General features: G+C 41.2%; 2 protein-coding genes and 1 non-coding gene across 15 annotated transcripts; 1 reads left to right on the top strand and 2 right to left on the bottom strand.

Annotated features, from left to right (window-relative positions):
- Positions 1-5,211: 5,211 nt before the first annotated feature.
- Positions 5,212-5,318, bottom strand: LOC111771670 (U6 spliceosomal RNA). The gene has a single exon (XR_002805598.1). It is a non-coding gene; the product is annotated as a U6 spliceosomal RNA (small nuclear RNA).
- An 11,941-nt stretch (positions 5,319-17,259) lies between these two features.
- ACOT9 (acyl-CoA thioesterase 9) lies at positions 17,260-43,473 on the top strand. 9 transcript variants are annotated; one of them, XM_070256810.1, is made up of 17 exons: positions 17,288-17,925; positions 20,266-20,361; positions 22,196-22,293; positions 23,272-23,298; positions 23,924-23,969; positions 25,812-25,982; positions 26,241-26,278; positions 31,952-32,035; positions 32,718-32,821; positions 37,147-37,220; positions 40,763-40,830; positions 41,349-41,460; positions 41,623-41,713; positions 41,888-41,973; positions 42,397-42,484; positions 42,634-42,784; positions 43,175-43,473. In XM_070256810.1, exons 6-17 carry the CDS (start codon positions 25,828-25,830, stop codon positions 43,261-43,263), a joined length of 1,140 nt encoding a protein of 379 aa, XP_070112911.1. In that variant the 5' UTR covers positions 17,288-17,925; positions 20,266-20,361; positions 22,196-22,293; positions 23,272-23,298; positions 23,924-23,969; positions 25,812-25,827; the 3' UTR covers positions 43,264-43,473. The 9 variants fall into 9 exon arrangements, with proteins under 9 accessions (XP_023490178.1, XP_070112913.1, XP_023490177.1 ...); XM_070256811.1 differs by lacking the exon at positions 20,266-20,361 and adding an exon at positions 25,342-25,430 and having other exon boundaries at positions 17,758-17,925; XM_070256813.1 differs by lacking the exon at positions 20,266-20,361 and adding an exon at positions 25,342-25,430 and having other exon boundaries at positions 17,758-17,925; positions 23,272-23,307.
- A 7,953-nt stretch (positions 43,474-51,426) lies between these two features.
- PRDX4 (peroxiredoxin 4) lies at positions 51,427-70,810 on the bottom strand. Of its 5 annotated transcripts, XM_023633303.2 has the most exons (8): positions 68,806-69,708; positions 65,485-65,602; positions 62,459-62,575; positions 59,869-59,991; positions 56,650-56,780; positions 55,597-55,631; positions 51,774-51,820; positions 51,427-51,539 (listed from the first exon to the last, which is right to left on the bottom strand). In XM_023633303.2, exons 1-8 carry the CDS (start codon positions 69,047-69,049, stop codon positions 51,536-51,538), a joined length of 819 nt encoding a protein of 272 aa, XP_023489071.1. In that variant the 5' UTR covers positions 69,050-69,708; the 3' UTR covers positions 51,427-51,535. The 5 variants fall into 5 exon arrangements, with proteins under 5 accessions (XP_023489071.1, XP_070112909.1, XP_005614097.2 ...); XM_070256808.1 differs by lacking the exons at positions 51,774-51,820; positions 68,806-69,708 and adding an exon at positions 70,291-70,810; XM_005614040.3 differs by lacking the exon at positions 51,774-51,820.
- Between the last annotated feature and the right edge of the window lie 376 nt (positions 70,811-71,186).

Here is a 71,186-nt window from a genome sequence, read left to right as displayed (position 1 = left end):
ATCTGAGAACTCATTCTGGAGGTGGAGGGTATGGGAGTGAGTCATTCCTTTTGGGGGATGATGGAGGTAGGGGAAGGGTGCAAGATCAAAGGGGGACCCAAAACCATAGGATTGAGAGAACTGTAATACATTTTAAAGTCTCCTTAAAAGATTAATTGCAGGAGGGTGCTACAGGAGAGGAAGAAATGAGATATGCAACTAGCATTTCTTAATGCCTACCATGAGTGGCATGCCTTGCTTGTCATTTTACAGATGATTTCATTTAGTCTTAATTACCATGTATTATTACTCAGTTTTTACGTATGTCCTGCTTTGTCATCTAAATTCTATTAAACTAAAAAGATATTTGTTGTTATATGGGAAAAAAAAGGGTTAATTTTGCATTGCCATTACAGAGCTTCAGGGGAAGCTGAGAATGAAATCAGCCGTTTAAATAAAGCTGGCCTGGCTGAGTATAATCTGGAAGAATAAGGGATTTTTTTTCCTTCAAAGCCCTCCAACCTCTATTGTTGAGATTTTTGTCATCATAGAAGCATAGAATATTAATGATTTTCTAGTCCAAATTCCTCATCTAATAGCTAAGAAAACTGAAATGCAGAGCGGGTAAAGTGCCTGTCCAAGGTCAGACAGTGAGAAAATGGCAGAGTCAAAAATAAAACTGAGGCCTCCTGACTCTTAGTCAAGAGATCTTTTACTACACCACTGTGAAATTATAGCCCTCATAGATCTGGCAAAAAATGGAAAATTTACAAACAGACATTTATCAAATACTGTCCTAAGGCTGGAGCTCAGGCAAAAAACTATAAACAGTCAACACACTTGGTCCACTTCTCACAAATTGTTTTATAAGCACACACCTTGTTTAAATTACAGCAAAGAATGCTTGCTCTTAACAGTTCCGGTCTCCCCAGTTTATTCCTCTTCCTAAGCTTTCCTTCTCTTCTCTGCCTTGCACCCCTGACCTCATGCCAAGAATGAGACTGAAAAGTAGGACTCTGCAATATGAATCAGGAATACCTACAGCCTTAGACAGGTAAACAATCAACGCCACTAGGAGATCCCCACCACCCTAAGAGGCTGCAGGAAGCTGCCCCCATCCAGACTCCTTCAAAGAAGGAGAATTCCAGAGGCCATAGCACTTTCTGCTTGTGGAGGATTCCTCTCTGAACATCTAGTCAGTGAATCTGGGGCATCACAATGCCATCATTCTTTCTGAGATGAGCACTGTCCCAATACTTTGAAAATGATCCACAGCTCTTCATTTATGTTCTTCCCTCATAGATAGAATACACACTCATTATCTGGCAGGAAGAGTGGGTTTTCCCATCCAAGCAAGTGACGTAGAGAATGCCAACCTATTGGTATGAAGCTAAGGGGTAGTATTCGGTAAGTACTTTTTGGAAGGTGAAGCTGAGTGTACTTGTGTGGCAGAAAAAACAGGGATTGTTGAGGCCAGGTAGACCTAGGTGCAAATCCCAGCGCTGCCAGATACCAGCTGTGTGATTTAGGACAAGGTTCTTGAATCTCAGTGTGCTTATCTGTAAAATGGAGTTAATAATTAGTTTCCTCCTCCTAGGGTTGTGAATATTAAATGCTGTTGTAAAAACCTTTGCAGAGTGCTTAGAATATAGTAGGTACCCTCTAAATGTTTATTCCTTTCTGTCTACCTAGTAATATAAAGCTTATAACAATCTTTAGCTTAGGAAGAATAATTGTGAATGGTCCAATGAGGAGAGAGAAGGATTTGTCCCTAAGTCTATTTTTATCCCACCTTACACAGGATCATTCTCTTATTCATTGACCTTTGTCATGAGGCTTTGACCTTCCTCCTGAATAATAAATGTGCAATGATTCTGTTAACATTGGCCAACCAATGAGGCCTGCCCCAATGGTCATAGAATCAGGAATCCTTGCAGAGGCTGGGTAATCAGTATTGTAATCCCTATTGCACTCTGCCTGGAGCATTTTCTCTGCCTGATAGACATCATGTGGACAAGGTCCAATCCAGAACACACCACCTGGGATAAATTATTTACAACCCTGTCTCACCTTAGAAGTGCACCTAATCTGTTATCTGATTAACAGTCAACTATAAACCTGGAGATTTTTTTTTTTAAAGAAGCAAGCTTAGTGAAAGTAGGAGAAAATGTTGAAAAGGCCATTATGCAGAACATATTAATCCACACAACTTTTTTCCCTTCTCCTTTTTATAGATATTTTACAGTTATACCAAATAGAGGGAAATTATGCAGTTATAGTGCTTAGAATCTGGGAAGGACAGCAGACAGAACAATCTCCCAAACTTTCTTTCAGTACTGAGTCTCTGAAGCCATGGTTAAAAACAAAAAGCTGTTAAAGAGCTGTGAATAGTGGTTAAGCACTCTTCACTGACCTTTGGCAATATATAGCAATGAAACACAATTGACAATTTTGTAATTCTCTTAACTCAACTTTCAGAATGTTCCAAATACATTGAAAACTGTAAACCAATATATCTAAGAATCCCAGGGAACCCCAAGGAGCAAAAACACAAAGAAAACTACACTGAGGCACTACAGAATCAAATTTCTGAAAACCAGTGATAAAGAGAAAATCTTAAAGATAAGATTGATCACTGGTTTCTCATCAAAAACAATGCAAATCAGAGAGTGGTGGGGCAACATCTTTAAAGCACTGAAAGAAAAACACTGTCAACCTAGAATTTTATATCCAGTGAAAATGTCCTTCAAAGATGAAGGCAAAATAAAGACATTTCAGAAAACCAAAGCTAAGAGAATTCATCACTAGTGAAATTGTACTACAAGAAATGCTAAAGGAAGTTCTTCAGGCTGAAGGAAGGCTGATACCAGATGGACACATGAATTTATGCAAAGGAATGAAGAGTATCAGAAATGGTAAATATGTGGGTAAGTATAAAAGACGTTTTTCTTGTTTATAATGTCTTTAAAAGATAAATAACTGCTTAAATGAGAATAATAATAGTGTATTATGGGATTTATAACATTTGTAGAAGTAGAATATGAGCATAATAGCATAAAGAATGGAGGAGATGGGATGGAAGTATATTGTTATAAGATTCTTACATTATATGTTAAATGCCATAACATTTAAAGGTAGACTGTGATAAATTAAAGATTCATATTGTAAAGCTTAGAGCAACCACTAAAAAAATTAAAAAGGTATAGCTAATATGTCAATAGAAGAGAGAAAATGGATTCATAAAAAATAATCCAAGAGAAGACAGGAAAAGAGGTAAAAAGGGAGAAAGAGCAGATGGGACAAACAGAAGTGTAGGACTACTATTGTTTCTGATATCTTATACCTATCAGGTAAGAAGGAAGACCGTAAAACATCTTGTATTTACTTCTCAAAATTAGAATGAGATAAAGAATGAGTAAGTAGAGGCCGGCCCCATGGCCGAATGGTTAAGTTTGCACACTCTGCTTTGGCAGCCCAGGGTTTCACCAGTTCGGATCCTGGGCATGGACCTATCACTGCTCCTCAAGCCATGCTGAGGTGACATCCCACATAGCAGAACTAGAAGGACCTACAACTAGAATATACAACTATGTACTGAGGGGCTAGGGGAGAAGAAGAAGAAAAAAGATTGGCCAACAGATGATAGCTTAGGGCCAATCTTTGTTTGTTTGTTTTTGTTTTTTTTGAGGAAGATTAGCCCTGAGACAACATCTGCTACCAGTCGTCCTCTTTTTTCTGAGGAAGACTGGCCCTGAGCTAACATCCATGCCCATCTTCCTCTACTTTATATGTGGAACGCCTACCACAGCATGGCTTGCCAAGTGGTGCCATGTCTGCACCCGGGATCTGAACCAGCGACCCCTGGGCCACCAAAGCGGAACGTGCGCACTTAACCACTGTGCCACAGGGCCGGTCCAGGGCCAATCTTTAAAAAAAATGAATGAGTAACTAAACATGCTATCCAGACTCCTACATAGAATTCAGTAGCTTTTGTTGATGATAACATCAGCTACATTCTGATTCATTCAGCATTGAACAGTAGCTTAAGCCATTAAAAACTTTAAAAAACTAAATTAGGGCAATTAACCATGTTATCAAGGACCTGGGCTTTTAAAACTCTTCCACTGTGCAGTCATCCTTAACTCATCCCATGAACATAACAGTGCTGTGATAGCTCCAAGCATCATGTCCTCACAATCAGCATCCCAAGCAGGGAAAAAAGGTCAGGAGCAAAAATCTTTGTCCTAATGAGGCTCTGTCTTTTTATCTGGGAAGCAACATCTTCCTTAGAATCCCCCAGAAGTCTTCCCTTTATGTCTTATCAGACAGTACTGGGTAATATGGCTACCCATGGCTGGCTGCAAGGGTGCCTGGGTCATTGAGTATCTGGCAAAGGAGAACAGAGGTGCTATGTTTGGCTAAGATGAATTGTGATTCTTTCTTTGAGGTTGGGCACGTTGCTGCCCAGAACAAAACTGAGATTCTGTTAGCAAGGAATTAGAAGGGAGTGGATATAGGGTAGGCATATAGGTGTCTACTAGGATCAGTTGTGGAAGCATAGAAAAAGAAGAATCTCAGAGGCCGAAATTGGCACAGCTCAATCTGGCACTGTACTGGAACAAGAATACCCTGATACAGGAACTCCAGTAGTTGAATCTTGAGATGGGTGTTTGCTATTGTGGAGATGGATACATCAGTCTCTCCTTATTCATTTATTTATTTAACAGACTTTTATTGTATCAGGTATTGTTGTAGTCTCTGGAATTGTAGCAGTGGAAAAATCAGACAAAATTCGTTGCCCCCATGGCGCTTACATTCTAGTGAATGCATCTTACCTGAATGCAACTGATTCCATGTTCACCAGTAAATTTTCTAATTGTAGTTGGGTTTCTCATGGCCCCCAAGCAGTCCCACATCTCATTATGAATTAAGAAATTGATATTCTTATTTCATATATCAGTCTCTTGGTTGACGTGAGTCCTCCTAGGGACACATTCACCTTTAGTGAAGTGACAAATCGTTTCTTTTTTAAATTATTATTTTATTGAGGTCACATTAGTTTATATCATCGTGTAAATTTCAGGGGTACATCATTATATTTCGACTTCTGTATAGAATGCATTGTGTTCACCATCAAAAATCTAGTTTCCCTCTGTCACCATACATGTATGCCCCTTTATCCCTTTTTCTCTCCTCCCACCCACTTCCACTCTGGTAACCATCAATCTGTTCTAAAATATGGAGCACTTCACACATTTGCATGTCATTCTTGTGCAGGGGCCATGCTAATCTTCTCTGTATTGTTCCAATTTTAGTATATCTGCTGCCAGAGTGAGCACACAAATCAATTTCTGACCTGCATATCTGAGGGTCAGTACCTGAACCAAGTTTAGTTCAACAAGGCATTTCAACCCTGTGAGCCATCATGGGAGACAGCCAGCCACACAGCTTTCTATGGTTAATACCCAATAGTGCATGTTTCCCCTATTTGGAAGTGTTTAAACTTATTCATATGTATGAAAGGGATACAAGAAGGAAATATTAAATTATAAGCATTTAAATCTATCCCAAAAAAGGAGAACTGACCTTGAAACTGTGACTTGTGAAATGTATTCTGAACTAATTGGATTAAAATTCATCCTTAGAGGAGTCAAGGTTAAAAAAATTTTCCAATTCGTGAACAATTAGATTGTTTCTTTCCTCCCCACCCCCCGCCATTTCAAACAATACTGCTATGAAGATTCTTGTATGTCATTGAGTATAAGAGCAATAATTTATAGGGTATTTGCCTAGGACTGGAATGCTGGGTCGGAGGGTATATGCATGTTCAACTTTATGAAATAGAGCCAAATTGCTCTCCAAAGTGATTATGCCAATTCACAATTTCCACTAGCAGCGAATGAGAATTCTTGGTGCTTTCCGTCCTCACCAGCAGTTGATATTTTCAGACTTTTTGGTTTTTGCTTGTCTGATGGGTAAGAAATGGTATCTTGTTGCGGTTTGAATCTGATTAATGTGATATTGATCTTTTCATATATTTAATGGCCATTTATTTTTTTCTTCTACTTGAATTGCCATTTCGTGACTTTTTGATTTTCCATTTTTGATTGGCTTCTTTATTTTTTTGTACTCATTTGTAGTAACCCTTTTATATAATTAATTAAATTTTTTTTTTCTGAGAGAGATTTGCCCTGAGCTAACATCTGTGGCCAGTCCTCCTCTTTTTTTGCTTGAGGAAGATTAGCCCTGAGCTAACATCTGTGCCAATCTTCCTCTATTTTGTATTTGGGTTGCTGCCACAGCATGACTGACGAGTGGCGTAGTTCCTGGGCCGCCGAAGTGGAATGCGCCGAACTTAACCACTACAGTACAGGGCTGACCCCTATAATTAATTATCCTAATTCCCCACCCCTCTTTTTTGTTATTTTTGTTGGAAACATATACTAAATCTGTGTCTAGGATATTTTTCTTTGTTAATAGTGTCTTTGATCATATGGAAATTTCTCAATTTAAAGTAGTCAAATTTATCAATCCATTTGGAATGAAGACTATGTTATTGGGTACGAGCACGTTCAAAATTTTTATATTTTCATGGTGAATTTTTCCTAATCTCATGTTTGTGCTTCTGTATCTTTATAATAGTCTTTTATTTAAAGTCCATTTTTTATGAAATAAATACAGCTTTATTTTTGTAAGTATTTATCTGATATGTCTGTTCTCCTAATTTTGATTTTCAACCTTAGTGTATCATTGTCTTAGTGTCATACAAGGAACGGACCAGTAGGAGCAGTCTACTCTACCTGCAGAAATTAAGGGCCCTGTAGCCCCAGTACCAGCTTACATGCTTACCATTCTCATCTTGAATTTCATGCTTCCTTCAGTCCCCTCATCACTTACTGCTTCCATAGTGCACAGGACCAAGGGGTGGATAAGGATGATATGTATGTAAGGATCTAGCCAATAAATGAGACAGACTCAGACCACCTAAAAAGATCCAATGAAATAGTCATAAGTTCTGAATCTATTTTTGCCAAAACGCAAAAGAAAGAAGTAGAAATAGAGTTTCCTTGTTTACTGACTTGAGATAGAAAAGTGTCCTAGATTAGGAAAATTAGCATTAAGAGAGAGGGTTCTGAAATGACAAATTTCAAAATTATTTTGTTTGCAATATGTTGGGGAGCCATTTGATGATAACCCATCAATTAAGCTAGAACCATGTGTCATTACTTTATAATTTACCAAAGTAAAAATAACTATAGAAAACATTTGTCCATGGGGCCGGCCCAATGGCACAGTGATTAAATTCGCATGTTCTGCTTTGGTGGCCCAGGGTTCACTGGTTCGGATCCCGAGTGCGGACCTACACACCGCTTGTCAAGCCATGCTGTGGTAGGTGTCCCACATATAAAGTAGAGGAAAATGGGCACGGATGTTAGCTCAGGGCCAGTCTTCCTCAGCCAAAAAGAGGAAGATTGGCAGCAGATGTTAGCTCAAAGCTAATCTTCCTCAAAAAACAAGACAAAACAAAATAAAAACCAAACATTTGTCCACATGGGGAAACAAACTAGAAAAGGAGAAGTATTGGCCAAAGGTCTGGAAAATGCTGACTATGTACATGAGAAGGGAACTTGAGGATTACGATTTGAGGCCCCGTGATCATCTAGGTTTCTAGATGACTTCTCATTTCCCAGTTTGATTGCCCTGACTGCAAAATTCCCTGATTCCAGCAGTGATTGCTGTTGTATGTGGCTGGAAGCACGAGCCTACTTCCCCGGATTTCCCCGCATCATCAGTTTTACGGGGCAAGTCTGGGGTACAAGACTATGCCCTCTGGTGGAGAAGCACACCACTCATTGACATCTGGTAATAGCTATTGGGGGAATGCTTGCTAGCCATCGCTTGCTAGCCATTTTGATTTTGGGGAAAGTTACTTAAAGTCTCTAATCCCTGATTTCCTTATCTATAAAATGAGAATAATGGGAATATCCATCTCCTGTGGTTGTTGTGAGAATTAAATAAGATAATTGAGCAATAAGTGCTCAATAATACTATCCCTACTACCATTCCCTTGTTTGTGCAACAATTATTTATTGTGTATTTTTAACATGTTGGGCACTGAGATAAGTACTTAATACATGGTAGCTATCATACTGCTATTTAGTCATTTGGTTAATCCATATTATTATATAATTACAGTGTATCAGGCACTGTGCCAGGCAGAGGAGTCATGGCAGTAAGTAAGACAGAACCTTCAAGACTCTGGATAAGCTTTTCTGGTTCTACCAATGGGACTGTCTTCTCCCTTATGAGTTCTTTGGACTTCCATGATATCTTCTCTTCAATGAATGAGATCACTGTCAGATGCCTTCTTGCAATGTGCCAGGTTCTGGCTGACTATAGGATGGAAGGGGGACATAAAAATGTGAGAAAGCTTTGCCCCATATAAGCAGTAGGAGATAAGCTGCTCATGATGGGAGCTTTTCTTCTCCTTTCCAAAAGAACCTAGTGTACCAGGGGAAAAGTTCTGCTGAAGTACTAAGGGAAAAAAATTCTGCTGTAACAGGAGAAAAGAATACAGATGCAAAGCAACACAGACCAAAACATCCACTCCAGCCTTCTCGTGAGAGACCAGAAAATAGGGGACTTGTCTTTTCCCAGTCTGTAGGGAAAACCCAGCCCTTTGGACTTCTTCCTCTCCTTAGCCTTTAGTGGGGTGTCAGTCATCCAGTTCCTTCTGGATGAGACAGGCTGGGGGTAGAAAAGGATTGAGGATTTCGTTGGGCTCAAATCCTGCAAGTAAGTAGAAGAGGGAAGAAAAGAAAGAGGCCCTTATTGTGGTCTTCCCTCAAAGAGGATAAGCTACAAAAGCTCAGGCCTTTTCCGCTGCCAACATTCACATACTCTCATGCATTATAATGCTACAGAGCGTTGCTGCCTCTTTCCCTACTAAATGCCCTCTTCTGTTAATCAGGCTTTCGTGGAAGGTGCCAGACCCCAGGAATAGGAGTGGGAGGGGAAGGAAAAAACAACCCTTTATAACAATAAGAAAAAAAGTTATTTTTAATTTTAAAACATCTCAAAAGGTTTACATTAATGCGTGGATAATAGATTGATTAAATTAAATTTAGGATGCTGTGGACGGTGGCTTTTGAGGTTGACATTTATCACAGATTATGTTATTCTCCCATATAATAAATCATCCTTTTTTCACTGTGATGGACCCAATCTTTAATTGAATGGATTGCGAATATGATCTATAATGTGAATCGTTTTGTTTTTATGTTATGCTCTTATGGAAGATTCTTTAAACCCAGTCCAGCTGGTTTTTGAAGGCTGGGTTAAGAACAAACTAGCCTTTGAAGGTGGCAGCATTGCTTACATTTCTCTCCCTCCATTACTAGCCTGCTCAAGAGTTGATTTTCGTTATCCAATCAATTAAATCTTAAGTAGATAGAGAATTAACTATGTACCCAGACTTGAAATGTAAAAAATGACCCCTGCCTTTAAGAAGCTTATAATATCGTTGGAGTACCACAACGGACCCTTCAAATAACTAAAGAAATGATACAAGGCAAAGTATAATCAAGTGACAAATTGTCAGATCTAGACTTAGTGAAATAGAAATTTAGAGATAGTAAAAGTTAATAATGATTACAGAGGTCAGGAAATCTTCTTAAAAGAAGTAGGACTTCAGTTAGGCCCTGCAAATCCATGAAGGGAGGACGGTGCTCAATGAAGGGAGTACAATGTGAACAGACCAGAGAAAGAAACCAAAAAGATCAGAGCCTCAGTTTCCTCATCTGTGAATGAGTCAGGAAGCCAGACATGAGCCCCTGTGCGGCAGGAACTGTTGTTTTCAGTCTGTGGCTCCAGCAGCAAGCAGAGTTCCTCTCACAGAGTAGGCACTGGATATGTGTGTCTTGACTTGAACAAACATGACATATGAGGAGATGGTTGGAGATCTGTCGGCCCAGGGACAAAGTTCGTGTTAGCAAGCAGTGACTCTCCCCTCATGAGCTGGGGCTCCTCTCAGAACTTTTCTGAGAGAGGCGCATTACTTCTCGCAGGGGGTGGAGCTAAGTCATCTGAGAATGCAGCAACAAGGGATGTGTTGCTTAAGCAACTTACTTCTGCTGAGGACACGTAGCCCTGTTGCCTCCAGCCCTGGTTGCTAGTCATGGTGACACCGCTAGGTCACTCAGGGAACTCACCTGCCGGGAAATGAGCAACTAGGCCACTGATACAGTGGTACCTGGACAGCTTCCATGGGTGCCTTTAATTAAAATGACATTTTAATTAGCCAAGTATGTATGATAATATGAGACAGAAGGACAACTAAACATGTTCCCCTTTAAATTTTTGGAAAACTTTCTTAGCCTGTTTATAAAGGGTTTAGTTAGGAAACTGGAAAATTCACTTTGGATAACTTGGTCTCTTTTTCCGTCCGTAAGGGAAGAACTCTCTCAAATGTTACCTCCTCCCTGTGGCTTTCCAGGCCACTCTCCTGTCTGCTCACCAAGACCCCACACTCCATCCCAGCAGAATGCATTATTTATACTTCCTCTGAGAGCTTGTGGCACATTATTCGTTGGAGCAGTTATCACAGTGCATTTGATCACATTTCTGTTTTTTCCCTCTGGGTGGTGAATTCCTGGAGATCAGGAACGTTCCCTTGATCTCTGTAGCCGCAGCATCCAGCACACCACCTGGCGTATAGTAGTGCTCAATAAATGAATTAAATTAAATTAATATATTGGCTCTATTGATTATTTTAAAGAATCAAAGATAGAGTTCATCAGAAAAATTCCTCAGATTCATTATCTTTACTTTCTCTAGCTCAGATTGTAAGAGCCTCTTGGCCAAATAAAAGCCATGCCTGGAGCTGGTTTGCAGGTGATTCTGAAAAGAGGCTGAGAGAAGAGGGATGAGGGAGCAAGTAAACTCCTTGTGGAATAGGGCCAGAATTTAAAGAGAAAGTGGAGAATTAAAGACAAATTTGACTGACTTCCAGTAAGATCAGGCCTAGAATCATAAGCCTGAGGAAAATTTAGGTGTAAAAACCCAAGATAAAATGTTCTATTGTTGGGTCACAAATTACCACGAATTTAGCAGCTTAAATAACACACATCTATTACCTCGCAGTTTCCATGGTCAAGAGTCTGGGCGTGGCTTAGCTGGGGCCTCTGCTCAGGGTCTCCTGGGGCTGCAATCAAGGCGTCAGCCAGGGCTGGAATCTCCTCTGAGGCTCTGGGTCCTCTTCTAAGCTCAAGTGCTTGTTGGCAGAATCATTTTCTTGCAGCTATAAAACTCATGTTGGCTTACTTCTTCAAGGCTGACAGACTCTATCTGCAGGGAGAGCCCAGTCCCTCTTTTAAGGGCTAACCTGATTAGGTCAGGCCCACCCAGGATACTCTCTCTTTTGATTAACTGAAAATCAAACTGATTAGGGGCCTTAATTACATCTGCAAAAATGCCTTCACGTTTTCCATATACTCTAACCCAATCACGGGAGTGACATCCATCATGTTCACAGGTCCCACCCTGGCTGAAGAAAAGGGACATGGATACAGGACATAGATACCAGGTAGTGGCAATCAAGGGAGCCATCTTAGAATTCTGCCTACCACAAGCACTGAATCAGAGCCCTCTAGATGGCACTGCACCTCCAGTAGGAAAAATAGATGAGTCTGGGAACAAAAGGGTGGAAGCAGGAGTGGCCCCAATTACCAATCCCCACAATGACCCACTGGGGGACTTTATGCTTCCTGAATCTGCACCTCTGGACTCTGCAGAGTTCAAAGTTCTGTTCCACAAAGGGTCACACTCTTGCCATTGGACACAGCCAGGATCCTATTGAACTACAAGTATGGCTGCTGCCAGGGCTTTGGACTCCTGGGGCCAGGAGTCACCATCTTGGCAGGGCTCACTGCCCTCAATCAGGAGGAGGTAAGGCTGCTGCTACACAGTGGGGCAGGGAGGAATGTGTGTGGAACTCAGGTTGAGGCCTGTGTATATTTATATCTTTATATTTATCGAATTTTTTTGGTGAATGTGGCAAGCAGAATAAAGTCCTCTGAAAGCTATCCCCATCCTAATCCCAGAAACCTGTCAGTATCTTAGGTCACATGGTAAGGGGGCTTACGGTTACAGATGGAATGAAGGTTGCTAATCAACTGACTTTAGGATAGAGAGATTATCTTGGTAGGCCCAGTGTAATTACAAGGGTCATTAAAAGTGGAAGAGAGAGAGGGTCAGAGAGTCAGAGGAAGATGTGACTGCGGAAGAAAGTCACAGACAGATGTGACATTGCTGGCTTTGGAGAGGATGGAAGGGGGCCATGAGCTAAGGGGTGCAGGTGGCCTGTGGGAGCTGGAAAGCACAAGGAAATGGATTCTTTCCTAGAACCTCCAGGAAAGAACACAGTCCTGCCAACGCCTTGATGTTAGCCCAGTGAGACCCGTGTCAGACTTCTGACCTCCAGAACTGTAAGATAATAAATTCGTGTTATTTTAAGCCACTAAATTTGTGGTCATTTTTTACAGCAGCAATAGGAAACTAATACAGTGGGTGAGGGAAAACCTGTCCAAATCATGTTGTTGGGGCCGGCCCGGTGGTGCAGCGGTTAAGTGCGCACATTCTGCTTTGGTGGCCCGGGATTCGCCGGTTCATCCTGGGCGGACATGGCACTGCTTGGCAAGCCATGCTGTGGTAGGCGTCCCACATATAAAGTAGAGGAAGATGGGCATGATGTTAGCTCAGGGCCAGTCTTCCTCAGCAAAAAGAGGAGGATTGGCAGCAGTTAGCTCAGGGCTAATCTTCCTCAAAAAAACAACAACAAAAAATACAAATTACATTGTCCAGGAACAACTCACTCTTGCTATATCAGGGGTACTTTGCATATTCCTCTGTTAGAGTTAATGTCATTAAATTATATTGATTTGTTTCCACGTTCCTCTCTCTCTTAGGCTGTTTTCTTTTCCTGGCCCAGGACTGTGCCTTAATCATCTCTGTATTCGTAGTCTCTCCAGTGTCGTCACTGAATCTCTGTGTGTGTCTAGGGTGCTGAAAGAGGAAATGGGGAGGCACGTGGGGAGGATATGCAGTGGTGGTGACGTCAGCATTAGGGAGGGGAAGCCCAAGAACCGGTGGGGACTGCATCTGGCTGACGTTAGTTCTCTGCGGTGTGGGCTGGCGGGGTTTGGAATGCAGAGAATCTGCAGGTCGGCTGTGGGGAGGCAGCGCCATAAGCGGCTCAGTGTCGTGGGGCTCTTGATCCAGGGAGGATTCAACAGAATTCTGAGCCTCCTGGATATGCCCCACCAACAGTGAACCCCTCTCGAATTCCCTCCCACCCACTCCCTCACCTGTCACTCAGAATGTTCCTCAACTCTTACAGGCCCAGACTGGAAGCCACAGACTTCAGTTAGAAACGGAGCAGCTCCAATCACTGAAGTATTCAATTTGGGCTTCCCGAGAGTGACAGTTTCTCTAGTTTCCCAACACTAGACTTCACTTCCTTGAAAGGCCCCAAATGTGCAATTTAATACCAAACTGAAGCTCTGGCAGGCCTGGTCTGAGACATTTATTCCAATACATTAGAGCAGATTGCTCTCAGTGTGTCTGTGTCTATCCGTATCTATCTATATATCTACATTCACAAGGAGTGAGGAATTGTGGGTAATAGTAGGAACTGGAGTCAAGGAAGAAATGGCCATTTTAAAGAGACTTTTTTAGGAGTAAAACAAAGATCTGTTCTCCCTCAAGGTTTGGTTTCTGCATCTCCATAGATGAGGCCAAAGAGAAGCCATATGTGGGGTCCTGCGCAATGTGCTGATGAGTTACCGGTACTATAAACTGAATGAAGCAGGCTAACAATCGCATAAATATCACATGGAAAGATGAGCCAGCTAGGATAATGTGTTTCCTAAGATAAAGTAAACTAATACTAATGGAACCACCCTGTTTTTGTGTGGCCCCATCTCCAAATAGCACAAAATGCAAATTTACACCCGAAAGCACGTGATGTGAATTCAAACAACCAGCATGATTTTAGCATCTATAAAATATACAAATCCTCAATGTAAAGTAAGTTTCAAAAGCTTGCATGCACTCTGAAGCACGAGCTTTTGCAGAGATGGGGAAGTACGTTTATAGCTTTGTTCCCTCCCTGGTTATGCATCCTGCCGCAGCTATAATCGTATTAGTGGGTACTTGTCGGTTTTCCTTGGGCTGGGGAATGGCAGGGTTGGCCCAGGTGAACAGGCTGCCCTGGGGTCTGAAGGGAGGCTCTGATTCCCACCTGGGATGGTAGCAGTTGGGGTGGTGTGAAAAAGATGACAGAAAATGGGTGGGCAAGAGAATGGAGAGAAATAGGATGCAGAGTGAGGAATGAATGGAGGAAGGAGAACTGAATTTATCGGAAAAAGTGGATTAAGTGGGAGGGAGGGTGGACACGAAAGGGCGAAGAATGATGGGAAAATTAGGCTTGGTTAGGGGCGATGCCCTTTGAAATTTTACCATTTAAGCCCTATTTTATTGAAAGAGACATCGTGATTGAAGATGACACCCTGAAATGAAGACAACCTATCTAAAGAAGTCCTCTGATCCCATGTCACTAATAGTGTGACATGTTTTAAATGTTTGCCATTTTTAAGCAAGAGGAAATTGTTAGAGGAAAAAGAGTGTTGCCAGACTTGAGCCTTTCAAGATTTGGATTTGATAAGCAGTCATAAAAGTGGAGCTGAGGAAAGGCAGGGACAGTGTGAAGAATCTCCACTGTTTTGAAATCGCCTAGCCTGGTTTTTGCTTCTGTTGGAGCAAGTGGGTATAATACTAAGCACTTTCATGTAACAGCTCACTAGTCTTTCCAGTTTTTTCTTTAAGGTTTAGGGGGAAAAATGCTTTTTCACTGTTTCCTCCTCCTCCTCCCAACTTTATTCTGGATCCTTTTGTATAATCTCTATAATCCAGGAAATAAGCTAATTTTTTTTTGAGGAGGATTAGCCCTGAGCTAACATCTGCTGCCAATCCTCCTCTTTTTGCTGAGGAAGACTGGCCCTGAGCTAACATCTGTGCCCATCTTCCTCTACTTTATATGTGGGACACATGCATGGCCTGACAAGTGGTGCATAGGTCAGCATCTGGGATTCAAACCGGCAAACCCCGGGCTGCCGAAGTGGAATGTGTGAACTTAACCGCTGTGCCACTGGGCCAGCCCCAAGAAATAAGCTAATTTTTAAAAAGTAGTTTCGCTATCCTAATGACATCATAGCATGAATCAATTAGTTTGAAAGCTGATGACATAGTTTTCCAAGAACATTTTCGACCTAAATTAGATATCCAAAAGTATTTATGGTTCAGCAGCTCAAGGAAAGATGGTTACTAGATACTTTTCACTCATAATACGAGATTGCACTGACAGCATGTTGTTCAGTTTTGTCATTTGATTTTATTCTTCTACTTGGGATGATGACATTGATAGTATCTCATGTATCTGTCAGTGCATGTTTAGCTGCCTTTTATTTTAATGATACATTTGATACCTTCTCTGTTACCCTGAGATAAAATAAAAATAGAACTAATGGAAAATAAGAGGAAACAAAAAGGTGGGGTGGAGACTCTGTTAGTTAAGGACAGTGATTCTTACCACTGTACAACTGTTGCATGTTTCCTGGTCTGATTTTGTGACTACTTTGCCTTCTCTCTCTGCTACCCACGATTTGGTATAGCATATATACTTTACAACACCACCACCACCACACACACAGAAATCAGGGATGCTAAGCTGTTTTAAGAATTTCATGCATGCTGCCAATTGAGATAATCGTAGACGTGTGGATGAATGCTGGGCTGGCTAGGTTTAGCAGGGGTTCCCTGAGGCTAGAACTAAGATAAGTGGGTTAAGTGGTGAGATCATTTTTCTTCCTCTTTTAATAACATCTGTAGTGGACATCTATGGGGTTGGTTGCTTAAGTACTCCTTTTCTGAGAAGTGCTCCATATCCCCATCTGTGTGTTCACTTTTGCAAATAGCCATGTTAGTAGATCACGAACTAGCACCTGGCCATGGGTCTGGGTGAAGGGGTTCCTGGTAAGTCAAATGGGCCAATCATATGACCTTGCCCTGCTGCCACAGTCGACCAGTCCAGGGATGTGTACCTGATCCCAACTGGGCCAATGAATCTCTCCGCAGGACTTTTTGTACTTGGGATGCAGCACTTTGGGTCAGTCTCTATGCATGTGGCTGTGGTAGTAAGATGTAAAGTTCAGGAGCTTCTTTTGCCATGTGGAGAAAGCCATTATACAGAGAAAAAAGAACGAAGCCAGTGTGCAAAGGAAAGCAAACGTAAGTGATGAAGAGAAGGCATCTTCATGGCTTTGAGTGCCTGGTTTCAGCTGGTTTGGTCCAAACCCATACCGTTTATACATGGCTAAGAATGTGTCTTGCTGGAAGGTGATTTGATTGCACAAAAGTTATAAGCCGTCCCTACCCATTATTATAACATCTATGTAACCTGAAAAATTCTCTTGAACTTAATTTTTCTCCCTGAGCCTATCATTGCCTCAACCAAAAGTTCAGGTAAAAACAAGAAAAAAAATAGTGTAATTCGATGCAATATTTATTGTATCGTTAGGTGTGGTAGAGTATGAGGTAGCATGGCTGACACAAAACCATCACTGAAAAGGTGCAGACAATATGAACAAAAATGAAGGAGAGATCCCTGCAGGCCAAAAGGAGTCTTCTGGATGTAGGGCTGAGAAGAGCAGGGAAAGTTAGGCAGAGAGGAAAGAGAAAGCCAAAGACTGTGTTACGTTTGTAATTTATGAAGTGATTTTTAAAAAGCCGGCTTAATTAAAATCAACAAACTTTTTCCAAGCATGGGGTATCAGAAAAAGCATACAATATGGACCCTGTCTCCTAGGAAATTACCATCTTCAGGGGCAAATCAAGACTTGTGTATATTTTTGAAAGATCTCTCATCACCTTGGTTTATTTCCTATTTAGACCGCTTTACCGCGTTTGAATTACGTTATTTGCTAACTTGCTTGCTGACTTTTCTTTCGTTATAAGGTAAGCCTCCCTCAGGGCAGGGACTTTTGTCTATTTTCTTGCATCCCCAGTATCTACAACAGCGTCTGGCGCACTGCAAACAGTTCAATAAGAATTCGTTGAATGAAATGGAGAATCAGGTCGTAGCGTAAAATCATCCTAACTCTCTGGCCTTGAATTTCCCTGGGCCGGCCAAGATCTCCAACTGTGCAACACTAGGGGGCAGGCTGAGATTAGAAGAGGAACAATTTTTTCCTTTAGGTCACTAGTCCTCAACCTTTGCTTGCGTTAGCATCACCTGGGACGCCTTTAAACATCCTGAAGACCAGGCCGCACCCTCTGACTAACTAAATCGGAATTGAATGTCCAGGGGGTGGGGCCCAGGCATCAGTATTTTGGAAAGCTGCCCAGAAGATTCCAACATGCAGCTACGGGCAAGAACACAGCCTGGGAGCCGAGACATGGCGGTCAAGGCCGCGGGGCCTTCAGCGAAGAAGGATGACGGAGTCAAGCTCTAAGTACCCGGCCGCACTTGGCTTCCACGTCACCCCTCGGCCGCGCTGCGTGGTGTATTTAATCAACGACGGCGGGGATAGGCCGGTCCTCCCGTTAGCCTCACGGCCCGCGCTCCTGATGGAGTGGGAAGCACCACGGAGACGGACTCCAGCTTCCCGCCAATGAGCGGGGCTGCAGGCTCGGTGTGGTCCCGCCCCCGGGCCGCGAGGCCTCGCCTCCGGGCGGCTGCTCGGCGAGGGTGCGGTCGTGGGGAGGGAGGTCCGGCCCGGCGCGCTGGCGCTCGCGCTTTCCATTGCTCAGTCTCCCTCCGCCGAGCGGCGCTGGCCCTGGTCTCTCGTGGCGTGCCGGGCAGCAGAGCGCGATGAGGCGGGCGGCGCTACGGTAGGTAGCGGGGGCCTGGCGGGCCGCGGGCTGGGGGCGCCCATGCCCGCCCTGCGCGCAGCTAGCGGGCCCGGGCGGGGGGGCGGAGCGGGCCGAGCGGGCCGCCAACGGCGGCCGGGACTAATGCCCTGGGCGTTTGGGCGGAAAGCGGGGCCGGTGGGAAAGGGCGCCCGCCTGCCGCGCCCCGGCCCGAGCCCGCCGGCCTGGCGTGGGGCGCCGCGCGCCCGCCGTCGCGTCCCCTGGCCCGGAGTTTGCTAGAACAGCCTAGCGGCGCTTGAAGGGAGGAAGTTGGGTGTTCCCTGCAATTCTTTTCTCTTTGCCCCTCAGGGGTGTGGTTTTGGGGTAGTCGCTTATCAGAAAGCTAGTGTTTAGAGCTCCACAGTACTTTTCCAGCCTTTTGCCCTCCTTTAGAGAGGATTTTTAGGGTCAACTGCTTGACCCACTTGGGCTCAGACTTAAGTCTGTTGTAAGGTGGGCAGAGATTGCAGGGCGCCTCTTGGGCTCTCAGGAGGTCAGGACTGTGCCTAGGGTCCTTCGAGCTGATTGGAGCTTTACATTTAATGAGCAGCAAGGCCCTGTAAGGCGAGGTGGAGCGGGGGCTTTGATGGGGCCCCATGGCCAAGAAGGCTGCCTTTTTATTTGTGTCGTCAGCCCAGCTTGCCCAGTTAAGGCCCAGGGCCTTAGACTCCACGACGTGCGTGGCTCTCCGCGACCCCCCTTCCCTGGAGCATTCCAGCTGTTCCCAGTGCTTTCTGCCTGGCCGGGTCCCAGCTGGCTCACCCCTGGTCCAGCTTGTGGAGTCATCCCGTTACAGGTGCGCCTGCACCTCCGGTGTGGCCCACGGAAATTCTGCCTGACACTGGTCCCATCAACTCTCTTGGGGGTCCTGGGTCTCTCTCACTGTCCCAGCGGACTTTGCTATCAGTTGAAAAGGGTTCTTCTCTCTCTTTATAGCACTTAAAGAAGAAAAACGTCTTTACACTATTTGAAGACAGGTTGAAAGTCATTACAAGAAGGGCCACAGTTGGCTTTGGCTTTCATTGGACATGATGTGAAAGGCCTTCTGCTAGCTGCACGGTCTTGCCCTTGTGCCTTCTCCCAGGAAACCTTTCTTGACCTCCTCTCCTCCAGTTTGGAACTCCTCTTTCTTTGCACTGAACTCTCATAAGCCTGCGTTCCTTTCTTGTGAGTCCTCTTGAACCTTAAGCAGGTACTCTGTCAGTGTCTAGTGAGAGAGAGTTCATAAATGAGTACAGACTGTCTGAGATGACGAGGTTATTTAACTGGTGGGCAATCTTTATAGCTTCTTTTTCCCCCCGACTCACAAAAGAGTCACCTGAATTTGTTTAGTCTCTAAATTGAGGCATTTCTCCAGAGGGTAGGGCGTATGAGCTGCGTTGCCTGTTATTGCCCTGAAAACTCTTCCCAGACACTCACCCTAAGCTTGGGTCCCAGGACAGAGCCAAAACACTTCTGTTCCCACCTTCAGGTGACTTGTGACTTCCTGGGCAGGCCCTAGAGAGGTTGGGCTCCTTGGTCTCCTTTAATTGGAAAGGTTTAATCATGGAGTCTTCACGGGATAAATCGGTAACCCTGACTTACTGAGGTGCTGAGGTGTTGGGTAGTGATTAAGCCATTATGCATCCCTTCCGGTCAGTGCTGCATTTATAAAGGGAAGAAGCCTGAGATTGTGAAATGAGCAACTTGCCTGCACATGTGTGTGTGTATGTATATGTATGAATGGGAAGAAGGGTCAGTAGAACTGGGTAGTACACATTGTGCCAATTGACTGGCACTGGGGAGAAGTCATCTAATTTCTTTGGGCCTCAGTTTATTCAGGAGGTTGGTCTGAATCAGAATTTTTTTAATATAGGGACCCATGGGGATGTTAAAAGGGGGTGGTCTATGAACCTTCTGAAATAGTATATACCGTTTTGTGTGTCAGTGAAAATGTATTTCCCCCTGGCATGAGGGTCCACAGTTTTCATTAGATTATCAATAGATAGGATACCAAATTGTAGTGAAAAGTTACCATAAGCTGAATGTTCACGGTACTATGGAAATTTGTTATGCCAATATGTGATTAGTATAATCAACAATTTTTTTTAAACATGCAAATTACACCTTTGTTGTGCTACAGGGATGTATTTCCAAATTTCTTAAGGCAGTGTGCAAAGAACAGGGCTGCAGGACCACAGTTTTCCAAATAAATTGACCCAAGTGTTTCTCTTTGGTATTCATTAACTCCTTTTCTCTGTCCATTTGATTCTCCATTCGGAGATGGTCGGTCATGGAGCCTGGCTTGTGCTTTCTAAATTTCTGGTCCTTTTTAACTTTTAGGGGGAGACTTTGGAGAAGCATGACTTTCTGGAATAATAATAGCTAAAGTTTTTTGAGGACTTGTCAGTGTACTAGGCACAGCTCTAAGGGTTTAAGGTATGTTAACTTCTTTATCCTTATGACAGCCCTATGGGATAGGTACTATTGTTATCCCCATTTTACAGATGAGGAAACTGAGGCTCAGAGAGATTAGGTAACTTTCCCAAGGTCACTCAGCTAACGAGCAGCATGGTCAGGCTCTTAACCTCTGTGCTGTACTGCCTGTCACACAGGTAGGATGGAATGGTTTTATCACTTCAGAAAATGCTGCTTCTTAGGGTAAAATACTCGTTAGCTATGTGTTTACCCCAAATATTTGAGATTGGTTATATAGCTCCTCTTAGTTTGTGAGGAATATTCAAAGTATTTAGCCACTCGGAGTCAGATCCCTTTTCTTATATTGGGTACATCTACTGCATCTACTATAATTGCTAGTTAGTGTATTTAGGGCATGATTTTTCTGCCCTTTCAACTCATAGTAGCAATGGAAGAGACTCACTTTTTCCAATGTGCTTTTTAAAACCCGATGTAGTCAGTTGCAGAATGCTAGTTTCTGAGATGGCAGAATGAAGGACTACACACTCTCTTTCCTTCAGTAAGGATTTGAACCTACAGAAAATACATAAAATGGTGAAAAAAAATTCAGATCACCTTCTGAGAAAATACAAATTAGAACATTGAGAACAGGAAGACTGAAATATCAGCATATAAAAATACGGAAGTGGAAAATTTATTGTGAGAAAATAAATGCAAAATATGTAGGATAGAGACTTGTTAGCCACGTGAATGAAGAATAGACACAAAACCCAACCCCAAACAGTCCAGCGAGCATTCTCCTCTTAGTGGCCAGTGTGATGACTGGATGGCCAAGGAGTGAAATCGACCGGTGAGCATGTGCTCATATTTATGTGTTCTTTGCAGTTAAATTAGTTGATTGGTGAAAGGACAAGGATTTGTTCTAGTAGCACAAGTGTCAAGACTACATATAGGTTTCACCAAATAGTTTTACTGAGAGACTTCCTGCTGTTGTAATTTAGAAGAGAAATCTGTAGTAAACTTGAGCTCTAAAGAAAATTAAAAATGTACTTTTTGGTGGTGGTGGGGAGTTTAGTCATTACTGGTCCAAGCATTAGGTAGTAGGAATTTACTAGTAGCTGGAGCTAGGATGAGTAACAGTGTTTGGGGTTCCTGACCTCTTCATTCTTCAGCTGTGCTCTCAACACAGCAGGTCATCAATCCCTGGTCTATGTATGTTGTCCTCAGTGGGATGGTGTGTGGTTAGGAGTCAACACTTAAGCAAAAGCAAGAGTGAAACAAAATCAACTTAAACAGTTGATTTTGGGAGAATAGGGTAGGCACATTTGGGTAAATAGCTGTTATTTTATTTCATTAGGGAGTAAGGAATTTCTGCCTAAGTCCAATAAATACTCTCTTTGAGTCTGGGAAGGGTTAATTCTATTTTCAAGGTTGATTAACTTATAATTGGGTTGAAGTTATTTATTGAGGAAATATGGTGTGATGATAAAGAACAAAATAAATGTTCGTAATTAATTTACTCAGCCGTTTACCAAATCGATTCTGGGCTTCTGAAGTTAACAAAACAGAAAGCAAGAATAAATCCATTAATCCTGGTTGATATTTTTTATTGATTTTGTAGACAGTTACCTTATTGGTCTCTGCTCTCAAGAAATGTTTACTCTAGCTAGGTGATTTATGGAGCAGCCTCATATGCAAACATACATACACTTGAGAAACAGATCCAGACTCCTACCAGGCAGTATATATGAAGAGTGTGGGACGGCCAGGTGCTCTGGGAGGAGGCACAGGTCTTTGGAGTTGCCAGGGAAGAAACCATGAATCTACTCTAAGTGTGGTTTATCTTGTTTTGTAGGCTTTGTACCTTGAATAAGGGACTCCTTACTCCTGCCAGAGGACTGACTCAAGGATCCCAGAATCCCGAGAAACAGAATGTCTTCCACATTCTTGAAGGCAAGCATGGGTGTTTAGCTTTTAGACCTATGTGGTGAAAAACCTTGTTTTATTTGGGAGGCATATACATAGATAACATAGGGCAAATGGGGCATACCAAAGGTAGATCTTTCATAAACTTCTCATTTATAAAATGGCCAGGACAGCTTTGGGTAGAAATCACATTCAGAATTTGAGCTTTGGTACGTGGGAGTCTTGGGGACTGAACTCAATTAAATGATTTCCACTTCCTGGGTGTAGGTACTGAAGGGGAAGGCATGGGAAAAAGAGACCTAATGCATAAGTAAGAGATGGGGCCTTCAGTTGGACCAACTAAATGCTCCTTGTCTGTAGTTTTGTTAGAGGGATCCTGTTAATCTATGCCTAACTGAAGTTAATTTCACCTGCTAATCTGATATGCAAACTATGGATGTATTTATCAATTTAGGAGTATTCATTATAATTAAGATTGTAGCTTCTTCAAAGGGTCCAAATAAATATATATGTATATATGTAGTTTAAAATTCTTCTTTCCTTCTTGGCCCTCAGTACCTGCCTGTCTTCTTACATTGACTAAACTAGTAATAATCATTTTATGTCAGTGAGTATCAGTAGTCTGTGTACTGTTTGGGGTACTTTCCGTCCTTTTATTCGAGAAACTCAGGAAGAAAAAAATATGGTTTTTTTTTGTAGTTCTGTATGATTTAATTGTAATTAGAGTTTGCACTAAATTTATGGTATGTAACACTTGTTTGATAGAAAAATCAACTACGTTTTCATGAAAGTTAAAGTGCATGTTAATCTAACCATATTTGGTTTTGATCAGTTAGTTATTGAAGGACCAAGGATTGCTATAGTTAATTTCCTATAACTGGAATATATGTTTTAAAATACTAGAAAAAACACATGAACTCAACACATTTTTGAAATCCTATAGATTTATTTTCTAGTTTTGAATTACTACTGCTTGTCTAATTTATTTTCCCTTTATCCATATAGCATGTTCACCTATACATGTGAATCATGGTGTGTGTGGTAATTAGTATCAACTTTGTTTTTAAATGCTTAAGTCTTTTTTTTGCACTAGTTCATTCTTGCACTTTTGGGCAGTGAGCATTTACTAAAATTAAATTGCATTCTTTGCCTTTCTTTGATTTACATCTTTGCTTCATTTTTCTGGCTTACACTTTTCTAACAATTCAGATAGTATGAATATATGAGAAATCAGTTAGAATGAGACTCAGATTTGGCTATTAGTGTTAGTCCCTGAACTAGTTATTGGCTCTACTACTGCCTGTAAGAAGATAGGGATTCTGTTCATAGTATCTCCATCATAAAGGGACTCCTACTGACACTGATACAGCCCTATCTGATGAATAATTGGAGTTATCCTTTTTTATTTGTTTATATAAACCCCAGTGAATGGCACAAGGGTATTCTTTTCTGCACTAAGGAGACAATAGTTGTTTCAGGTTTTCAGGTAGCAGAGGCCTGATCCCTTCCCTGAGCTGTTGTGGCATTAAATGGAAATTCATGCGTCTTTAAAGCTTTTGAGTGCATGAACCGCTTTTCATAGTTCTTGAACTTGTTGCCATAATCCAGTTCTCACATTTCTTTGTTTCATGGAATGACCTCTTTATTTTTGTTTCAGTTCGGGATAAGTTGCGGGAGATAGTGGGAGCATCCACAAACTGGAGGTACGCACTCTTGTGTTCATTCATTCTTTCATCCCTAAAGTGGTATGCTAGGCCATATTTAGGCTCAGTTGATGGTCCCATTGTAGGGATGGGGTGGGGGCTCTGTGTTTGGAAATGGGTTGAGAGGTTTTTTACTTGGGGGAGAAGATCAACATTCCAACATACTCATCAGTTGATGCATTGTCGTCATACAATAATGTGATTTACATGTACTCTACATTTTTCAAAGTGCATTCAGATATATTATCTCACTGATTCTCAATAAAACTTGTGACGTGCTTATGGCCTGTGTTCCTATCCCTTTTTTACTGATGATGAAACTGAAACTCAGATTGAACAATTAAGTATCAGGATTTGGAACTTGAACCCAAGTTTCCTGGTTTTTCTTTTTCATGCAGCCTGACTCATTTATTGCTTCTTGTCAGTTCACAATTAACCAGGTCTCCCATACAACCTTTCTGTCTTTTTCAATGTTTCCCTGCTGTAAAATAGGATACTATCCCTCTTGGTGCACAGAATTTTGAGGCTAAAATGAGATAAAAAGAACAAGCACAAGTGATCACTAGATATACAATAATCTATTATAGGTTTAGAAATTATATGAAGACTTTTTAACCCTTTATATGAAAAATTTCAATTACTGAAAAGTGGAAAAAATGAATACCTATGTCCCCACCATCTCGGTTGGATACTTATTAACATTTTTCCAGATTTGCCGATATACATATGTTGGCTGAACTATTTCTAAGTAACTTATAGGTATCATGACACTTCAGTATACATCTCCAATAAATAACTATATTCTCCTGTGTAGCAAAAGTAGCATCATGTATCTCCAACAAAGACATTCTCTTACATAATGAAATTGACAGTAATTCCATAAGAGCATGTTAGTCATCTGTATTCAGAATTCCTCAGCTGTCCCCCAAATGTCTTTTATTGCTTTTTAAAAAACCTCAAGATCCAATAAAGGATTGCATATTGCATTCAGTGGTTATGACTCTCTAGTCTCCCCTAATCCAGAATAGTAGTTATCCCTTCCTTTTTTCTCCTGTGAGCTAGCTTGACTTTAAAGAGGCCAATCTTGTCTTGTAGAATGTTCCACAGTCTGGGTTTACCTGGTGCCATTTAACTTGTTACTCTATTCCATATATTTTTTGTAGGCTATATACTTTTTGGCAATAATATTTCATAAGTGAAGCTTATAAAGACATCTTAATTAAGGATACTGTCAACATTTTAGTTCCTTGTCCTCTTGTCTCTCTCTTCTCTTCCACCTTAATCGTCTCTTCTTTTTCTTCCCTTTCTGTCTCCTTTTTATGTTCTCTTCCTCTTTACCTTTTGCTCTGCCTTCCATACTTCTTTTGGATAGACTCCATTTTTCCTCCTCTGTCTCTCTTTCCTGAAATTGAAGGCAGAGAGAGAGAGAGCTGAGGCACAGAGAATACGAGAATTATCAAGGTGAGAAATGGGAATATGGAGCTCAGTGGCCATGTCATTCTTTAGCCCGTATATTTATACTGTTGTGTCTATTTTTGTATTTTTAATTTTATTTCAAATATTCTATTCTTTGAATACACTTTTTGATGAGGGTGAATATATGGTTCATTTGGGTATATCTATCACTTTTAAGTATGTTTTTCTTATCTAGAAGCCTAAGAAATTTTAACAGGAAATTTTAATTTCACCAAGTGGCAAGTGGGAAGGGAGGGAAGGAAGAGGAGATGAGGTAGGTCCAGACCTCTTTCCTCCTTTGATGGTGTCTGACTGGCCTGTATGTCACTGGAATTGTGGAATTGCACTGCTCCTGTGTTTCATGAAGCTTGCAATCTTCCTTCTCAGAGACCATGTGAAAGCAATGGAGGAAAGAAAATTACTTCAGAGTTTTCTGGCTAAGTCACAGGAAGGACTGCCACCTAGGAGAATGAAAGACAGTTACATCGAAGTTCTCTTGCCTTTGGGCAGTCAGCCTGAATTACGAGAAAAATATTTGACTGTTCAAAACACCGTAAGGTAACACAGCACTTTTTTTATTTGTGTTATTTGTTTTTATTTACGTCCTTTTAAAATAACAACTGTGAGTTAATTCTCACACCATACAATTCACGTATGTAAAGTGTGCGATTCTCTGGTTTTTAGTATATTCAGACAGTTGTGCCACCATCACCACAGTTGACTTTAGAACATTTTCATCTCCCCAAAATGTGTTATTTATTTTTAAAGGGAGGTCATCATGATTTTCATTTAATTACAGTTTTCTTTATTTCACAGATTTGGCAGGATTCTTGAGGATCTTGACAGCTTAGGAGGTACTGGTATTATTTTTGTGTTTCTAAATAGATACTTACAGTTATACATTGAATCCTATGGCTGCACAGATGAGGATATTCTAAAAGATCAGAAAAAGAAGGGCATCTACTACCTCTGAATTGTTATAATTTTTTTACCAAAAATGTAGATTCCTATTTAATGGATGATTAATCCTTCTTTCTATTAACTTTTTAAAAACACCCTTAAACTTACAGAAAAGTTGCAATATTGCAAAGAATTGTTCTTCCCTGAATTGTGTGAGAGTATATTGCTGACATGATGCTTTTCACTTACAAATATTTTCATGTGTATTTCCTACAAACAAGGACATTCTCCTATATAACCAGAGTACAGCCATCAAAATCAGGAAATTAACACTGATATGTTACACTGTGTAATCCTCATTCAACTTTCGCCAGTGATCCTTTATAGCAGAAGGATCCAGTTCTGAGTTACAGGTTACATTTGGTTGTCCTGTCAGGAATAGTTCCTTGATCTTTCCTTGACTTCCATGATCTTGACACTTGAATCTTATAGGCCAGTTCTTTTGTGGAATGTCCCTCAATTTGGGTTTGTCTGATGCTTCCTCGTGATTAAATTCGGGACATGTATCTTTGATAGGAATGTCACAGAAGAGATGCTATGTTCTTGGTGCTCTCTGTGATTCCTGTACTTGGATGTCTGTTTCCTTCCTTAGGTTGGGAAAGTTTTCAGCTATTAATTTCTTCAAATAGATTCTCTGCCCCTTTATCTCTCTCTTCTCCTTCTGGGACACCTATAATACAAATGTTAGTGTGCTTGATATTGTCCCAGAGGTTGCTGTTCTCATTCTGTCTAATTCTTTTTTCTTTTATCTGTTTGGCTTGGGTGATTTCCTCTAGTCTTTCATCCAGCTCACTGATCCTTTCTTCTCTATCCTCTACTCTGCTATTGAGTCCCTCTAGTGAATTTTTCATTTCTGGTATTCTTTGTTTCTGATTGGTTCTTTTTTATATTTTCCAATTCCTTGTTGATGTTCTCACTGTGTTCATCCAGTCTTCTCCGAAGATCAGTGAGCATCCTTATGAGTTTTTGTTTGAACTCTTTGTCAGATAGATTGCTTATTTCTGTTTCATTTAGTTCTTTTTCTGGGGTTTTGTCCTGTTCCCTTGCTTGGAATGTATTCCTTTGCCTCCTCATTATGCCTCTTTCTCTGTGTTTATATCTATGTATTAGGTGAGTCAGCTATGTCTCCTGATCTTGGAGAAGTGGCCTTAAGTAAGAGATGCCTTTTGAGGCCTAGCAGTGTGCTTCTCTCTCATCACCAGTCCATATGATCCAGGAGTGACCCCTGTGTGGGCTACTTGTGTCCTTCTGCTGTGGCAGGGTTGCTCTTACTGCAGGGACCCAGGGAGTCTAGTCTTTCCTTCCCTGGCTGGCTATTTGTAAATCGGGTTTGGAAAGCCCCAGCACAGTTGGCTGCAAGGTCTAATAGCACCCTCCTGTTGCAGTTTTCCTGTTAATTCGGTAGCTACCCTGTGTAGCTGGTTGTCAGGCTCAGGGTCTTACAGTTGCTGTAGGCCTCATGGCTTCAAGGCTGTTGTCAGCTCTTTTAGGATTGCAGCTGAGTGGGGCTGGCCCCAGGCATGGGAGCACCGAATTGTTTCAGGCTTTGGAAGGTGGCGCTGATCCTCTTTGTGGCTGTGAAGCACAGGTCATCTGCCACTGAAAAGCCCCACCCCCCACAGGTCCACACACACAGTCAACACAGCCCTAGTCTGTGAACACTTCCCGACCCCCTGGAGCGTACCCAGTCACCCCACTGCAGAGGCCCCCACCTCTCCACCAACCCCCCTGCAGTTTACCTGGTCCTCACACAGGCCTTGCCTCACAGAGGCAGACACACTCACCTGCCTGTAGAGGATCAAGGCAGCCAGTCTATGCAGGCCAACAAGTAGCCTGAGGGCTTACTGTTGGGTGGGGCTGGTCCCTAGGGTGGGCTGCCTACCCTGTCTGAACTAGATTAAATCTGCTGCACTCTAGTGGGTATGGCCGACCCCTGGGCTAACAGGCCAGGGAAGACTTTCAATGGAGTCTGCCAGCGTCTGTGTCAGCACACCTGTACTAGGTCACAACAATGGATGCCATCAATGTCTCAGTCTCTGGGGAGGTCTCACCTCTCACTGAGATGCACCCATAGCCTGCCAGGTGAGTCTCTTTTCACCAAAGGACTGTGCAGCCTTCTCGTGATTTTAGGTTGCTCTCTGAGATGAGTGAATTTGTGCATGGGCCCTTTAAGAGCCGGGTTTTTTCGGCTTGTGTCAGATAGCTTTTCTGGGGATATTCCCTGTTGCAGTTAATAGCCAGTGAAGCCAGATAGTAGGACACTTGTCTCAGTTGTGCTGAGTCTGAAGGATGCTTATAGCACTAACGCGCCCCTGCTAAGGTCCCCACTCCTCCAGGGAGGGCTGCGTACCTTAGGATGGCTCCCGCCTGGCTGGCTCTGGAGCTCCGCTACTTGCGAAGGTGGCTTTCTTTCTCTCCAGAGGAATTTCTCCCTCTTCCGCCTCAGTCAGGACTGTCCTTCGTTGTGGGGGTTCTTTTTATCCAGTTTTCAGTTTTCTCTCCAAGGTAATTTTTCCAAGAATAGTTGTAACCTGGTTGTGTTTGTGGGAGGAAGTGAGTTCACAGTCTGCCTACACCGCCATCTTGACAAGATCTGAGATGCCGTGTTCTTATTGCATCTTATCAAGTGGCGCACAATTCTAATTTGCCCCATTACTGATGATGTTAACTTTGATTACTTGATGAAGGTGGTGTCTGCCATGCTTCTTCACTGTAAAGTTATTCTTTTCCCCTTTGTAATTAATGAGTCTCTTTTAGGGAGGTACTTTGAGACCTTGTAAATATCCCATTCCTCATTACACTTTCAGTTTATTATTTTTAAATCAGTATGGACTCAGGGATTCCTGTTTTACTGAATGAATTATAATATGTTACCGTCATCTATTTTGGCGTTCAAATTGTCACAGGACTGTCCCAGCCTTTCAATCTGGCTTCTGTTTTTTTGTGTCCCCATCATTCTCTGAGCACTTCTTCATTTTCTGGTCCTGGAATCAGCCAAATCTCCAGGGAGCCCTGGTTCTTTTTAATGGAGAATGATATTTAGAAGCCAAGATCTGGGTGCTGGGAGTGGTCATTGCTGCTGGGGTATCACTGTTCCCATGCCCTCTCAGTGGGTGAACACGGGCATGTATGTACGTACACACACATTTACATCTATGTTGATTTCTATATCTGCCTACCTACCTATCATCTCTCTATTTGTGAAAACCATGGGTTCACACTGATAGCCCCAATTCTAGTTCAACACCACAGGGTTCATTCTTATTTCCTCCCTTTTCATATTTGTAATTGTCTTCTCCAGCTGGCTCCATTATCCTTAATACATTTACTTATTTGAGCATTGCTCTCATCACCTCTCGGCGCGTCCTCCTGACCTGCTTGGGCTCCAACACCCTACTCTAGGCTACCTTGCTTACTCCTTCCTAAAGACTTTTGGACTAAACTCTTGGGAAAAGGTTTGAAGAAAGGCTCTAGTAACTTTTAAAATATAGACATAATTCCATTGTTAGGCTGATACCTAGCTACTTTTTTCTCCAGATTAAGTAAACCTGGTTAAAAATTCTTATTGGCCTTATAACAAGATTACGCACGCATACACACACACACACACACGCACACACACACACACACACACACATTAAAAATTCTTATTGGCCTTATAACAAGATTACACACGCGCGCACACACACACACACACACATTAAAAATTCTTATTGGCCTTATAACAAGATTACGCGCGCGCACGCGCGCGCGCACACACACGCACACACACACACACACACACACACACACACACACACACACGGCTTTGGTTTACTTAGGCATCCCTAAATACACAAACTCCACTGCCACTACCTTGTTTTTTTCCTCATTACTTCCTGTTGATGGCCAATCTCTGTCACCTGTTCAGTTGATTCTGTTCCTTTCATTTCTTAAGGATCTTGCCTTATCATGTATGTTTTCTCCCTTATTTCTCAAGCCTTTTCTCAGCTTCACTTTTCCCTCAACTTATAAACATATTCAAGTCTCTTCCATCTTAAAATGAAAAATAGGTAAAATCCCATTCCCTTATACCATTCTCAAACTGGTTTTCCCCCCCCTCACTTCAGAGCTAACTTTCTGGAAAGAATTGGAAGAAATTATTCGCTCTCATTGCCTCTCTATCTTGACCTTCTGTTATTTCCCAGCCTCCTGTTCTGGTCTGCTCCACCATGCCATTGAACTGCTCTTGCTAAGCTGACCATTGGCTCCCTTATTGCACCATCCAATGATACTTCTCAGGGCTTTCCTGAGCTCTTTATGGCTCCTGATGTTGTCGAACCCATCCTTGGGCTTTGGTGACATTTCCTCCTGCCTCTCTGTTTGCTGCTTCCCACTCTCCTTTGTAGGTTCCTCTTTCTCTATTGACCCCTTAAATGTCAGTTATCCCCAGGGTTTTGTCTTCTGCTCTTTTTTGGGGGGTTATCTGCACCTTCTCTGTAAATCTCATCTACTCCCAGTGCTGTCAGTATGTGAAATACTTGTGAAACTACATTTCTGACCTGCTTTTCTGAGTTCAAGACCAATTTGTCCTCCTGCCTTCTGGACATCTTCATTTGGATATGCCATAGGCTTCTTGAATTCAACATGTTGAAAACAGCCCGTTCTGCTCTTCCTGTGTTCCCTTTTTCAGTGAATGGTACATTATCTTCACTCATGCAAGCTAGAAGCCTGGGTTTATTTAAGTCTAGTCAAGTCTACCTTTTTCTTAGCTCTTGAATCTTTTCTCTTCATTTCCACTAATATTGCCATCAGTTAGATGCATATGATTTCTTGTCTGGATACCACAAAGTCTTTTAAATGGCATTTCTTGGCTTTAGCCTCTCATACCCTTAGTACATCCTTTAGCGGGTGTGTGGATTGAAGGACTTATTGTCACTCAACAAATATTTATTGAGCACAGACCCTGTCCTGAGGGTTGATGATACAAATTTGGAAGAATCTTGGGGGAAGTAGGGAGGCCACTAAACACAAAAGTATAATGTAACTTTAAATGACGTGATATTCGTCAGGTGCATATAACTGTGCTTGATGCATATAAATGCTTGTTAAAATATGGAAGTATAGAGATAACCACTGAGTGGTGTAGGAGCTGAAGATTATGGGGAAGGAGGATAGCTCTGAGTGAAATAATTGCTTCATGATTAGGAAAGTCAGGAGGAAAACAGGTAACTGAGTCCTTGTGATTTGGTTCTCTTTTCTGAAGCTGTTTGATGCCATCAGGCTCATGCTAGGTCTTTTTCTCATTTAGGTACTGTGTCTCTGCAGAGTGGTGACAAGCTATCCTGGTGGGTCGGGGCTTTGGGCTTCAGTTTCCTCACCAAATCTAAAATTGAGGGGGCAGTCATATTGGGGGATCTCTAAAACTCTTCAATGTCTCTGGTCCCCGGATGAGATCACTAGTGGGATATGGAGGGTTAGGTCTTCCAAACAAGATCAGACTTTTTATGGATTTCAGGGAGTAAATTGTAAATGTTGAGAAATAATTTTACTTTTCCTATATTTGGTTCTCTTCTATTTTTTTACAGTTCTTGTTTGCTACATGCACACCAGAATTCATTCAGCTAAGATGTCTCCTTTATCAATAGTTACAGCCCTGGTGGACAAGATTGGTAAGTGATATTATTTTCTATGCATACTTAGAATTCTTAGTAATTATAAGATATTATTGAGATTAGAGGGAATATTCTCCTTTTATGGGGAATTTTTATGTATATATGCATATGAAAATGTGTAAAATGCTATATACCAAGATATTTGTTATAATTATCTTTGGTTGAAAGGGTTTTGCATGATTCCAGTTTTATTTTTTATTTTCTTTGCATTGTCTACATTTTTCAAAAAGACATACAAATTTCTTTTGGATGTCAAAAAAATTAGTTTTGAAGACAAAAAAGAAATGTAGTGGGGCGCTGGCCCTGTTGCTGAGTGGTTAAGTTTGCGTACTTGGCTTTGGCAGCCCGGGGGTTCGCCTATTTGGATCCTGGGCGTGGACATGGCACCGCTCGTCAGGCCATGTTGAGGCAGCATCCCACATAGCACAACCAGAGGCACTCAAACTAGAATAGACAACTATGTACTGGGGGGCTTTGGGGAGAAGAAGAAAAAAAAAAGAAGAAGATTGGCAACAGTCGTTAGGTGCCAATCTTTAAAAAAAAAAGTACACAAAACTCAAGGATTTCCCCTAAAAAAAAACTGTAGTGGAATTTGCCAAAATTTCAAATGAAATTGTCCATTTACAGTACAGAAAATTTTGGCTATAGTTTGGACTCAGATTGATTTTCTGTTTTGCAGATTTGTGTAAGAAGAACTTAAGCCCAGAACAGGACATCAAGTTCAGTGGCCATGTGAGCTGGGTTGGGAAGACTTCCATGGAAGTGAAGATGCGAATGTTCCAGGTGCGTATGCCCCCAAAGATTGCCACTTGTTCCAATACAACCAGCTAGACTCAGTGAAAGAAAAGGTTATTTACCTGTCTTTCCGTAGACAGGTATATAGCTCACCACTTCTAGAAAAACAATTGAAAGTTCATGTCATATAGATGATAGGTTGCTAATATCCTCCTCCTGGACAAAGACTGACATGTTATTTGGTGTTTATTACTTTCAAATCAACATACAGCTCCATGTTAAGGTGTTTATTTGTGGTTTGGCCCCCGAGAATTTCACGAAAGTCTGAGTTATGTTAAGCATGAATGGGATTGATCACTGTGTTAGTTTCCTGGGGCTGCTGTAACAAAGTCCCACAAATGAGGTGGCTTAAAACAACAGAAATTAATCGTCTCACAGTTTGGAGGCTAGAAGTCCAAAATCAGGGTCTGGGCAGGCCACGCTCCCTCTGCAAGCTGTAGGGGAGAATCCTTTCTGGCTTCTTTCTAGCTCCTGGTGGCTTGCTGGTGATCCTTGGTGCTCCTGGGCTTGCAGCTGCAGCACTTTGGTCTCTGGCCTCCAGGATCGAATGGCATTGTCCCTTGTGTGTCTTTGTGTCTCTTCTCTTCTTCTAAGGACACTGATATATTGGATTAAGGGCCCACCCTGCTCTAGTATGACCTCATCTTAACTGATTATATCTGCACCAACTCTATTTCCAAATACATAAAGTCACGTTCAAAGATACTGAGGGTTAGGACCTCAGCATGCCTTTTTGAGCAACACAGTTCAAACCATAATAGTCACTTAGACTATTGCAGCAGTTAGGAACAGTCCCTCTAGTGAGCACAGCTCAGAATAGCTATTATAAAGAAATTGAAGAAATTGAAAAGAAAAGGTACCTCAAAGAAGATATTAGCACAGAAATCAAATAATTCAGGGTATGTCCAAGATTTCATTGTGAAAACTTATTTAAGAATAACTTATTCAGCTACGCCAGTGTATTTAGCAGGCCCGTTATTCAGATACATTTTTTCTGTTATGGAATTAGGAAGTTTCACCTTTTGGGAAAAGTCTGAAGCTTGTTCTGCAGTAAAAGTTATTTGTCAAAATAGTTAACTCCCATGTTGCTGTAACTGGCAGTAGTACTGGTTTTAAAACAAAACAGAAGAAAGTTGTTGGAGATGCTGCTATGGTTTGTCCACATTCTTTCTTAAGATTCGTGGTTGATTCCTAGCCTGTTGAGTGCCATGCACAGCAGATTTCTGGCATAGGACCTACTTTCTAGGGAATCTTGACAATTTGAATCTTGGACAAATAGGTTGAAAAAGAGATACAGAAATTTTTGGGAGGGGAAAGCCAATGAAAACCACTGTTAGACAAGTACACACTTTTGTTTTAAATTTGCATTTCTCATTGGCCATTTGGACTCATAACTCATGACTTGAGTGACCCTTCCTAGTCCAGAGAGGGAACTTGGCGATAAGTGCCCTGCCTCTGGTGTGGGCGCACACAAGTTCAAATCCCAGCTCTGCTGCTTATTAGCTGTGTGACTGTGGGTGAATTACTTACCTTCTCTGAGCCTCTGTTTTCTCAAGTGTAGCATGGAAACAGTAAGAATACCACGTTAAATGGGGTGGTAAGGGTGAAATGAAAAAAACAGCCCTGTCATATGAAGTACTGTGCCTGTCACACAGTAACCACTAGTCAAATGTTGGCACTATGTTAGTTTATTCTCATTACTATTGAGATGGTCCCAAATCTCTCTTCTAGGCTTGACCTTCAGACTCACCTTTCTGAGTGCCTGTTGTAGCTCTCTGCCTGCATATGCGCTTGCTACCTCAAGTCCAGTGTGTTCCAAACTGAGGGCATCAGCTTCCTTTCCAATCCTGAGCCTCCTCTGGTTTCGCCCAGCTCCAAACCTTTGTGATAGCTTTAATTTTTCCCTTTCCTGTGCAGCCTTTTGCCAAGTCCTGCAAATTCATCACCCACAGTAACTCACAAGGGTCCTTTCTTCCCCATCCCCTTGGCCTCTGTATTTCATTCACGTCCTCACTGCCTCTTGTATGAGTACCTTAGCTGCCTTTTATTTAGGCTGCCTGCCTCTAGTCTGTTCTCTTTCGGTTAATTTTACACATTTTTACCAAATAGATCTTCCCAAAGCCGATCTTAAATCACATCACTCCCCTTCTCAAAACCCTTCAGTGACCATTATCTGTGGATTAAAGTCTAAACTCCTTTGACTAGTTAAGATCCAAAGTGCTCTGTAAACTAGCTCCAATCTACCTTTCCAACTATATTTCCTCCCATTACCATTTATATACCTTCCTAGAGCTCACCGCTGGGCACTTTGAGCATCCCAAGAGTAGGGAGTTGTTCATCTTTGCATTCCCGATGCTTGGCACTAGTTGATGTTCATTATAATAAACCATAATTTAAGCATTAAGTCAGTGGATGAGTATCATTGCTTATCCTTTTTCCTTTGCCTGAAATCCTTGTGCCCTGCCTCTGCATGTCCACATTCCACCTGTGCTTCTGGGTCAGTTCATGCTCGAATCCTTCCCTGACCCTCCCATCTCATAGTACCTGTTCCCTCCCCATGACTCCTTCCTCAGTACCTGTTCTCTGACCCTCTCTACTGGCACCTGATTTCTGTCCCACAGAGCTGCATATAAGCATGTCTTTTCTCCTCCACTAGACTATGTGCTTCTCAATAATAGGATCTGGGTGTGAGTCACCTAGCTTGCCCCCTGCCATCAACTCATTTAACTTAGCAGTTATTTATCGAGTACCTGTTCTGTGCTAGGTATACAGCAGTGAGCAACACAGAGAAAGCTCCATTCTCTGGAGTTTGCATTCTAGTAGTGCTCAATAGTTACCTGCCTCAGTTCATTCATTGGCAGTCATTGATCGGGTATCTGCCAGCTTCCAGTCTTTGTGCTAAGTGCTAGGGATACAAATGTGAATAAAAATGGTATTTGTCCTTAGGGAGCTCACAGTGCAATAATAGGGAGGCAGCCATGTAAATAAATGATTATCCGATATTAAGTATTATGCAGTATTTCTCAACAGGGACACTATTGGCGCTGTATGTGGGAAGATTCTTTTTTCTGCAAGACTGTCCCATGCCCTTCAAGGCATTTAGCTCCCTAGTTACCCCTGCTCGTGTTAGGAGTGTCACCCAAGTCATAGGACAACCAAAACCATCCCTACACATTTCCAGATGCCCCCTACTGGGGTGGTAGCCACCACTCCTAGATTGAGAACCACTGTCGGGGGAGGACTTTGTTTCCATTTAGGTGGCCAACAAAGGAGGGAATGATGAGCTCCGCCTGGGGTGTAGCGGTGGGGCAGGGAGGGGAAGAGTGTCTTGAGGAATGGGCTGTGAGGAAGGTATCAGACAAAGGCGTGGAGGGAGGTGTGCGACAGCATAGTATGTTCCAGGACCTCCAAGTCGTTAGCTGTGGCTAGGGAAAAAGGTGCAGGTCTGAGGGGAGTGTTTGGTGAGCAACTAGAGAGGAATCTGGGCTCTGTTGTGGAGCACTTTATATACAGTGCCAACAGGCTTAGACCAGAAAATAGGAGAAAGTCGAGGGGGAAGGCGATATGGGGCCTGAGCAGGCAGTAGTGGTGGAGACTAGTGATGAGGTTTGTTGAGAAGGGGACTGAATATACCTTCGGGTTATGATAAGACTTTGATATGACTTTCCTGGAAGTACAGGCTTCGGGAGGATAAACACCTTAAAACCTCAAAGGCTTGTGCCTTGTAAATATATAGCTTAATCCACAGAATTATCACTGATTTTATCCCTTCTTGGGAGCCCCTGTGGTTGACTAAGGAGACATAAACATGTGCTGGCAGTTGGCACAATAAAGTTCCCTGAAAATACTAATGTCAGTGAGAGCTACTGGAGGTCCACCTGGCTACATGGGCCATCATGAGGACAGGTAGGCCTGAAGAAAGCCAGAATTCTGCATATGCCGACAGTTAAATGATGATGCTGCAGAAGATCCCTTTGTGACCCTTGCCTTTGGGTCCCAGTCATGCACAGCTCTAAAGCCTATAGTTTGTGTCTGTCCTAGCATTTCTTGCACAGTGCACCATTTGGATATTTGAGTGTCTTTCTACTCTGCTAGATCACAGGCTCCTTGGTCATGCTACCATTTCCACCCAGAGCCTAGTTCTGTGCCTGGCAACTCAGGGTGGGCAACTCAGCAGATGGTGGTTAATGAATGCCCTTCTCTTTTTCTAATTTCAGCCTTTCTCAAAGCATGCAGGATATCTGTTAGCATTGAAGTAGGCCTTCCCATAAATGCATTTCTTACATTTGTGTTTTCTTTCCTTTGTTCTTTAGTTACATGGCAATGAATTTTGTCCTGTTTTGGATGCAACATTTGTAATGGTGGCTCGTGATTCTGAAAATAAAGGGTAATTGCTGTATTTTCCTAATTCCTTATTTTGAAAAATTTCAAAGATACGTAACACTGGAGAGAAGACTATAATGAATTTTCATATACCCATCCCCTAGACTTGAGATTTAACATTTTTGCCATATTTGCTTCATCGTTTTTTTAAGTATATCATTTTCTTTATAATGTTTTAAAGCAAATCCCAGACATAATGACATTTCATCTCTAAATACTTTATATAGGCATCTCTCTAAAAATGAGGATATTTTCTTAAATAACTACATTACCATTAGCATGCCTAACAAAAATAATAAGTTTTTAATAGATTCTAATAGTTCATTCAGTTTTCCCCAAATATCGTTTTAATGATTTGTTCAAATCAGGATCCAAACAAGGTCCACATATTACATTTGATTTTTATGTCTCTTAAGCCTGTTTTTTTTTTTTTTTTTTAAGATTTTATTTTTCCTTTTTCTCCTCAAAGCCCCTGGGTACATAGTTGTATATTTTTAGTTGTGGGTCTTTCTAGTTGTGGCATGTGGGACGCTGTCTCAGCGTGGCTTGATGAGCGGTGCCATGTCCATGCCCAAGGATCCGAACTGGCAAAACCCTGGGCCATCGAAGCGGAGCACGCGAACTTAACCACTTGGCCCTGGGACGGCCCCACTTAAGCCTGTTTTTTTTTGTTAATAGCTTTATTGATATATAATTCCCATACCATACAATTCACCCATTGAAAGTATACAATGTAATGGCTTTTAGTGTTTTCACAGAGTTGTGTGATCTCTTAAGGCTGTTTTAATCCAGAATAGCTGTGTGTCTCCACTGCCCCCTTATTGTTTCGTATCATTAACTCATTGAAAGACCAGGTAGGTTCTTCTATATATAATGTCCAACTTTCTGGATTTGTCTCATTGCATCCTCATGGTATTTTTTTTTGACTTAATTTCTCTATCCCTAGTATTTTCTGTCAGCTGAAGTTAGATCTAAAGCCTTGATTAGATTCAGGTTCAATATAATTGGCCGAGAGCACTTTGTAGATGATGCTGTCTATGTATCTCGTGTCTCATATTGCATCATATCGGGAGGTATAGATCGTCTCACTCATAGTGATGCTAAGATTGATGCTTGGCTTCAAGTAGTGACAGACTGACCTTCCCATTGTAAAGTTCAGTTTATCCTCTTATGATCAGCAATAATCTACAGGGTGTAGTACAGTGCAGGGTGTATCCAAAGTACACTTTGTCATCGTGCAAATAGCTGGTTCCCCATCAGTCTTTCTCTAGTGCTTTAATGTCCATTGCTGAACATTGCTCTCATCATTAGGAGGTGTAAAATGATTCTCAAATTCTGTCATTCCTTCTATATTTGTTAGCTAGAGTTCTGTAAAGAAGAGCTTTCCCTTACCAATTAGGGCAGTTTGGTTTATAGAGGAAAGGCAGGATTAATGTTTCATTCTTGCTCTTTATGTACACATTTTCAGAATAACAAGTTGGGTTACTATCTAGTGATGACATGGTTTTTCTACTTTTTTGGCTTTTTAAAAAAGTATCATTGTGAATTCATGGATTTTAATATAGTGCACGTATTTCAGTAAATTGCAGCTATGGTTATTCTTGATGCTCAGAGTTTCCCGTCTTTGGTCAGTGGGAGCTCTTTTAAGCTGGCTTCCGTAATAAGCTCTTCTGACATATTTCCCCTTTAGTCTTTAATACCTTCCTGCTCTCTGGAGCAACAAAATGTCTTGGGCACATCTTAGACATTTCTGCCCCAGGCCTTGAGTCAGCCATTTCTGCAAGGAGTCCTGGGGTTCCTTTTAGAGGGAACTTGTCTTCAGAGACCCAAATCTGGGCACTAGAGCTGTACATTGTTACTAGTTTGTCCTTGTTTCTAGGTGTTTTCAGTGGACAGAGCTAGCATGTATGTTATAAAGCAAACAGACAACCTTATGAATTTTACTGTCATTTTCAAGTCAGATTTAACTATACAGACTTTAACTTATTTGGCTTTATACTTTATCTTTTTTCTCTTAAATTAAATTCTTGGTTCCTAACAAGAGTTAGACCCAAGGCATTCAAACTGAGAAAAACTGTCTAACTGTGAAAGTGGGGTGGGAGGGAATGTTACAGGACTGCTGTTCATACAGGACAGAGTCTAGAGGCCTATGGGAGGTCTAATTTGTATTAGAAATTTTAGTTATGGGGGCCAGCCTGTGGCCGAGTGGTTAAAGTTCCACATGCTCTGCTTTGGTGGCCCGGGTTTGCAGGTTCGGATCCTGGGCGTGGACCTACACCACTCATCAGCCATGCTGTGGAGGCATCCCACATACAAAATAGAGGAAGATTGGCACAGATGTTAGCTCAGGGCTAGCCTTCCTCAAGCAAAAAAAGAGGAAGATTGGCAATGGATGTTAGCTCAGTGTGAATCTTCCTCACCAAAAAAAAAAAAGAAATGAGTTAGAAGTCTACAATGAAAAATCTTTTCTGCTACATGGAAAGCTGACTTGGAAAACGAAGTTAAGATAAAAAAATACCTAGCTAACTCTGATCTGAGCAAAGAATATACCCATCTCCTCGAGCTCTTCCCACCAGCCCCAACTGACCTGCTGCTCCTAGTGGCTGGCCTAGGGCTCCTTTTCCAGCCCCGGGGGTGGGGGTGGGGAGCATTACTTGAAGTTTCTCTCCCAGCTGATGCATTTCAATTTTCTAAGCTGCCATTTCAGTTCTTTTGTTTCTATTGTTGTTTCATCAAACCTTTGGATTTTACCACAGTGAAGTACTATCCCTTTTATCTCAGTTTTTTATTTTGAAAAATTTGACACCTATAGAAAAGTAGAGTAACACAATGAACACCCATATACCTTTCATCTGAATTCACCAATTAACATTTTACCACCAGCCTTATTCTCTTACTACCTCTCTATAAATACACACATATACGTATTTTTTCCCTGAATCATTTGAAAGTGAGTTTGAGATTTCACTCCTAAACAGGTCAGCATGTATATCCTAAGAATAAGGTAATCCCCTACATAACCTCAATGCTTTTATTACAGCCAAGAAATTTAACAGTGATACAATTATATTATCTAATATACAATCCATATTCAAACTTTGCCAGTTCTTCCTAAAATATCCTTTATAGCCTTTTCCCCTGAGTCAGGATCCAATTAAGGATCACGTATTGCATGCGGTGATCATGTTCCTTTAAAATAGTCCCCCTGCCATTTTCTGTCTTTTAAGACATGACATTTTTGAAGAGTCCAGGCCAATTGTCTTGTAGAATGTTCTACAACCTATTTTTGACTGTTTCCTCATTATTAGAATTAGATGAAACATTTTGGCAAGCAGCAGCATCCTTTTTATAATGTGAACTTTCTAGTGTACAGGTAAGTCTGTCACCAGAAGGCTCCCCTTATTCTTCCAGAGTTTGTGTGTGAAGCAGTCAGTAAGCATTACCCAAAACTAACAGCAAAGACTTTAAAACTAGTGGGTAATTGTTCATCTTCCATTTTTATAAGGTAAGGGCACATTGTAAACTGTATTCTTTTCTTCTCTTTAGGCCTGCATTTGTAAATCCGCTCATCCCTGAAAGCCCAGAGGAAGAAGAGCTCTTTAGACAAGGAGAATGTATATTAATTTGTTTATAATAAGATATGATTTAAAAAGCACATTAACTGTACTGCAGAGGAGATTTTTTAAGAGTATGTGCGGACTCCTCATACCAGTCAAGTGTCTTGCTCATGCCAAGAATTTATTGAAATTAAAAATACCTTATTTTTTGTTGCAGAGTCCATACTCTGAACAATTTTATTGATCAGACAATAGTTATTAAGTGAAGTAATTGTTTTCTCATTTTTAATGAAATGGGAAGTGTTTCCTAATGAAATACCTGCTGGTCAGGGCTCTAGGTGGGGATGATTAGAAGTGGTCTCACACTGAGCCGATACAATTTCCAGCTGGAAGCAAAGAATCCCTGGACGTTTGCTGTGACCTTGGCAGCCTTCTCTGGGATATATGTACAATTTCCAGGGGGCTTTTAAAATCTGGAAATACTGCCTTTGTAGGGTCCAGGGCGGCCCAGGTCAGGAACCCAGTGCTATAGTGTGACCCTCCTGATCGTAGCTGCTTGTTGTCCTGTGTTCCAGTGAACAAGGGGAGAAGGGTTGCCTTCAGCTCCACGTCGTTACTGAAAATGGCTCCCAGTGCTGAGGAGAGGACGACCATACATGAGATGTTTCTTAGCACGCTGGATCCAAAGTAAGTTAGGATGGTAAGATTCCAGGTCCGGAAAGCATTTGAACCTTGGCCTTTTCCAGAGCCACACCTGCCTGAACATAGTGGAAGTTGTTTGTGAATGTTTTACTTGTCAGCAGCGACACCGCGACATTAACAGGGTTTACTGAATCTCCATTTGTGCAGGACTATAAGTTTTCGAAGTCGAATTTTGCCTCCTAATGCAATGTGGATGGAGAATTCAAAACTGAAGAGCTTGGAAATTTGCCACCCTCAGGTATCATAATTGAGTGAAAAATCTTCTCAATAGGATAACTTGCATTCATGGTCCTCACCTAAGGTTTGACGCACCTAAAACTCACCTGTGTTGTATGGCATTGTTAGTTCCTTTGTTCTGTATATGAGGGTGGCCATGAGCTGATATTTGTTAATATCTGTTTTATGTCCAAAGGAGAGGAACATTTTTAATCGGATCTTTGGCGGTTTCCTCATGAGGAAAGCATATGAACTTGGATGGGCGACTGCTTGTAACTTTGGGTGAGTTAGATTTAAGGTCGTCTTACCTTTTGAGAAGCAGTTTATACTGCCCCATCGGAATGAGACATTTTGGACCAGTCTGGCTGTGTCGCGGAATATGCTGTGGTTTTAAATAAATAGCACACTGATGCCAGCTGGGTTTGATCTTCATTGTGAAGGCTCTTGCTCTGACTTTCTAAGTTAGTACATTAAAGACCTCCTGAGAAAAGGAGGTGATGATATGCAGACCGGAAAAGATACAGTGATTTTGGCACTGGTGTGGTCACCGTGGCATCTCTTACTATTCCTCACTGGTATGATTATTCCTCCCTTCTCTAGGTTTATTATTTGATCATTTAAACTCTGCTTCAGCTGATTGTTAGGGAAAAAATAGACGTCATCTGAATTGTGCAGGTGACCCCACGTTCTGCCTCTCCCCAACAGTGGCTCCCGACCGTTTGTGGTAGCAGTGGATGATATCATGTTTCAGAAGCCTGTTGAGGTTGGATCACTGCTGTTTCTTTCTTCGCAGGTAGGTGTGCAGTGAGAGACGAAATACAATTTTTTATCATTTGGGCCTAGAAGAGAAGTTTTTATTTCTAAAGTCACTGTTTCTCTTATGACTACCTTTTTCCCCCTTCCTAATGCAGTCGACTGACTACTGTGTCTGTGATCTCTTAGGTGTGCTTTACTCAGGGCAATTACATTCAAGTCAGAGTACACAGTGAAGTGGCCTCTCTCCAGAATAAAGAGCATACGACCACCAATGTCTTTCATTTCACGTTCATGTCGGAAAAAGAAGTGCCCTTGGTTTGCCCCAGAACATATGGAGGTAAGCAGCAGCATCTGCTTGTCCCTAATGAAGGGAAGAACTTTTAAAGAACTTTTTCTCCTTTTAAATTGTTGTAGGAAGTACACCGATGTGGTTAGCTCGAGAGCATGTCTTTAGGAGATTGTGCTTTTGAGCTTCTGCAGCCCTGAGGGCCAGGATGCCTCATGGGCTGCAGGCAGCTGTTGCTGCTCTGCCCACCTGGCTGTTGTCTCAAGGTCTGGTGCCAGCGGCATGCAGCCTCTGGTGGTCACAGAAAGGTCCAGCCGAAGGAAAGGGGCGGGAATTGAGGCCCACTCATGTGAGAACTTTGCGCACACCTTGGTCATGTGTTTGGATGACAGTCTCTAAGCTGCTGCGAGTTTCTCCATGGTTCTCTCTCTTGTGTTTCAGAGTCCATGTTGTATTTAGATGGGCAGCGGCATTTCAACTCCATGAGTGTACCGGTGAACTTGAGAAAGGACTTCCTTGTGGAGCCCTAGGAAAACCGCGCTTGTTGAAGACCAGCACTCCACAGTGACCTAGTCCTGATGAAGGCCTGACCAAGTGTTTCGGTTTTCGTGTTTATTCTCATCCTCCATAGAGAAGAATATATTCAGCTTTTAGGATGATCAGAAACGCAACACAAGAGAGTGGCCAGGTGGGTGGGGCAGAAGGAGAAAGTTATTAAATAATAAATACTTTTAAAATCATTTAAATTGTGAACCTACCTTGTTGCCTCCTGTCTGCCAAAGAATTTAGTGCAGAATGCTTTTTATCCGTTTGGAAAACTCAACATACGCAGTTTCCTGCCAAGGCATTTGGAGGGCGTTCTTTAAGCCTGACCTTCGCTGCACTTCCCCTGTGTTGTCTGAATCTCATCAGCCCTACGTGATTCCTTTGTATTTTGCCTCCCTCTACTTCCCGGCTTTTGTTGTCAGGGAGGGTAGATGAAAGGTTGGGGTGAAGGGATTCGACAAAAGATAGGGCATTTGGAGAGATCTGTGGGAAGCCTTAGATCGAAAGCCATACCAAGAGGGTGTTCGGAGATGATGTAGATGAGGACACACAGGACCACGGGTTCATTCTTTCATTCGCCGGAGAGCTCGTCAGCACACTTGCTAGGGGCTGGGCAGGGTATATCTGGTTAAAAACAACAACAGTGATAATAACAGCTGCTTACGTCTGTGGAGCACTGGCCACGGGCTAGGAAGGCACTGTCCTAAGCACGTGACATCTATTAGCTTATTTATGTTTTCTACCAACATTGTGAGGTAAGTTCTGTAACCCCTTCATAGGGTTAGGTCACTCAGGAAACTGAAGCACAGAGAAGTTAAGTAACTTGCTCAAGATTCCACAGCAAGTACATGGTGGTGCTGGGATTTGGAACCAGGCAGTGTGGGGCCTGGGTACTCTTGACCAGTACACAGTACTGCTTTCTGGGAATATAGCAAGGGAGCCTATCCCCCATATCACGGTGTCGCCTCGGAACACAAAGGGAATTATTCCCAGGAGTCTGCAGCCAAGACACAGTTTCTTCCTTTATGCGACGGGAAGCTGATCAAGTTCAGAAGAGACCGAAACCAGGCTGCATAGAAGAGAAAAGTCATCTCTGCAAAGGTGCTCCCAGGAAGGGAGCAGTCTTTAGTGTGGATTCTCCTTCAGCAGTCACAAACTAGGCTCTGCCTCAGAATTAGCTGAGTGCTTTTTAAAAAAAACCATATCAGTTTAATATTTATTGAAATCACAGTTAATATGGACAAGCACTTCTGGCATAAAGAGTCATGGGAACAAACACAGCTACTCTCGAGGCGTGCCATTTGCCTCGCAGAGTCCGGCCTGTGCTGCACTGTAGTAGCTCGCTCGCCTCAGTCTTTGTCCCCCCACGCTGTGCTTCCTTCCATCCCGAGCTTCTGGCCCTTCACGACAGCATTTTGCATATCTACCTATAACCCGGTGGGGTCCCTGAGGTGGTGAACGGGAAGGGATGGGCCCTGGGGAGTTGTCTGAATGTGTTAAGTAGAGTTCAGTTAACACCAGACCTACTGCATCCTGTTGTATAGATTATACATTGTCCACTTATTGCTGCACACTGAACCTTTTTCTAGAACTTTTCTTGCTATTACAAGCAGTGTTGCCGTAAATATCCTAAATAGCTAAAACATTTAACCCTTAAATTATTTTCTTAGGAAATTGTAGAGAAGTGTTATCTAGATCAAAATAGTATGCACATGTTGAAGGCTTTGAGTATGTATATCACATAACTCTCCAGAACAGTTGCACACATTCACTTACTCATCAGCAGTTTCTCTGAACTTTGCCAGATTTTATCCTTTTCTTTTTAAAACATCTTTGCCATTTTGATAGGTGAAAAACGACATTCATTAATTGCCATTCTTTGAATTCTACTGAGATTGAACTTAAAAAATTGGTTGTTGTCTTTTTGAATTACCTGGTCAAGTAATTTTGGATATTAGAATCTTAACTCAAAACCTGCTAACTACTGAGAAAGGTTTTTACATAATAGGAACTGGAGGTTTTAATTTTTAATACAGGACTTTAAGAAGATGAGATGGAGCAAACTATGGAGGATAGTAAGTTCTAGATAATTAGTGTTCTGTCTCTCTTTAAGGAATAGTGAACTTTTATCCAGTACCAGCACTGCTACGTGTCTAGCATGGAACTTCCTAAGGTGGGTTGGACGTGGTTTTGTATTGAATGGTCCATGCTTAGATATGCCAGTTTTACTTGAGGCATTAATTACCAAGTTTTTAGCTTTTGCTTAGGTATTTCTTCAATGGGCTGTCTTCAAGGAGAGTGTGTTCATTCATTGGTTTCTTTAGAAGAGTTCACGCTAGTATGCTTTGCACTGTGTCGTGTGCCCATGTGACGCTGTGGATTGTTTCTTGTGGTAAGCCAAATACTCTGTCTACATGTTCCTTTTGCTACCTGCATTCTCTATGATATGATCTGCTTTATCTCATCTCTTTGAAGAGAGCCAGGATCTTGATTCCCGAAGAACTGAAGTCCTCCCCTCCACCCCAGGGAGTTCATTTTATTTTTTTTTTCAATAAGTTTGCGCAGAGAGAAAGATATTTTCTCTTTCTAAAGGCATATTTGGTTTTGTGGGATGGCGGGGCTCACCTGGGAAGTTCTGCTCCATGTGGCATTGGCTGGAGTCACTCAGGCAGCTGTGTTCAGCTGGGAGCTCAGCTGGGGTGGCTGGAGTGGGTGGGGGTTGGCCAGGCCTCTCTGATGGCTGGTTGGATTTCTTAAATGTTGGCTCGAGGGCTCCAAGAGCAGCCGGCTAGATTCCCAGGTCCCAATTATGTCATCCTCCTGCCTCTCAAAGCCATTTTTTTGGAGGGAATGGTCGGTGGTGTCATGGAAGTTGTCAAAGATGAGCAGGATGATTGAGAGGTCGCTGGTAAGAAAAAAGTTTCCAAAAGCGATGGTGCCTAGGGCTGGATGGCAAGGGGCTGAGTTATTCCAAGGGTCCAGCTCTCTTTCCTGGGTGAATTCCTCAGACACTAGTGCTAGTGAGATGCTCTTTCACAAACATTTTATCGACAAATAACATTGGTAAACACTGCATAGGACATCCCTCCTCTGGTATTTTATAGTGCGTATCAGCTTACAAAAGACTCTGAAAAATAGGGCCCAGAAGAACACCTGTTTAACTTTATTGTATTAGCTTTTGTAAAACTTATTTGACCAGAGACCTTTTTTTGGGGTTCATAATACCTATGAACAATCGAACACACCAGGAGTTTTTAGAACTTTTACAACGCTAGGATCATACTCTATATTGTATTCTGTAACATGAACAGGCAGTATAGTATACTGTCCAAGGAGTAAATTGTTTTGCTATGAAGAATCAAATATTAGTATTATGTTTCTTAAATCCAAATTTAGGATGACATTTTAGATCAGACTGACCCTTCCAGCTTGCAAGGGCTGGCAGTCTTGCTTTGGAGTATAATTGCTTGCTGTCACGCTGATGTTTTATAAATTGTTAGCTTGTAACAAGGTGTTTAACTTTACAACAAATTCTGACTAATAATATTTTAGCATTGTGCCCCTTTACAGATGAGAAGAGAGAGGCGAAAGGAAGTGCAGCAGGAGGATTTGCCTCCATTTCCATACGGAGAATACAAGTTTGTGTTACCGATTTCTGTTTCTGGGCAAGAGCCTCAAGCTCACAATCGATGCTTTCACATGAAAACAACTGGGAGTAACTAGGGATTCTCCATTTGGTTATAGGACCCCACGCAACTTGTGTGTCAGTGAAGTGTGGCACAAACTCGGCAGAAAGTCAGTTACAAGATGTCATCATCACAAAATAGAACAATTTTTATATACAGCTAACATATATCAGATTCTTACTAGGTGTCAGGCACTGGGCTAATGACATCAAAATGTATTTTCTCATTTAACCTTACAATCACCCTTTGAGGTCAGTACCATTATTACCCACATTTTGCAAATGAGGAAAGTGAGGCTTAGAGAGGGAAAGTAACCTCCCAAAGCGCACCCTGTAACTGTAGATAGATGGAGTAGACCCGGACTAGGTCTAGAATCTTGGCCCTTTGCCACAATCCATACGTATTTTCTCAGCTGTTATGATAAAGTATTAACTAATGATTATATATATATATATGTATCAGAATACAGTCGGGTCTCAACCATAAGACATGAGAATGGCTGAAATATGTTTGGCATTTGTTTTAATTCTCTCTTAGAATAAAACTTTTGCTACATTTGTGATTGACCCTCTAAATTGACTTGTGAATGTTTTCTACCCCTTGGCAATACAAAATTACTATAAAATAGGTAACAGGAAAGAGGAATTAAAAATAGAGATTTGGCAAGTTCAAAAAGGATTTAAGGGTTGGTTAATCACATTGCTTCTAGATGAAACTGTTGTGTCATGAGATTATTTTGATCTAAGGAGATCAATCTGAGGTGGATTTGGGGGTCCTTTGGTCCAGCAGGTGGGTTTCTGGCAGGCAGTGTGATGTGGGAGAAGCAGTCCTGACCTGAATGTCCACACCTGTGAGGTCTTGCCTACGCCTGCAGCCAGCTGGTTCAGAGGGTAGGGTGGGGGGTTCATCTCTTAAGGTTCTGTTTCTTTCTCCATGAAAGCAGAGGCACTTTTCTCATTCCACAGTCCCCTGATTTAGGCCTATATTCCTTCACTTGATTCAGCTGTTCAGTTAGTGAAATGTTTTAATGAATATATTACATATCAATTTAAAAATCAAGTCTTATTTAAGATGTGAATGCTAAAAAAAAAAATGGAGCCTCAGAATAAAACAGGCCCTTCTGAAAACCATTCAGTAAGCCAAAGGCATTGAGAAATTAATACCACAGAGAAAAGATTATAGTAACCAAAGAAAGGGTAAGGGTATTTTGGTTTTTGTGTCACAGAAATTGTGCACCTTTAATAGAAGGAATAGTATGGCTAAAGCAAATGAACAAAACCATATGGAAGTAAAATGAGAATTACACATGACAAAGTTTTGATATACCAGGCATTTATTGTACCTGATTTTATCTATGTATTTATATCATATATATTTGTAAGAAAAGATTATATGTATATAAATATGTATTTACAACTATGACATGACCCATTAGTGGATCATGAAATTAAGTGGGGTTGTGGCCAACATTACAAAAATTAAAGGTCAGAATGCATCATGCATAGTATTGGTCAGTTGTGTTCAACTTGTTATGCATGTGCATGGCACACACACACATTTACATACGTCCTAGGTCACGATGTAAAACGTACTTCTAACTGGGTCATGGTCACTAATGGAAGGGGTACTCAGCAGAAGTTAAGATGCCTATTTGAGTTATACTTAGTTTTGAATTGGTCTGAATTTTTAAGTTGTTTTTCATCTTTTTTTCTCTAAATTGGATTTGTAAAAAAGAAAAAATGAAAAACCAAACCATTTGAGAGTTAGTTGTTGCTCTTTTAGTTTAGCCTGAAAGTGGGGTGGGCCTCAGGACATGGCAGGTCGCTGTGGAATTTCGGTGTGCCTGGCGCCATCTCGTGGTCTTTGTGTTACAGTGTTACAGTGCAGCCTACTCCCTTTAATAGACGTGATGGGAGCAGGGGATGATTCCTTGCATGAGATTCTGAGGACTAAAAAGTCCCTGAAAGAGCAGTCCACCTCAATCACTGAAAAGCTCAGAACACTGGCAAGGCTTAACTGGGAAATACTCAACAGACGATCGGAAACTTGAAGAGAAGCAGGGAGTTATAGATGTTATGTATATATTAGTGCATGGAAAAGACGTTGTGTGGTGTATTTCATAGAAATTTCGAGTCCCCCCTGACCTATTATTTTGGATAAGCTCCTACTGCCATGTGACAGTCTGTCCTGCTGCACAGGCAGCTACTGAACTATACTGGTCCCCTCTTTTCCTTAATCTGTTGGCAGCCAGCTGTAGAGAAGGGTTTCTCAACCTCACCACTACTGACATCTTGGGCCAGATCATTCATTGTTGTGGGGGCTGTCCTGTGCACTGTAGGATGTTGATCTGCCCACTAGATGCCAGTAGCAGTCCCACAGCTGTGACAACCAAAACATCTCCAGACATTACAACGTCCCTTGAGGGCAAATGGTCCCCGATTGGGAAGCACTGCTGTAGATTATGGCAGGTCAGCGTGTTACGGGAATAGGTCTCCTGTAGCTGCAGCCAGTCAGGCCTGGGGCCCGCCCTCTCCAGCGGGGCAGAGGGCTCTCCTTTATGAACACTCTTTTCCCAGTCTTCTGTAAATGGCCACATGAGATCACCCTTATAATTTTGGACCTGTGGACTTTCAGAAGTCAGCTATTTGGAAGGGAGAGTTTATAAAAGGCACTGAGAAGGAGTACATTTAATGCTATTTTTTATTCATAGGCTATTTACATTACCCAGTTAATATGACAGTCATAAGTCAGGATGTATTTTCACTTATTCTTAGGTACCTAGAAATTACTATACTATCAGCACCTGCTTCAGTAATCAAATACTAAGCTCCTTGAGGGCAGAAATTTGTCTTTGGTTACTGATTTTGCTAAGTGTTTAGAGTATGTGATCAATAGTTGCGGAATGTTGAATGAAACATTGACTGGGTTTTTTGAATGGATCTAAAAATAGCTGTCCTCCTTGTAAACATACTTAAAATGAACGTCAGGCTAGAAAAGCTTCAAAGAATGGAAACTATATCAAAAAGATACAGGCTTATTCATGAGTGAAAAATCTGTACTTCTCAGATTGGAAAGAGAAAATCTGAGAATAGGATTCCAATTGTATTGGAAGTATTGACAAGATTATCAAAACCTATTTGAACATCAAAGTACTAGCAGTCTTCAACTTTACTAATAGGTTGGCCTCTAAAATTTCAACTGTAAGCTAGCACTTGGAGCCTATTTTGCTGTAGCAAAGGGATCTAAGTTGCAGTTGGATTCCTATGTCCATGTCCAAATGCCTGTTGCTAATCATGTGCCATTTATGACAGAACTCAGAGTTCCAGCCAAGAGGCCAGTAATAATGCCCCCAGTTCAAGTGACGGCTTCCCCCAGGGTTAGGGGCTTTTTGCAAGTGATGAGAGAGGATTAGCATGGAAGACAGAATGAGGCAAATTCTCGAGTACCACATCCCTTAACCACATGGCTCGTCTATAGATAATTACAATAAAGTCACTGCCATATTGGGGCGGTGAATGGGGTGAAGTAGCACTGGAGTTGAGCTTTATATATGGTCATTTGTGAAGAGCTAGCTACATACGTTTAGGGATTCAACTTCTGTTAAAATACATGTAAACATATAAGTTGTTACTTATAAATTTGGTACAAGTTGAAAACGTGAATTTAGAGAAAAAGGGAGGCAGTCCAAAGGGATTTTTCTTTTTAAAGATTGGCACCTGAGCTAACAACGGTTGCCAATCTTCCTTTATTTTCTGCTTTTTCTCCCTAAGTCCCCCCAGTACATAGTTGTATATTTTTTCAGTTGTGGGTCCTTCTAGTTGTGGCGTGTGGGACGCCACCTCAGCGTGGCCTGACAAGGGGTGCCATGTCCGCGCCCAGGATCCAAACCAGCGAAACCTCGGGCTGCCCAAGCGGAGCACGCGAACTTAACCACTCGGCCACGGGGTCGGCCCCTCCAAAGGGCTTTATGTTGTACACAGCAGTGAGCTCTGGGGTCAGCTGTCCGTACCAGATACCATGGAAGGTGACTATGCTCACAGCTTATTCTCTCCTGCCACCCTCAAAGGCACAGAGAGGGGAGCCACAGTGGAGTGTTAGGAGCCCAGAAACTAGAATTAGCCTGTCTGGGTTCAGAGTCTGATTCTACCTTTGCTCGCCAGCTCTGTGACTTTGGGTAAGTAATTTATCTGAGCTTCAGTTAAATAAAGAACTCAAAGAGTTGCTGTGAGGATTAAATGGAACAATGCAGCTACGCTGCCTAACACAACGCCTGGCAGATGGCATGTGCTCCATAAATGTTAGTCACTGTTATCATTAGTTTGATTCAATCTGACATTTCTTATTTCAGAAAGAGAATAATTGCCTATCTTTTGGCATCAGTGTCTAACTTGAACACTAAATATCTTTGGACCTTGACATGGATTTTTACATTCTCCAAGAAATTACTACTGTAACACAATATGGTAATAAAACGGTGAACTTTATTGAGAACTTTCAAGCATCATAACTTGAGGAAGTATTTCTCAGTTCAGTTTATCGAAATACTTCAGTTTTCCAGCTGGATCTGGGATTATCTGTTAAAAAAACCAAATTATTCATTTTAAAAGCTGATATACATCATTAGTAGTCTGACATTAGTTGCCTATCTCTTGAGTAAAGAAGATAAAGATCATTTTTGTGTACCAAATTATATCACATATATATATTTGAAAAACTGGATTTGTCCTACCTGCTAATCTCAGCTATCCCAAAAGGAAAATAATTTAATAAATTAACATCTGTACTCAAGCACCCCAAAATTTACTTACAGCTCTTCTCTTGGCCACCAGGCTTTCATGGCATCTTCAGGTTTGATCTAATTAAATCGAACACGTTATGAGAGCATGGCTACAGATGTTAATCTATTTTTAAAATCATCTGCTGATGAAATGTTGGCATGCCACAAAAACCTGATAGAGGGGCAGTGTGTTCAAGTGGATTTTTTGGAGGTCCAGAATGCAACCCTTCTAATCTCAAACTGCAAAGTAAAAAACCCTCAGATACGCCCTAAAGTATTACCTTCTGTAACTATTTAGTGAATGAACAAATACTCTGAAAGAAAAAATGCTCTCTCCTAGGGCATCACAGCCTTAAAAACCTACGAGATGTTTTTTGAAATTTCCAATATAATTTGACCTCCCATTAACTATGTTACTTCACAGTTATAGGTAAAGTACATCTATCCCTATATATATATTAAAAAACCTACTGTAATCAGCTTATGATAGTTCTGTATGTTTTCTTCAGAATTTTTCTTCAGCATAAAATAAATGTTACCTAATTTTTCAGGCATCACTTCAAGCAGTATTCTGTCTTTGCCAATTTATAATCTCTCTGCATTTAAATTCAATTTGCAAATACTATGGAATAAGTACTATGTGCCAATAGTGTGCTGGGCAGTGGGGATACAAGGATAACTACCAAAGTCCCTGCCTGTGAGGCCGTACAAACACGTGGGGAGGATGTCCGTGTACATAACTGTTTTTGACGCAAATGAACAGTACGATCATGTATGACACAGACTGTGTGACTCAATGGAGGCCAAGATGGCATCAGGGAAGGCCTCAGAGTGGAGGTGGCATCTCAGTTGGTCTTGAAAGATGAGCAGAATTAGAGAAGGGGACAGGTATTCTAGGCTATAGAAAGAATAGGCACCTGAGCAAAGGCACAAAGGTATGAAAAAGCAGGGCTTATTTTGGGGAAAAATAAGTCGTGATTTGGTGGGAGCACAGCGGCGTGCATGAATCATGGGGAAGATGGCCCAGGAGAGGCTGGTGGGAACAAAGAATGCAAAGGCTTGAAGGCTGTGCCCAAGTATCTGGCCTTTGTCCTGTGAGTACTGGAGAGCTTCCAAAAGGTTCTGGTTTGGAGAATGGCATGCAGTGGAGAGGAGAGAAGCCGAGGGCAGGGAGGCCTGTGCAATACACAGGAGAGAATGGACGGAGACGGAGATGAAAACTTCATCTGTCTTCAAAGAAGCACGACTACAAAGCCTTTTCTGACCCGACATCTCCCCTCTCTAACTCCTCTTTCCTTCTCCCCTTCACAGGTGTATTTCTGGAACCAGTTGTTCATACTCCATCTCCTCCTCATCCCGCCCCGCCCTCCTCCTCAGAGCACTCCAGGCAAGCCCCTGCCCTCACTATGGTCACTAATGACTCCACATGGCTCAGTCAGTGCACTGCAGTCCACTTCTCCACGCCATGCGACACTGGCCTCCCTATCCCATCCCTCGTCGCTCCCTTTGTTCCCGCCGCACTGAAGCCCTTTCTGTTCCTCGAACATGCTAAGCTGGTTCTGGCCTCGGGGCCTCTGTCCTGCTCTTTCTTCACTGCTCTATGCATGACGGGCTCCCTCTCTTCACTCACGTTTCAACTCAAATGCCATCTTAGAAGTCTTTTCTGACCGCTTTATGCCCACCCCAGGCACTATCCCATCAACCTGTTTCTAAAAGCATTTGCCACAATCTAAAATTAGAATGAGAATGTGACTTTAAGGCCGGGACCTTGGCTATAGTGTTCACTAATAAATACCGCCTGGCTATCCTAATAGTTGCCATATATCAGGTGCTCAAGAAATGTCTGTTGAAAGAACACCCATAGAAACAGAGAGTAGAATGGTGGCTGCCAGGGGCTGAGGGTGGGGGAAATGGAGAGACGCTGGTCAAAGGGTACAAGCCTTCAGTTTTCAGATGAGTTAAGTTCTGGGAATCTAATGTACAGCATGGTGACTGTGGTTAATAATGCTCTTTTGTATACTTGAAATTTGCTAAAAGAGTAGATGTTAAGCCTTCTCACCACACACACAAAAAGGTAACTATGTGAGGTGATGGATTCGTTAATCTGACTGTGGTAATCATTTCACAGTGTATACATATGTCAAATCATCACAGTGCACTCCTTAAATATATGCAATTCTGTTTGTCAATTATACCTCAATAAAGCTGGGAATAAAAAAAAGAATGCCCAAACACAGCATGTGATAGCGCATGTGCATTTTTATGGAGGGAGAATCCAAGGTTTTCATCAGACTCTCAAAGGGGTTTGTGGCCCCCCAAAGGTTAATCAAGTGGATATTCAACATGTTTTCTGAAATGTAAGCTACTCATCCTATAATACCCTTCGTAGTTAGCCTTTATTTCTTGGGAGCTCTTGCTGATCTCTTAGCACAGGCCTGTGACTGAGGGCGATGCTATTCATTAGTCACTGCTGGTCCTGCTCTGGCTCCAGGGGGAAGTGCCACCTACCTTGAAGACCTCTCCAGAAATGCTTTCTAAGGCTTCTCTCAGGTGATGCCTGCAGCTTCTGATTCATATTTCTATCTGTAAGCCTCACAATCAGTAACTGTAAACCAACATAATGACTAATTTATAATTTAAAGTACCTAGTGCTCAAAGTACCTTGAATGTCTAACTTCAAATCCCTTCTGAGGTCCATCAGATCCACGTAGAGGTGAGTAAGGTGGTATTTTAACATTAACTTTGACCCGCAAAGGCAAAGCTGTTTTGAAAATCCATCAAAAACTGGTTCAAAACCAGTGATACGTTACTTTATCTGACCTGAGTGAGTGTAGAGAGTGAATTTCTACCTCTCATTGTCTATGGCTAATGGCACTTTTTTTTTGGTTTGCTAAGGAAGAAAGTCTTAGGAATCTATATTTTTCTTTTATTCTAAGATAATGATTTCTTCTTCTGACGCTTTAGTATTTTTCATTTCCTAACTACAGTTTGTGTAAAACTCTTGATTTTTAGAAGATAAACATGTTATTTAAAAAAGGTTCAAGCAAGTTTCCAAATTGTATTTTGGCCAGAGACTACTTTAAGGATTGTCTATAAGTTATACAGCCTCCATAAATGAAAGAATGTACCTGTTTCAATCTTTTCTTTCTTCAAATGACAGAGAGAATCATTAGCTTCAATGTTAATTAAGCCAGATTTTCTCAAAAGCTTTTTTTTTGTTGTTGAGGAAGACTGGCCTTGAGCTAACATCTGTCGCCAATCTTCCTCTTTTTGTTTTCTCCCCAAGGCCCCAGTACATAGTTGTATATCCTAGTTGTAGGTCGTTCTAGTGCTTTTATGTGGGATGCTGCCACAGCATGGCTTGATGAGTGGTGTGTAGCTCCGTGCCCAGGATCTGAACTGGTGATCCCTGGGCCACCGAAGCAGAGTGTGCAAACTTAACCACTTGGCCACGGGGCCAGCGCCTCAAAAGCTTTTTACTATACACAGAAAGATTCTGCTTCTGACTGTTTTCTTTGCCTACAATATAGGAAGAAATTCCATAGATGATCGCTGAGACCTCTGAATTTATTCTACCAAGTCTCCACTGTTCCCACTCCCTTTTTTTATTGGTATATTTCTCTGGATACTTGGCTTTAAAATTCACAGCATTAAGCCCCATATTCTGCTTTCTCCAGTTTCAGCTACTCTCCCTACAGTCCAAAAAATGCCTGTATGCTTATGATTTCTGCCTATCAACAGTTACTTCATTTACAAAACGAAGACAGTTCTATTACAAGGAAAGATTATCCTAAGGTTAGTATTTTTTTTTTGGCCCCAGCTATCCCCTTAACAGAAAAATCAATTTGACTTACTGTTTCACTACCAGGTTTCCAGCCAGCAGGGCAGACTGAAAGGAACAAAAATTAGCAAAAGACAGTTTAAAAACAGAGTTCAGTTCTCTTCAGCAACTCTTGGCTTTTCTTTTTCTAAATGAAACTGAAAATCGAGCCTATATTAATGAGAACACTTCTGGGCCACTGAACACTTGACTTCTGTTAGCGTGTCTGCTCTCCCCAAGGAATTTTAGTCATGGAGCTGATCAGCAGGCAGCTAATCTATGTCCATTTTTGCCAGTTATATTTAGTTACATTTGCAATATAAGAAACCAAATCGAGCGTTCCTCTAATATAGTTGGAATGTTTGGGAATCTGGTGAACTGAAAGGTATGGGGACAGCAAAAATTTCTCTGAATTTACGTAAACTTTCACTAAGCTAATCAGCTGTTTCCTATAGTATCTTGCACTGATACTATGGTTTGCTGTTTGTCAAAAGAGACTTTCAAATTATTTGGAAAATAGGACTCCCCCTTGATTTAGAATGCACCCTGACCCAGGCACTGAGTTACACTTTTGAAAGGAATATATAACATATGTTGTACTTTAGCAAAGTCTGACCTTTTCCATTTAGCTACTGCAAAAACTTGGAATGAAAGGATGAACTGATACATTACTAGGGTGATACTGAATAACCTTGAGGAAAAAAGCTAAATCAAATAATGCAAACATGCAAATAAAACCTACATTATTAAATATTGCCAGATTGGCACATTTTAAGTTTACAGAAACATAATTTGAAAAATTGCAGTAGCAGAAACTTTTCACTTTGAGCTTATCCAAAAAGACTATGCAAATAATGAATATTTTTGCATCTTATTCAGTAAGTAGAATATATTAGTGATATTTTGTTAAAAGCACTTTAAATAATAATTTGACCTGCTAAAAAGATCTGCTAATAATTTGAAAACAATCAATCAGAAGACTCTGGCACCATCCAAATTACTTTTAGGATAAGAAACCAAACTAATTATGCTGCTCTCTCTCAAACTAAAAAATCAAAAGGCTCTGCAGTTTGGAAGGAAAGGCTACCTTCTCCATGTTTGTCGGTGTACTGGAATGCTTGAACCAAACGTAGTGTCTCATCTACCGATCTCCCCACAGGAAGGTCATTCAGAGTAATCTGTCTTAGGATTCCTTTGTCATCAATAATGAAGAGACCTCTGTAAAACACAAGAGTAGTAGAGGTGAGGCTATTTCATCTCCGTTAAGACAAATATTAATGTGAATCCTTGTACCATTCACACCACACTACCTACCTACTTGACTGATACACACACATGCGCGCACACACCCCCATACCTACACATCTACCGTATAATTTGGGATTATCACTGTTAAATAATAGCTTTAAAAATTTGTTTTTGGCTATGAAATGTACTGTAGTATATACAGTTCTATCTTCACGTGTAGTTAAGTTTGGGATTTTATGGTACTGTAAATGAAATGATGAAACTACATAGCAAAGCTTTTTTCTGGGTGAAGGAGTGATCCATTTTTCTTATCACTGGCTGTTGAGAATTGTTTGTATTTCCTTTGTCAGTGGTAGAAAAAAGATGAAGTCACCAATGTAAGTGAAGCTACCTTTCCCTCTAAATCTCTGTATGTCTGATTCACTTCTATGGACTGAGGAATAATGAAGTAGTTTGACCTAAAAGATCTGCTATTGAGATAGAGGTGGCATTGCAAAGTTAAAGTAGACTACAGATGAACATTTCCAAAGGACTTTATTGTCTATTTAAGTCAATATGGATTTCAACCCAATCCTTACTTTGGATTAGAAAAAGACCTCAGGTACTGGGGCTAATTGCTTTGTATACAAGTATTATAAATAATAATGAGATATATTTTTAGTAGAAATACATGGAATTTCACACCTGTTACATGAAATCTTGTTTCATAATTGTACTAAACATTACTAAAATGTTTCTGCTTATCTTAGAATACATTTTTTGAATGAGCAACTTGAGTCTGAATCAACTAGGGCTCCCTCTCCTTGGACAAGGTCACCTTAGCCAAACTTGGGCAAAACTGTTAATTACTTCATCTGGGTGTTCTTTCATGCAGCTACTTTTACAGTTTGTCGGTGGCGATCAGATCTGCTTTGAAGTAAGCGAGCATGATCTGGAATTATGAGCTTGCCTCTATCACATATATCATAGCAACACACAGCCACAAAAAGAAATCTGCCTTTTCTTTGGTAGCAAGTTCTAGCTTCTGTTTTCTGTTTTGGTTTTGTGAACTGCTTCTTTGGTAGACTTTGAGACTAATACATTTGCCATACTTGGTGTAATATAAGAAGAGACAGGTCATTCTTACAAAAAAATCAGAAATTAAAATGGCAACAGAAATCTCAATATCAACCCCAGCAGCTAAAGGTAGGAGGGCAATGCTTTCAAATGTCTGCAGGAAAATGCCTTTCAATCTAGAATTCGATACTCAGCCAGATTATTAATCAAGCACGAGAGCAAGATAAAACATTTTCAGACAGGGAGGGCCTCAAGCATTTTACCTTCCAGTGACCTTTTATTAGAAAGCTGTGAGGATGTGCATCACCAAAACAAGGGATTAAACAGAGAAGGCAGGCATGGGAGCCAGAGAATTAGGCATCTAACAGAGGAGAAGTGAAGGCAAGTCCCAGGATTCTGGTGCGTAAAGTGCTAGGATAACAGCTACATAGTCAACTTAGAGAGTGGCTGGTCTGATCTGAAATAGGAAGATGGAAGATTCCAGAAAAGATAATTGACAGAGGAAAAATGCAGTACTTAGAAGGTTATAGTTCAGCTGGGGGGTTTAGAAAGAATTACTGATGGATATATAGAAAACTAAGGGAATGAAAAAAGTGTAGTTTGTTAGCTACAAGAAAATCAAAAAGTTTACCAGATAGGGAATGTAATTCTTAGCACACTACACTTAAGAGCTTAAAAGCAAACAATATTTATATAATATAAACATGAACTATTAACTTAATCCAAAATTGTGACATAGTATACTGGGAGAATAAATTTGGGGATGGCATAAGAAAGATAAAGTCTTATTTACCATTATGAATAACGTCAAAATTGATAAATCCAGGCAAAGCATAAGACCTTCTTTAGAAATATGGAGATAAATAGTGAAAGCCGTAGCTAAAGAGTTGAAAGTAGCTTCCTCCAAGGAGGAGGGCTGGGGGCCGGGAGGGGACTGTTGCTTAAGACAATCTGACTTTTAAAACCTATGTGCATGTACTACTTTGATGAAAATAAAAAATAATTTAAAAAACAAACTATTGGTTCAGATCACATAAAATAGCTAATATTAGATAATTTTACTTGGTTAATGTTCAAACAATTACAAATTTTAAGATTGCCTTGATCTTTTTAGTGGCATATTTGTTCTTTGCGAATTAACTTAGTAGTAAACTCTATGGAAGTAGAAAACATTAAAGACTTGACAAGTACAAAAAAAAAGAGAAACTATTGGTAGTGTACATGATACAATAATGGATGAACCTTGAAAATATCATGCTAAGTGAAAGAGGCTAGTCAGAAAAGAGCACATATTGTAGGATTCCATTTATATGAAATGTCCAGAATAGGCAACTATAAAAACAGAAAGTAGATGAGTGGTTACTTAGGGCCAGGGGAGGGGAATAGGGGGAAATGGGGAGTGACTGCTAATGGGTATGGTGTTTCTTTTTTTGAGTAATGAAACTTTTCTAAAATTGATTGTGGTGATGGTTGCATAACTCTGTGAATATACTAAAAATCACTGAATTGTATACTTTAAATGGGTGAGTCGTATGGTATGTGAATTATATCTCAATAAAGCTGATTATTCCCTTAATTTTTCCAACTCCAAAGACACAGGTTTGCTAAATACGATGACACTTGTATTTAGAAAAACCATTTCTGGAGTCAGTTTGGAAAAGAGAAGAAAGAAATGGACAAGGAGTTTGGGGACCTGGGTTCAAGTCTGGCTCTGCAATTAACTAATTATATAACTTTGCCTAAGTTCATGAACTCTATGAATCTGTTTAGGTGTAAAATGACAGAGTTGGTCAAAGACCTCTAAATAATCTTCCAGCTCTAACAGTCTGTGACACGCCCATAGTTTAAGTAAAGCACTCCCCAATTATTTCAAATAGTATCTATAACATTTTTGCAAATAGAGCAAATATTTCTTGATCAAACTTTCTATCTTCTAACTCCATTTCAAGGAGGATTACACATATATTTGGATTTGTCATAATGTAAAACTACTGAAAGGTACCTAAGAGTGTGGCCTGAGTCTTCCAGATATACGCCATAGTCCTTTGAGATCTGATGGGTCAAATCTGAAAGAAGTGGAATCCTTATTGGCCCAAGTCCTCCCTGTCTTCGAGGGGTATTAATCCTGTAACAAACAGAACATTTACCTTCAGAGTTAAGTGGCAGATATCAAAACAGCTTTTTCTCTGCACATGCACACAAAATGAATGAACACACAATGTGTGTAATGTGTAAATATAGAGATACACATCGTATTTTTAATGTATGGACATACTATATTTTACTAATCTCTAGTGATAGACATTTAAACTGTTTCCATTTTTTTTTGCTTTTATAAACACTGCTGGAAACATCTTTGCATTCTCAACTTTATGCACTTGTCTGATTAATTCCTAGAAGGGGAATTGATGGATCAAAGGATATGCCCTGTTACAAGCATAACCTTAGAATGGTGATCACAAGAAAAAGGCTTGAGAGATAGGCAGAATACAACTGGATGACATTTTAATGTTCTGAGAGACAAAGAAATGCAAAGTCCATTTGAAGCAGTGAAGGAAGTAAGTTATAATCTCAGACTCATCAGTCTTCATATTTAAGTATTCTGTAACTTGAAACCTGGGGATGTGGGCTGGGGCCCTAATGGGAGGGGACTGACAGCAGCTAAAAAACAGGGAAATACTGCTCCAGATGTCTGCAGATGTCTTTTGACATTCAAGTAGAAATCTCTGGTTAATATGAGACCTATCCAGCTGAGAATGTATCCCCAAAAATTCCTTGGGAAAGGAATCCCAAATTATTTGGGATGACATAACTTTTTCCTTAGTGGATTTGTATTTTAATCCTACAAAGATTTAGAATTACTTTAGAAATGATGAAGCAAATTAAACCCATAGTTTTAATATTTTTATATTAAGAAATAATCAGTATATGTATATTATTTATAATGTTTAAGAGAATTTGGCATATTAGAATAACAGATTCACTTTGTGATTCCATTCAAAATGTATAATTTGAAATTTTACTCAGTTTATAAATAGTAAAGAAACATTTTAAAAGGACTTAAGACACCCTATTTGTTTATTGTATTTGCAAGAATTACTTAAGTTCTTGGGAAGGTTTGTCTGAAAATTGAGATATTTAAAGGAAATCAAATATATTAAATATATAACTACACTTTCAAATACTTAAAAGAACTAGTTACTTAAGTGAATGTAAATTAAGTTTAAATTGTAGCTCCTGAACCAATTAATAATTGTAAATGGAGAAAAACTTGTTTTGAATTTGCTACTTTAGTGAATTGAATATTACGTTTGATGAAAATAGTAAGAATAAGAAGAAGTTTTCACATATTGAAGTCTATGGGGAAGCCATTCTGGATTAAACCTGATTCGGCCTAAAACTTGTTTTTCCCAGAGCAGCCTGACTTACGGCCCACCGAACATGCAGTAGACATCTGCTTTTCCCAAAGCAAGGAATGCACTTGTTAAAGATAGGGATGAGTGTCTCCCTTCCTCTGATGCCAATACCAGTACTTCTTGGAAGATAAGCTTTTCTTCCCAGAAAACCCAGGTCAAGTTGACCAGCTGTGTACATGCTAAACTGCAGCAAAACATCTCCTTGTGACTTTGAAAAAAAAATTGTATTCCTGTCATGCTTGATGTGTGTTCTTTGTTCTGAAGTGGTATATATCCACGTTATAAACCACGCTTCTCCAGAGTGCTTTCTTCCCTGATGGAGACTGCTCTTCCGGGCTTGTCCTCAACTTGGCTCAGATAAACATCACTTTATTGTTCTAATCTATAGATTGACTATTGATTATTTGCCTTGACAAGTTTTAAAACCAAAATAATTCTGAACAATCTTTATTGTGCATAAAATTTTGTGCACAAAAACTCATAGCAACATGTACATTTCAAATTTAGAAACATGTTGCCTAACTGCTCTCCAGAAATGCTGAACCAACTGTGTGCGTGAGAGTGCCATTTCTTCCCACCTTTGTCAAGACTGGATGAAATTTTTCAATATTTGAAATCTTGGCCAATCAGACAGGGAAAAAATGGCATCTCATCATTTTAATTTGCAATTCTTTGCAATTAATTACATGGAACATCTTTTCATGTTTAATACTTTTTTTAAATTTTTAAATAAATTTTTATATAATTATATAAATTCTATATGATTTCAAAAATTAATTTAAAACATCATTGCTTCTTGAAAAGTAATTACAAAAGCTATTTTGAATTTGACTTAACACTAGACAATTGTGTAACACAGAAATGGTATTTTAAAGATTTTTTTCTCCAGATTATGGTTTCCCAATTTATCATAATAAAGTAACCATACAACTCAGTAGTTTTTTGCTATGGATATTACATCTTTTGCATTTAACTTTTTCTTTTCAAATTTTGAAATGTTTAATGAAATCCTTAAGCATTTTTACCATAATTTCATTGAACCAGCAGCTCTCAGAAAAATCTATTCACGAATTATCTGATAAATAACTATATTCCTATCATGTTAAAGACTTGTCTGCCCATAATTTAACAGTAAATCCATTCTTTTCCCTACAAATGTAGGTGTAAGATACTGACCAGGCCAAATGGGTAAACTGTGAATCAACAGAGCATGCTACCACTTCAGTATTTATAGATCTGAATTCTTCAATTCTATCACCAAAGGCGATAATTTCAGTTGGACACACAAAAGTGCTGAAAGTTAAAAAACAAAAAATCAGTATTTTCAAAATACACATAGACCTGAAGTTCAAATGACTTAGTTTTTACGAACACCTTTAGTATATAAAAATGCACATTAAGAACAATTTTATATATGAAACTTCTCGAGATGGTGTAGTCTAAAAGACTGTCATTTGGTCAAATATCATTTAATTAAAAAAAACATACAGAGTTCCAAATTATATCTCAATAAACTTTATTTTTATAACTTAATGGATCAGTGGTCAACCAATGTTCCCTTCTTTCTTATGGCAGCACCTCCCCCTACTTTATTAGCTTTTATTCAGTAATACTTTATGTAATGCTTTACAGCTTCCAAAGGATCTATACAAACTTTACATCATTTCACTATTTTTTCTTACATTCCTATACCAACTCTACGAGCTAGATGCATCTTATCCCTATTTTGGAGATGAGAAAATGCTCTCCCACCCCCTCCCTTTCTTGATAAGTTCCTCTTCTACCTTGTCTCCCGGTCTTGTTGTCGGAAGGGCATGTTCAGAGAGTATTACCTTAGAGTGGTGTTTTTCAAACCATGGTAGGAACTCCTTAAGCCAATTCCTGAGTTCCAACCAACATTTTAAAGAAGTGAAATAGAAAATATGAGAATACATCATACATAATAAGGCTAAGTTATGAAACATATATATGTATATACAAGTGCATATATATATGTGTGTGTGTGGAGTGAAATTAAAACTATTTAACAGCCTTAACTCAAAGTTCTCTCAAGCTCTGGACGTTTCTGAAAGGTCCTAGATGGGAGAAGCAGCTTGGGGAGGGGGTTGGGAAAGTGGCTATTTCCCATACCATGGAAGTTTTTCAGTATTTTAACTAGTATGGCTGTACTGGTGCATACAGACTCAATGTTACCCTGTACGCATGTGTAAGTGCATTGGGTGGCAATGACAAATGTATTGCCTACTGTGTGTCATAGTCAAGAAAGTTAGAAAAATGTAGGCTTAGGGGACCAGTTCCTACCACAGCCCAACATAGGCTTCTCAAATATTTCAGTTGTTCAAGTGGACGACTGCCAAACAGAGGCATACAGTTCTAATCTAGATTACGTCCCTGGAAACCTGGGCTATGATATGTATTTTTAATATTTTCCAAAAAGGTATGAATGGTCAGCCCTTGCTTTCCTTCCTATTGTCCCGAGAAATGCTACCAAGGGACACATTTGCTCAATTTGTTACTAAGACAGAGAAAAAGTTCCGGCAGAAAAGTGAAGGGTTATGGCTGTGACTTTCTCCCTTGCAGACTGTGGCAAATGCCACAGAATCCTTTCCCTCTAACCAGGCCCAGTCTGGAATTACATGGAAACAATAGAAAGAAGCTATCTTAGCTCCCTGCCCCAGAAGACCATTGCTAACATCATGTTCTAATTAGATATGTCTTATTCATTATGGAGTTTTAAATAACACTGGCGAAACAGAGGATATTTGTCTGCCATGTTAGACTAATTTCAAAATTCAGGTTTATTGTTATACGTATTTAACATGTGTTAACTTTTTGGTTTTATAGCAATATGAATTTAGAAGGTCTATCATTTTTTATCTATTAAAATTTCTACTTCAGGTTTCTATTAGAAATTATTATATTACACATTTTAGGTGGTCAAGTCACAGTACAAGTTGATTAGAAAGAAGGAAGTTCTTACCAATTTAAAAGACTGTGTATTATGCAGATTCATGACTTGTTTTAGTCTCAATGTTCTAATTTTTATAAGAATTCTTCCTATTTGGATTAGAGTAGGGGTCAGCAAATTTCAGTCCACAGGCCAACTCTAGCCTATCTTATTTTTTGTAAATAAACTTTCAATAGAACACAACAATACCCATTTGTTTATGTATTGCCTATGGCTGTTTTGTGTTACAGTGGCAAAGTTAAGTAGCTGCAATAGAAATCACCATAAGCCTAAAAATATTTACCATCTGGCCCTGTACAGAAAAAGTTTGCTGACCCCTGGTCTAGAGACAACCTATAGAGATGAGCTTAAGTATATCCTCTCTGCAAGTTTAAGTTTTATTTACATAGTTCTAGATAAGACCTAATGGAAAAAGGATCTTAATATCCAGTGGCAAAGATAGAAAAATCTTCTACTTACTTTTTGTAACAAAAAAATATATTCAAATAGAAAAAGATAAAAGTTAGAATAACTCTCTTTTTGGTATCTTTTCACTTTCATGGAATTTGAAAAACACTCAAAATAAAATTAAATCCTCGACGTGACTAAAGCTGCAAGAGTATTTACTTTTGAGTCAACTTTTTGACTATCTACAAAAGTGTTGACTGTCACAGAGTTAAAGGAAGAGAAACCGCCCCCTAACTATAATTTATATTAATAAGCATTATTCCTTAAGCATATGCAATATTTTCAGGAAAACGTTGAAATTGCAGGAAAGCAACAGATGCAGCAAAGAATAGTAAAACCACAGTTAAATGGTATCACCAGAGCAAAGGTGATTAATTTTAATTATTTTTAAATAAACAATAATTATTAATTAAATTATTAATTTTCTAGTTAATAGAGATACAGTAAACAGATTTGTGGCATAAGTCTTGCTTTTAAATGGTTTCTAAAATATCATCAGTCCATTTTCTTGCCTTAGTAGATACAGCTTAATGAAAATAATTATAGCTTTTCTCTAATGATTACATTATGATAACAGTCATATAGATAGAAGTATAAAGTATTGGGGTCAATGGGTTATGATTCTGAAATATATGGTAGATGTTACCTTCTTGAAAAAAATTCTTCATCTCAGCTTGCCTTTTAAGAACCAAGAGCTAAATAAAATAATTCCTAACTATTGATGTTCTTGAATAATGATTGATAATGACTGAGGTTTTACTAGCTGCTATGTACATGTATTACTTACAAATCAAGTGGGTAGAAGAAAAAAACCAGGTATTTCCCACGATAATCAGTTAACTTGAGCTCCTTAAATTCTCCATTTATCACAGCTGTTCCTTCCCAATAAGGTGCTGGCTTGGAAACTAAGAAAGAAAAATATATGATGTTTTGTAACGCTGAGAAAGTTGGCGGGATGACGGAAGGGCATCTTTAGGAAATCACTAAAAATCTAGGCTTCTAATCCTCTGGACCTCTTTGGCAGTCTGGTGAAGCTTACAGACTTCTCAGAATAGCATTATTGAATGCATAAAATAAAATATATAGAGTTACAAAGGAAACCAGTTATATTGAAATACAATTATCAAAATACTAAAAAACAAACTGGTGCTATAATAATACATGTGTCCTTTTATTAACACTTTAAAATTGCAAGATCTAGCAGTGATCTAATAACTACCCAAGATAGTGATGAGTGTAAATTACATTTTAGGATATCTGCAACAATCATAATGTGGCATGAAAATTTCGGTGACAGGTACAAGGACTGCTGAAGCTACTGTGGTTTGTTGCTGGTGTTCATAATGGAAGGAAATGCTAAATTTCAGTTGGAGGTCAGTGAAAATAAAGCCTTTTTTTCCTATACATGCTCACAGACCCCCTATATCCCACCCCTGCACTAAACCCTACTGGATACTTCACTATAGCCCCTCCAAGTTAATCAACTTCCTACATTTCAAATCATTAGATTTTCTCTCTCACATGACAGTCTTCCAGGTGTACTAATTTAAACGCTTGTCCAGTTTCTCACATACACACGGAGGACCTGCTGCAGAGGAGGCTACACTCCCGAAGGAGGAAATTTGCAAATACATGAGGCCAGGAGTGTCAAATCCTAGACTATGGGATTATTTTCCTAGAGGGCTTTGAAATAGGAGACCCCCTTGCACAGGTTTCCAGTGACCTGATGGAAATTGAATAGTTCCTGCCACTCTCCTGTGAGGGCATGGTGTAATTCTAGCCAACACGCTTTGAAAATAATGTACCTTGAACTTCCTTAACACATTCAGATAGCACTTAAACTTACAGAACCATTACATACATTGAAGTCAATACTTGCTTTCAAGTTTGACTAGGGTTCCTAGAAAGTACGGCTTATAATAGCCAGCGCTTATTGTATTTTGAATAATAGCCAACAATTTTGGTCACTCTGCAAATAGAGACAAACTTAAGATGAATTTCTCTGTGAAGTTAATATTTAACATATTATCACTTATCTTGGGCCAACAGCCTACCTCATATAAATATCCTGATCTGATTAGGTAAAGGCCAGGAGGGAGAATTAAAGAGCAGAAGAGTACTGAGCTATATATGCTTTACATATATTATTTAAAACGCTACTCAAGTGTGAGATTATAATTGTAATCATCTGTTACAAGGATACTCCTTAATGATTTTAGCATATTGAGAAAAACAAATCTGAAAAAGAAATTGATTTTGGAAATTTTGGGTTCTTGATTTAAGAATTGCAATGTTAGTTCAAAGAAAAAGAAAGTCATCAATTTAGGGAGCAAAAAGAATGTAGTTACTTTGCTAAGATCTATAAATGGAATTCCCAAAGCAACCCCTTGTATCCATTAAAAAACAAAACTTGTCCTGAATATAAATCAGATAATTAACAAAGATTCTGGCAAATGCAGAGCAGTAGAAAGAATATTTAAATCCCTTCTCCCTATAACCCCCACCAATTTAACTACCGTTAACGTTTTTATGGCTTTCCTTCCAGTCTTTGTCAAACAGACGAATTTTGACCACGTTGCACCCCTTTTAAAAAGGAAACAGTAAATCATGAGCAGTTTTTCATGTTACTAAAATTATTTGTAAGTATGGACTTCACGGCTCCATAATATTCCATCTTATGAATAAAAGTCCTGGTATCTTTAATTCTAGATAAGCCTCCATGTGACAAAGAAATGTAGCAAATAACTAAAATTTGAAAAAGTTGGCTGGTAAATGGAGATCTATTATTACCATGTTTTGCTTCCATGAGCGGACTTGGATGGGATTTGTTTCTTATGAGAAATATATGTAAAGCCAGTAAACAGTTAACTGGCTGACATATTTCAAAATATCTTCCCAGGCAAGTAAAACCAATGGGACTTGGAAATACTAGGTTTTTAAAAGTGCAAGACTGGCTTTTTAAAAACAAAAGTCCAAAAGTAGTTAACTTTCAGTAGGAAAGAACTGCAAATGTTAAAGGAGGCAAAATAGTTTTTCTCACTTATCACTCCCACTCCAACCTAAGTTATAACAACATCCCATTGAACGCTGGGGATTCATAATTGTGAAGCATTACTTTTTTCACTGAATATGGGCACATAACATGCTGTAACTGAACCACAAAAGCCAAATACACATCTACAGAATGCCAAATGATCCGTAGGAAAAGCAGTTACTCAAAAGCAAGCAAAGGACCGTCTTCACTTTAGCCCCTCCCTGGCCACTTCTTTTTGGCTAATCTTAACATCCAGATGGAGCAGGCCACAACTTTCTCAGTATCTACTTAGTCTGACGTGTCCTTCCTGAAAGTGGCCATTAGCTGTGTACACTGGAAGGAATGCAAATAATCAAAAACCAACTGCCAGGACACAAATTTGCCACCAGGTTTATCATCAAACCAAATGCATTACTTCCAACCTCCTTTTCCCCCGTTTCCCTACAAAGAGCCTCCAAAATACACCCTGTGACAAATTCTTCATTTCTGAGAAACACAAAGAATACCCATTAACTACCTATACAGATTTTGGGGAAGAGCTTTTAATAGTCGTCTTTACAAGATGAAAAAGAAAAAAAAGAACAATGAAACATTTGCCCTCCTGGGCTTTTTGTTTAACCACTTTTCTGTTTAGTCAAACTTTCTGTGAATCATCGTTCAACTTATCAATGCATTCTTCCCTGAACTAGGACTTGAAAACGGACGTGATGTGCTGCAGGCACTTTGTGATGTCTGAGGAAGTGTGTGAGTTTGCACAACATCCTGCGATGCCTGCACGCCGGGGAACAGGGCCACCCTCTTTCCCTCATCTGCGGCTTTTGGGGTAACCACCACTTCTTCCAAAATCTGATTAGTGGAAACCATCCCTTTCTTCACAGCTGGCACCCCCCTCGATCCCCCCAACCCCCAGGAGAGAGCCAGGACGGCTCAGGGACCAAAGGCAGCCCGAGGTGCCGCCCAAGCGAGGCTCCGGGCACCCACCGCAACCAGGGTACACGTGTCACCAGACCCTCCCTACCACCCACCTCCCTCTGCCACTGGTCACCCCCCCAGCCTTGGCGGGGCACCACCTACTCTTGGCTTTGCTGAGGTGCAAGGAGTGGTCAGCGACCGAAACCCGGGACGCCTCCCCTGGGTATACTTGTCCACCCGCGTAGAAGTGGCACTCCTCTTCGCGGGTTCGGGGCCTCTCCTCTGCCTCCCAGCCCCGCAGAGGCCCGGCCGGCAGCAGGAGCAGCAGGAGCGGCAGCAGCAGCAGCCTTCGACTCGAGCCAGGGGCCGGAATAAACGCGGCGGGCAGCGGCGGCGGCGCCTCCATGACCACGCGAGCGCAGCCGCACGTCCCTTGGCGCGAGCGCGACTTCTCCCGCCGGCAGGCAGCTAGCACCCCGCGCTCGACGCCCGCGTGAGCCGGGGCGCGGCCTCGCGAGACCTGCTCCGCCTCCCACTCCCCCCCTCCCGCCCCCAACCTTGTCCCCAGCTCCCCCGCTCAGCGCACCCCCGCCCCTCCCCGGCCTCGCCACGCGGGCGCCTGACCCGCCTGCACGCCCTCAGCCAGCGTTTGCGCCTGCGCCCTGGGGCGGGCCAGGGCCGGGAGTTTAGCCCAAGTCTGCCAAGGCCGCTTGGTGGCATCATCCGTGACTGGCGTCGCGTGCTCCGCCCTGTGCACTCTTTCAGACATCCTTCCACGCCCATCGCTTCCACAAAGCCTCACCACCTCACGCCACCCGACACCGCCGCCCACCCCCCGCCCCCCGCCCCCCGCCCCCTGTAAGTGAAACTATCCTATCTGCCCTTGACGAGCTTGCATTTTATACTTCTAACAGTTACTCCTTTTTTCCTTTAAGAGATCTGTATGAACAGTGCCGTGAGTCCCCCATCTAGTTGCAGCTCTTTTAAGTCCTGGGAAAACTTGGAGAAGAAGGGTCTAACCATTTACTCTCCTCCAGCAGGCAAGGACAAACAGGCAGTCTGGTGACTTAAGTCCGTCTCAGTGTCTTTTTTTTTTTTAAATCAAGACTTGAAAAGTTCCCAGGAAACCAGACTTTATCCCAGCACGGTGTTGTTCTATCTTCTGACAATTACTCCATCACATTGCAGGAGCCATTGGCACCCTTTATGCCCTGCAGAGTCCTCTTCTATCTTCCTGTGAGCTCTTGTCATCTTTCTGAATCCCACAGATGCCATCCTAACAGTTTGTCTTTCCTCTGTTAAACTGTCGGCTCCCTGGGGTAGAAATCTATGTCACATTCATCTTTGTTTCCCAAGGCATCTGGCACATGGCATTTACTCTTGTAAGCACTTGATTTTGTAAATAACACCCACTATCCCCGACAGCCTGTCTTAGTTTCAAGTTGCTTTCACATGTTATATCCTTGCTCCCTGGGACAACCCTTTGAGGCAGATGGGAAACCTACCCTTTCCAAACTCATCCCTCACCCCAGTCCTGCCCGTTATAAGTTTTATTTTCTGTTTCCTAATCCCAGTTTCCTGTGGGAAAAGGAGGAAAAATATGAAACCACTTCCCTTTTGTCAGGGCATGGGGGAGCATCTCCTTACCCATAACGTCTGGGAACTCTTCACTTTCCGAAGGCCCGCAGACAGGAGTCCTCTGACGAGGCTGCTCTCGCTGCTCCCATTCTTCTCCTTCCCTGGCCTCTTGTTCCACATGGAGGGGGAGTGGGGCCCGGGGAGTTCGGGACTGAGTCCCAGGCATTCGGCTTAGGCCTATGCCTCGAGGTCGGCTTCGGTGATCCATAGTGACCGTTGGACAAATAACCACCAAGCCTCAATGAATTCTAGGTCCTAAGGTGGGCCTCTAAGTTTGGGAACTGGGAGAAGAAGCTTGGGGAGAGCGTTATTTCCTGACACCTCTGCTCTGGGCTAAGCTGAGGTGCCCCACTTGGCATCAGGGGCTGCCCACCAAGTGGGCCCCAGTGAACTTCCTGCCCACTGGAGAGAGTGGCCAGGTAGGCCAACTCCCAGGCACAAACTCTGTGCCCCTCAGTTCCAGTAGAACCCCTTGGCAGCTGACATTCTGGGTGGCAGTTGCTCTGAATCCTCCTAGCCAATGATATTTCCTGAGTGCCTGCCTCCTGCAGGCACACATTGTGCTGTCATAGTGGCAGTCACAAAAAGCTTGAGGTGGGGGCCCTGCCCCCAAGGCACTGACCATCCAGCTGGAGTCAGCTGCCCATATAAATAATATAAAACCATCAGGCACAGAGGGATGGTTCTACGTATAGGATGCACCTCAGAAACACCTGAGGCGCTTAAAAACATTCAAGTGTATGGACCAAGCCCTGGAAATAATGATTTAAGAGGTCCTCGGTGGGGTGGGGGGTCCCAAGCATCTGTGGTTTCACAAACAAGTGTGTCTGGTTAAGAACCACCGCTGATGGAGGTTAAGAGTGCAGATTATGGAGTCAGCCGTTTCCATGTTCCAGTCTGAGCTC

Source organism: Equus caballus, chromosome X (assembly GCF_041296265.1).
Source record: "Equus caballus isolate H_3958 breed thoroughbred chromosome X, TB-T2T, whole genome shotgun sequence".
Lineage (NCBI taxonomy): Eukaryota > Metazoa > Chordata > Mammalia > Perissodactyla > Equidae > Equus > Equus caballus.
This window is presented reverse-complemented; position numbering and strand designations above follow the sequence as displayed.

Bases quoted from the DNA above. Each gene is read 5' to 3' on its own strand.
- ACOT9 (XM_023634408.2), top strand. From the start codon at position 17,906: ATGAGGCGGGCGGCGCTACG. The intron at 40,831-41,348 runs GTATATTAATTT...CCTGTGTTCCAG, and splicing joins GCTCTTTAGACAAGGAGAAT to TGAACAAGGGGAGAAGGGTT. The intron at 41,461-41,622 runs GTAAGTTAGGAT...CCATTTGTGCAG, and splicing joins CTTAGCACGCTGGATCCAAA to GACTATAAGTTTTCGAAGTC.
- PRDX4 (XM_070256806.1), bottom strand. From the start codon at position 69,049: ATGGAGGCGCCGCCGCCGCTGCCCGCCGCGTTTATTCCGGCCCCTGGC. The intron at 56,781-59,868 runs GTACCTTTCAGT...TGTGTTTTACAG, and splicing joins GACTCAGGCCACACTCTTAG to AGGTCTCTTCATTATTGATG. The intron at 55,632-56,649 runs GTAGCCTTTCCT...TGTTCCTTTCAG, and splicing joins CACCGACAAACATGGAGAAG to TCTGCCCTGCTGGCTGGAAA.